Raw genomic sequence first — 72089 nt, 5'->3', positions numbered from 1 at the left:
AAGTTTTTTAGTGTGCATATGTGTATAGTTTTTGTATATAGATGCATACGGTTATTTACTCTTAAAGATATAGTGATTTATGATTAAAAGCATGGACTCGTTAGGCCAATTTGGGGGGGCTTAAGCCTCCCTAAAAGCCCCTCCAAACCATTCAGGGTTTCCCACAGCACTTTCCAGCTTAGGCAGCCGCCACCATCAAGACAGACGAAGAAACCCACAGCAGACCCACACACAAAAGTGCTACAAAAAGTGCAGGTGGGCAATTTTCTCCAGAATCCTGCAGCACATGAACATGTGTATCTACAGACTCTCCGAAATGCCCCATCCGTCCACAGTATCAAGACAAATATAATTAAAAATGGCATAGCCATGTGTAAACAACACTCGAGCTCCTGTTCTCCACAAGTGCAGGCGAAGTCCCTGTCGAGCAGAATGTTGTAGGTGAACATCACAACGATGGCGACGTAAGTGTTGAGTTTACCAGAAAACACACTTGGCAGTAAGTTGTCCATCTTTGATGTTCAGCTGGAATCTGACAACCTGCAACTTCTAACCCTCATATATACCAACATGAAACCAAACATTTCCTGTTTTTAACAGAAACTTGCTGCGTGTGTGAATTAAACCAGCTCAGTCTCTTACAGGAATATATCTGCCCTGAGAAAAAAATCAAACCAAAAGAAAGACAGACATTTATATTTTAATGTCTTTGATTGCATGATGACAACACTCCAGCTTCATAAGCTGGTGTTGGAGAAGTCCTTATTTCCATACACTCAGAGAATATAACTAATTAACTATATAATACGATATAACTACTAATAACTATATAATATAGTAGACAGAGAATACATTTACTTTGAGTACAGCAACAAAATACAATCTGAGGTAAGAAGGTGAGATCTGTAGTCCAGGCCCTGAATGTGATTATTAACTTTTTCATTAACAGTAATGTTAAAGTTTGAAAGTCAGTAATCACATTACAATCACTGATCCCAGTAACACACTGTTACTTTTACACTTCAGCATGCTCACTGTCTTACTGGGATTAATAGAGTTTAGTCAGTTCTTATTTGTGCTGTCATCAACAAAACAACACATTTCTCTGGTGGGTCTTTACAATCTACACAACATCCTCTATTCTTAGACCCTCAATTTCAATCAGGAAAAACTAGAAGAAAGCTCAATTAAAGCTCAATTAAAGCAACAGAAAATAAGAAAATTACCAGAATTATCCTTTAAATACAACTTTGACAGAGCTAACGGCTGAGCAACGAAAGTAAAGTCATTTGTCTGAAAACGAGTCATGTATACTCAATACATTTTCCAGTAACATGAACGACAGTGACCACTGTACATACGCTGTACTTCCTGTTTCTTCCTCTTTCACGTTCTCCTTGTTCTCCTTTTAAAAACACTGTCAGCACAGTGTAGAAACACACGAGTCTCTCACACACCGAAACCATCACTCAGACCTCATAAAAAACTGTTTACTGATTAATAAACGTATTAAACAGGCAGATCCCAGGTTATACTGATCCTTTCTGTGTTACATTATTTTGAGAGACAGGTCATGTGGTATAGAAACAATATGTTGTGGTTGTGTAAAGTAGTGCTGTATAAAAATGAACAAACACTTCTTTAGTTCTGATTCTGTTGTGGGTTCGACATATGACGGGTCTGTCCTGGTCCTACAGTCTGTTTATAAAGATGGGCGTACTGAGGTGTGACATCACCTGTTAGTTTCATCTACTTTACTCTGGAGAAACAGTCCGCTACCTCAAACTGAAGCTTATGCAACAAATCATGCAGGGCAGGTTTTACAGTATTGTGAAATAACTTTAAACTTATTCTGACAATAGTCAGACTCAGTGTGAGTCCTGGAGTCCTCCTCATGTATGTTAATGGAGTAGACAAAATATTGGGATTATTAAGTTATTGATTGTACACTGAACAATGAAATTCTAAGTTTTCATTTGAAGGTTAAGTTTTATGTTGTTTTGAGACATGTTGTTAATGCAAATGGATGTGTTACTGTGAAATTAGTCTTTCTAGTTAAGGTAAACAAACAACAAGATACCTAACCTAAGAGAAATAACTAGGAATAACAAGTTAAAGGTTGGCCGATATTATCGACCGATATGAGCCTTTCACAAATATATCAGTATCAGCGTACATGTTTACTGATATGAAAATATTTTTAAAGAACATATAATGCAGAAAATTACACTTGGGGGGATTTAGACATGGTGTCATTACATAGTTTGTCCAGCAGAGTGCGCTTTGACTTTGTTTTTAAACGTGAGGAGGAGGAGGATCATCACAGCCTGACAAACAGTAAGACTGTAGTCTGATGGTGTCTTCATGGTAAGGCAACAAGTATGTGAAATACAAATATACAAGTTAATAAACAATGACCCCATCATATTCCCCTTTCAATGTAACTAATATAACATTATGTTTATCCCTGACAACATGTCATTGATGCTTTTCACATGTTAGCTATATTAGCAGCTGTAGTTTGTCAGTACAGTCAGTAATATAATGTAGCAGACTGAGATGTTAGCATCAGAGCAGCTTTCAGTCTGTTCAGTGTTGATTTCACGCTGTGTTGTGATCTAGATAATGAGACGCAATACTAGAAAATAAATAAACAACGTCCACGTCATTTACTCCCTGAACACGTTTAACAGAGTTACTGTTAATGGCTGCTTATGTTATCCATGAACAGTGAAATATTGATAAAGATTACATTTTTTGATAAGCAAGAAAAAAAGCATTGTACTACTTTACTATACTGATTGGAGTTCAATCGGTTGACATCATGGCTGGGAATAGGAACAAAGCAGCAGCGTTACTCATATCTAGAGTAGTATCTAGAGAGCAGTGGTGGAATGTAACTAAGTACATTCACTTCAGTACTGTACTTTAACACAAATTATAGTTACTTTTAGTTTACTCAAGTATTTCCATGACATTTTCAGCTACTTTATACTTTATACCACTCCACTATAATTCAGAAGTAAATATTTTATTTTTACTCCACTACATTTATTTCACAGCTATAGTTACTAGTTACTTATCAGATCCATTTTGTAAATGTAAAATATATATTAAATGTTACATTTAGATTTTATGCTCATCTCAAATAAATGTTCTTTCTTCTGTCACCTACAGATGGCTGAAGGGCGACAGCAAACGGGCAGTAAAGTGTGGGATTACTTCTCCAAAGATGATGATGTAATTATTTGAAAAAAAGTAAGTAATCTAGTCAGAAGAATTCTACCAATTTGTGGTGAGCAAATTGAAATTGAAAGTGAGCCACAAAGATCTTCATACAGAGGCTGAGGGACAACGAGCGGCACAAAGAAGACCTGTACCTGTAACTGTGGTTCATTCAGGTTGTCAGATGATTTAATGTCTCTCAGTATTAAATGACCAGACGTTTACAGAAAATCACAAACCTGGAGACTGACTCAGACTTTACAGGTTATTGTTATATTGTTTGAAATCACAAAAAAGTATTGATGGAGACAATTCAATAACTCCTTCACTTTGGATGGGCATGTCTCTACTGTCCATACATAAATCTGCACCAATGTAATCAACTCAAATTCATAAACGCTAAATTCTTCTCAGTTTTGTTCCTCTGTTCAGACAAAAAAATATTTTTTTTATCCACTGAAAATTGATTTTTTTTTCCAAAAATGTGTTCAGTTTATATTCTTCCTTATCATTTTATGCATTTTAAGTTTTCAGGATTAAGGAAATATAGACTTCATCTTAAATCATATCATTAACTAAATTGAATTTGGCACAAACAGAATAACAGAACAGCACAGGGTTTGTTCATAAATGACATTAACAACACTTCAAGTTACACAAAGACAAGAGTATTTTTATTATTTATGAGAGCCTAACTCATCATTATATCACAAAAACACCAACTATATAAAAGAAAATATGTAATAATATCTATAACTTATCAAAAAGAGGACAAGGATGCTGCTTGCTCTATGCTTCCATCTGCTGGACAGATGTGGGAATAGCAGGGCTTTGCTGGTATATATATTAAAATCATTTGATCTAACTGAAACAATTTTATTTGACCTGTTAGTCATCATTGTCACAGTTGATCTGTATCTTTTTCTTCTGTCAGAAAATAATTTCATACTGTGAACATGTTAACTGAGCTGAAGATGAGAATTCATTCAGAAAAAAGATTAAACATGAAGACATTTGTACATTTGTTCAAAGAAAGAAGAAACATTTGTTGATTGTAGAGGAATGAATCATGAAGAAGTTTCAGCATCATTAGACCTTTGACTAGACCAGTCATGGGATGAGATTCTGGAAAAGTACAAATTAAGAAATGTTTTAAACTCCAGATAAAAACCTACAGACATCACTAATGTATAAAATTGTGAAATAATTTAATACATTTTCAGAATTTTCCCATTACTAAGAAATATTATTTCACCTTATTTCTTTTAATGATAAAAACAAATATTCAGATCATTTTTATTTTACCAAACAAAAGAACTGGCATGTCACAGTCTTGGTGTAGCAGTGAAAGACATGTTTAATCTCTAGGTTCTCAGGGTTGCTACATTATCTTTGTTCAGGGCAGAATCAGTCATGTGATTGGCTGGCTTTGTGATAAAAATGACATTATACCAATTTCCCCGTTCAGTTTTAAAACGAAAAAACAGAAAGTTAAGTTCACATTCTGTTTTTAAATCTGTTCATTTTGTCAACTTGTTTTGAATCTTCTGCTTCTCTGATACTAGTCAGTGAAACAATCCACTGTTTATCTGTTAATGGCCACTGCTGCCATTCAGTGGTTATAATATTTGTTTGTTTTCTTGTTGTACTGACTGTATCTGTTCTCCTCTCTGTTCTTATGTAGTGTTGTTATAAATGTTGGGACCAGTATATAAAGAAATATGATATTTTTATCATTTCTTTACTTTTAGGGTTTTTTTTGTGAATCTATATTTTAAATTAATGAACAATAATAAAATATACCAAACAATCAGTTGGCTTTGATTAATAAGGTCAGCACAAACACCGTGAGGAACGATACTGACTGGAAACATTTTCTTGATGAGCTGACACAAAACTTCCTGTGATCAGATCAGCAGAAAAGATGAAAGAAAACCAAACAAATACAATTTAGTAAGAAAAATGTGTTTGTTGCAAAAAACCTCCTTGAGCTTGAGGTTTGTAATGTGAAGTGTATTAATTTAATTAACTCTGTGTCGTCTGAAAATCTGAGCATTTCCTGCAAAGTAATTTCACACTGTCAGCAATACATCTAAAAACAACATACAGTCAGTGTTACCAATGTACTTATGATTTATTACTCACTGAACAAGTGATCACATTACTTAATTAAAGAGCAGAAGTTGCATTACTACTTAAATTACTTTCATCATTCAGTTCAAATTCATTCAGAACCAAAACAGAGGCATCGCTCATCGTCTGTATCTAACATGTAGAAACAGGAAACAACATGTTGTGGTTTCACAAGCTGATCTACTGTTTGTACTGAGACAGGAAGCAGCATTATTTATCTGACAATGAAAACTGAGTCTGATCTGACTGAAACTTGTTGTGAAAAGAGGAAGAATAAGGTAACCATATTATAAGATGAGCACACATGCTAGCAGAGCAATGCTTTTGTGGCCCTTATAGGTTTTCCACAGACTGGTTAATAAAGTTTTAGTTTTCTACAGACTGTTTAGAGTAACATTGAAGACACTGACACAAAATAGCAAAACATTGACACAAAATACCCCATGTAAAGATTGTACCCCCATTTTAAAACTCAAATCACTTAAACAACATGATTATTTATCAATCTGTTCCTGTGGCAGTCAGTTAAAACTAAGTCTGTGCAATTACAGTAGAATGGCCACAAGAGGGCGCAGGCGCTCGCGAGTGTAGCATCTTACATGCAGTGACTGTTCTTCCGGCCACAGAAGAAGTCAGAGGTCAGAGGTTATAACGACCAGTGTGCCGCGAAAATATTGAACCGTCACTGATGTGTTTGATATGTATTTCTGCACAGGTATGTATTGTTGGATGACAGAAATAATGAGTTGTCTAAGACAGTGTTGTGATGTGAGAGAAAGGGGAAATATTAATGTATTGGGCCGGAAGTTGTGTGTTTACATTGAATGCTAACATTAGCTACCAGCGCTAATGTTAGCATGCTAGCTGTTAACGTAGCGTTAATGTTAAACTCTAGCAGCTCGTCTGTTGAGCCATTTTGATAATATTTTGATATTATTTCTATTCAGTGTTAAAGACACAATACATTGGGTCAGTTAGACAGCCAAGTAAGACCTGTAGTGTTATGTTAGGCTGTAGGTGTCACTGCTTTATTAGGAGGAAATGTGATGTCAGGTCCATCTATGTCATGTTGTGTTTTGTTAACTTGACAGCATAATAATTTGAATTGTGTTGAAATTCCCTTATATGAATATGGGATATAAATGTTGTTTACAGTTTCAGGTGCCATAGAAATGTTGTTTTATACAGGTTTTGTACCTCAGGTGTTTAATATGAGAAAGTTCAGTGGCTGTGCATATGACATAGTGAAAATATTAGTTCAGTGCCAATTATATGTACGATTTCAGTATTTGAATGACATGGCGTGAACGACAGGATGAAAAGATACAACAAAAAAGGAGAGGAAATACTTTTTGTTACGGTCACGGACATTTATCCACGTTTTTTCAACATGCCTAACAAGAGCAAATCACTGTTGGAAAATACTCGCGATGCTGCATGGCATTAACGCAAGGTGGCGAAACTCCAGAGAAGTCAGGTAAGAAACCACAAAACACAATCCACACAGTAGCTAATGCTACAGCTACAGTTTGTTAGTTACTCACCCATACAGCCTTCCAACTATGTAATTATCCATCCGCGACATGAATTCACGCATTATGTTCCTCTTGGTCTCAGGGTTAAGATCATTTTTGTTCCAGAGTTAAATAATAACTCGCCTTTTGGTAGTTGGATAATGCTGGAAATACAATTATTGTTGATCTTCATTTTTTACGAGAGGCTGCATTCATGTTGGTTACCACTAAACAGCCAAGCTGCAAAGTAAACAATCACTATATCTATAAAGTATGTATATCGACAATCAACACATTTCCTTTTCAACTGTCTATTAGATTAGGGAGGGATGTGAGGTCTCCACTGAGGTTAAGGTGAAGTTTAGGTTTATCAACAACTTCTTCAGCAGAGAGCCAGCAACACAGGTCATGGTGACCTGTGTTGCTGGCTCTGACAGTCACAGATTTTGGTGCAACACCGGTTAAATCAAGGGAAAATATACTTGCATAACCTATTACATTTTTCTGAGGTAATGAGTATTCACCTTTATCCATCCTTACCACGATATATAAATTATTACTTAGATTTTAGTTTTTAACATGTGACTGTTTTCATTAGCAACTAGATCATACTTCACAATGTAAAGCCTAACCTTTTCATGCATTGTGTCCACTATATTACAATTTAGTCTGTGTGTCATAGCCTATATAAACATTTTTCAGAAATCCCATTATCATTATATATTGACTTTGTTAACCAGTGGTGAGTCATCATGCATTATCTTATTTTAAAAAACTGTCTTGACTTTTCAGCAGTGTGCTGTGAGGACAATTACCACAGATTGAGACAGCAGAGGTCATCGGAGCCACCTGATGCTACAGGTACTCATACCTTCTGATTAACCCTTTCATGCCTATATATGCATATATTTCGTTATGTAGAAATAAACATATTGCTGCTTCACTTTCTTACCTACCTGCTAGCATTACCAAGCTAATAGAATACCTACCTATCTAACTAATTCATCCCACAGCAACTCAATAACAATTCTCATTTACATACACCATCTCATTCACACATGGACTAACATGTCCTTGGTCATGTGGATCTAATTTCAAACAACTATCTGACACAACTACACTCATAGATTAAAATGTACTCAACTGCATTAAAAAAAAATGTGTTTAAATATTTACTTTTCAGCCGAGCGACGGGAGAACGATCACCAGTGAAAGAGACTGAAGAAGTCATTGGATCGACCTCAGGTTACAGGTACTCATACTTTACATACACAATCTTATTCACAAATGGCCTAACTAAGCTTGGTTGTGTGGATCTCATTTCAAACTACTAACTGACTCTACTACACTCATAAAATTATCATTTAGTCAACTGCATAAAAGCCACATTTGAAATATTTACTTTTCAGCTGAGCGCCGTAAGAACAGTCAGCAGCAAATCAGACAGAAGAGATCATCGGAGACACCAGCAGCTACAGGTACTCATACTTTCCGATTTATTACTCATTGAACAAGTGATCACATTACTTAATTAAAGAGCCGAAGTTGCATTACTATTTAAATTACTTTCATTATTCAGTTCAAATTCATCCAGAACCAAAACAGAGGCATCGCTCATCGTCTGTATCTAACATGTAGAAACAGGAAACAAGATGTTGTGGTTTCACAAGCTGATCCACAGTTTATACTGAGACAGGAAGCAGCATCCTTTATCTGACAATGAAAACTGAGTCTGATCTGACTGAAACTTGTTGTGAAAAGAGGAAGAATAAGGTAACCATATTATAAGATGAGCACACATGCTAGCAGAGCAATGCTTTTGTGGCCCTTATAGGTTTTCCACAGACTGGTTAATAAAGTTTTAGTTTTCTACAGACTGTTTAGAGTAAAATTGAAGACGCTGACACAAAATAGCAAAACATTGACACAAAATACCCCATGTAAACATTGTACCCCCATTTTAAAACTCAAATCACTTAAACAACATGATTATTTATCAATCTGTTCCTGTGGCAGTCAGTTAAAACTAAGTCTGTGCAATTACAGTAGAATGGCCACAAGAGGGCGCAGGCGCTCGCGAGTGTAGCATCTTACATGCAGTGACTGTTCTTCCGGCCACAGAAGAAGTCAGAGGTCAGAGGTTATAACGACCAGTGTGCCGCGAAAATATTGAACCGTCACTGATGTGTTTTATATGTATTTCTGCACAGGTATGTATTGTTGGATGACAGATATAATCAATAAGTTGTCTAAGACAGTGTTGTGATGTGAGAGAAAGGGGAAATATTAATGTATGGGGCCGGAAGTTGTGTGTTTACTTTGAATGCTAACATTAGCTACCAGCGCTAATGTTAGCATGCTAGCTGTTAACGTCCGTGACTGTAAATAGCGTCTCAGGTGATTTCTGTACAATGCTAAGTGCTAATGTTAAACTCTAGCAGCTCGTCTGTTGAGCCATATTGATATTATTTTGATATTATTTCTATTCAGTGTTAAAGACACAATACATTAGCCAAGTAAGACCTTTAGTGTTATGTTAGGCTGTAGGTGTCACTGCTTTATTAGGAGGAAATGTGATGTCAGGTCCGTCTATGTTATATTGTGTTTTGTTAACTTGACAGCATAATAATTTGAATTGTGTTGAAATTCCCATATATGAATATAGGATATAAATGTTGTTTTATACAGGTTTTGTATATGAGAAGGTAGGTGTTTAATATGAGAAAGTTCAGTGGCTGTGCATATGACATAGTGAAAATATTAGTTCAGTGCCAATTATATGTAAGATTTCAGTATTTGAATGACATGGCGTGAACTACGGGATGTAAAGAGACAACAAAAAGGAGAGGAGATACTTTTTGTTACGGTCACGGACATGTATCCACGATATTTATCCACGTTTTTTCAACATGCCTGACAAGAGCAAATCACTGTTGGAAAATACTCATGATGCCGCCAAACGCTGCATGACATTAACGCAAGGTGGCGAAACTCCAGAGAAGTCAGGTAAGAAACCACAAAACACAATCCACACAGTAGCTAATGCTAATGCTACAGTTTGTTAGTTACTCACCCACACAGTAGCTAATGCTAATGCTACAGCTACAGTTTGTTAGTTACTCACCCATACAGTAGCTAATGCTACAGCTACAGTTTGTTAGTTACTCATCCATACAGCCTTCCAACTATGTATTTATCCATCCGCGACATGAATTCATGCATTATGTTCCTCTTGGTCTAAGGGTTAAGATCATTTTTGTTCCAGAGTTAAAAAATAACTCCCCTAACAATAACTTTGATCTATGAATGAGGGTCAGGGATCACAGTGTTACCATGAATACATGCGCTGCGAACACACACGGGCATACACACACACACACACACACTTCTGGCGGTAGTATTTTTTTGGTAGTTGGATAATGCTGGAAGTACAATTATTGTTGATCTTCATTTTTTACGAAAAATCACTAAACAGCCAAGCTGCAAAGTAAACAATCACTATATCTATAAAGTATATCGACAAGCAACACATTTCCTTTTCAACTGTCTTATAGGTTAAGGAGGGATGTGATGTCTCCACTGAGGTTAAGGTGAAGTTTAGGTTTATCAACAACTTCTTCAGCAGACAGGCAGCAACACAGGTCACCGTTTCTGACAGTCACAGATTTTGGTGTAACACTGGTTAAAACAAGGGAAAATATATTTTTTCAGACAATACTTGCATAAACTATTACATTTTTCTGAGGTAATGAGTATTCACCTTTATCCATCCTTACCAAGATATATAAATTATTACTTAGATTTTAGTTTTTAACATGTGACTTTTTTCATTAGCAACTAGATCATACTTCACAATGTGATTATGTAAAGCCTAACCTTTTCATGCATTGTGTCCACTATATTACAATTAAGTCTGTGTGTCATAGCCTTTATAAAGATTTTACAGAAATCCCATTATCAATATAAATTGACTTTGTTAACCAGTGGTGTGTCATCATGCATTATCTTATTTTAAAAAACTGTCTTGACTTTTCAGCAGTGCGCTGTGAGGACAGTTGCCACAGAATGAGACAGCAGAGATCATCGGAGCCGCCTGAGGCTACAGGTACTCTTACCTTCTGATTAACCCTTTCATGCCTATATATGCATATATTTCGTTATGTAGAAATAAACATATTGCTGCTTCACTTTCTTACCTACCTGCTAGCATTACCAAGCTAATAAAATACCTATCTAACTAATTCATCCCACAGCAACTCAATAACAATTCTCATTTACATACACCATCTCATTCACACATGGACTAACATGTCCTTGGTCATGTGGATCTAATTTCAAACAACTATCTGACACAACTACACTCATAGATTATAATGTACTCAACTGCATTAAAAAAAAATGTGTTTAAATATTTACTTTTCAGTCGAGCGACGTGAGAACGATCACCAGTGAAAGACTGAAGAAGACATTGGAGCGACCTCAGGTTACAGGTACTCATACTTTACATACACAATCTTATTCACAAATGGCCTAACTAAGCTTGGTTGTGTGGATCTCATTTCAAACTACTAACTGACTCTACTACACTCATAAAATTATCATTTAGTCAACTGCATAAAAGCCACATTTGAAATATTTACTTTTCAGCTGAGCGCCGTAAGAACAGTCAGCAGCAAATCAGACAGAAGAGATCATCGGAGACACCAGCAGCTACAGGTACTCATACTTTCCGATTTATTACTCATTGAACATGTTATCACATTACTTAATTAAAGAGCCGAAGTTGCATTACTATTTAAATTACTTTCATTATTCAGTTCAAATTCATCCAGAACCAAAACAGAGGCATCGCTCATCGTCTGTATCTAACATGTAGAAACAGGAAACAAGATGTTGTGGTTTCACAAGCTGATCTACAGTTTGTACTGAGACAGGAAGCAGCATTCTTTATCTGACAATGAAAACTGAGTCTGATCTGACTGAAACTTGTTGTGAAAAGAGGAAGAATAAGGTAACCATATTATAAGATGAGCACACATGCTAGCAGAGCAATGCTTTTGTGGCCCTTATAGGTTTTCCACAGACTGGTTAATAAAGTTTTAGTTTTCTACAGACTGTTTAGAGTAACATTGAAGACACTGACACAAAATAGCAAAACATTGACACAAAATACCCCATGTAAACATTGTACCCCCATTTTAAAACTCAAATCACTTAAACAACATGATTATTTATCAATCTGTTCCTGTGGCAGTCAGTTAAAACGAAGTCTGTGCAATTACAGTAGAATGGCCACAAGAGGGCGCAGGCGCTCGCGAGTGTAGCATCTTACATGCAGTGACTGTTCTTCCGGCCACAGAAGAAGTCAGAGGTCAGAGGTTATCACAACCACTGTGCCGCGAAAATATTGAACCGCCACTGATGTGTTTGATATGTATTTCTGCACAGGTATGTATTGTTGGATGACAGAAATAATCAATAAGTTGTCTAAGACAGTGTTGTGATGTGAGAGAAAGGGGAAATATTAATGTATGGGGCCGGAAGTTGTGTGTTTGCTTTGAATGCTAACATTAGCTACCAGCGCTAATGTTAGCATGCTAGCTGTTAACGTCCGTGACTGTAAATAGCGTCTCAGGTGATTTCTGTACAGTGCTAAGTGCTAATGTTAAACTCTAGCAGCCTGTTAAGATATTGTTATGTGATTTCTATGCTTTGTTAAGCGCTAATGTTAAACTCTAGCAGCTCGTCTGTTGAGCCATTTTGATATTATTTCTATTCAGTGTTAAAGACAAAATACATTAGCCAAGTAAGACCTGTAGTGTTATGTTAGGCTGTAGGTGTCACTGCTTTATTAGGAGGAAATGTGATGTCAGGTCCGTCTATGTCATGTTGTGTTTTGTTAACTTGACAGCATAATAATGTGAATTGTGTTGAAATTCCCTTATATGAATATGGGATATAAATGTTGTTTACAGTTTCAGGTGCCATAGAAATGTGGTTTTATACAGGTTTTGTACATCAGGTGAGAAAGTTCAGTGGCTGTTCATATGACATAGTGAAAATATTAGTTCAGTGCCAATTATATGTAAGATTTCAGTATTTGAATGACATGGCGTGAACGACGGGATGAAAAGAGACAAAAAAGGAGAGGAGATACTTTTTGTTACGGTCACGGACATTTATCCACGTTTTTTCAACATGCCTGACAAGAGCAAATCACTGTTGGAAAATACTCATGATGCCGCCAAACACCGCATGACATTAACGCAAGGTGGCGAAACTCCAGAGAAGTCAGGTAAGAAACCACAAAACACAATCCACACAGTAGCTAATGCTAATGCTACAGCTACAGTTTGTTAGTTACTCACCCATACAGTAGCTAATGCTACAGCTACAGTTTGTTAGTTACTCACCCATACAGTAGCTAATGCTACAGCTACAGTTTGTTAGTTACTCACCCATACAGTAGCTAATGCTACAGCTACAGTTTGTTAGTTACTCACCCATACAGCCTTCCAACTATGTATTTATCCATCCGCGACATGAATTCATGCATTATGTTCCTCTTGGTCTAAGGGTTAAGATCATTTTTGTTCCAGAGTTAAAAAATAACTCCCCTAACAATAACTTTGATCTATGAATGAGGGTCAGGGATCACGTTGTTACCATGAATACATGCGCTGCGAACACACACGGGCATACACACACACACACACACACTTCTGGCGGTAGTATTTTTTTGGTAGTTGGATAATGCTGGAAGTACAATTATTGTTGATCTTCATTTTTTACGAAAAATCACTAAACAGCCAAGCTGCAAGTAAACAATCACTATATCTACAAAGTATATCGACAAGCAACACATTTCCTTTTCAACTGTCTTATAGGTTAAGGAGGGATGTGAGGTCTCCACTGAGGTTAAGGTGAAGTTTAGGTTCATAAACAACTTCTTCAGCAGACAGGCAGCAACACAGGTCACCGTTTCTGACAGTCACAGATTTTGGTGTAACACCGGGTAAAACAAGGGAAAATATATTTTTTCAGACAATACTTGCATAAACTATTACATTTTTCTGAGGTAATGAGTATTCACCTTTATCCATCCTTACCAAGATATATAAATTATTACTTAGATTTTAGTTTTTAACATGTGACTGTTTTCATTAGCAACTAAATCATACTTCACAATGTAAAGCCTAACCTTTTCATGCATTGTGTCCACTATATTACAATTAAGTCTGTGTGTCATAAACTCTATAAACATTTTTCAGAAATCCCATTATCAATATAAATTGACTTTGTTAACCAGTGGTGTGTCATCATGCATTATCTCATTTTAAAAAACTGTCTTGACTTTTCAGCAGTGTGCTGAGAGGACCAGAGAGTTACCACAGAATGAGACAGCAGAGATCATCGGAGCCGCCTGAGGCTACAGGTACTCATACCTTCTGATTAACCCTTTCATGCCTATATATGCATATATTTCATTATGTAGAAATAAACTTACCGCTGCTTCACTTTCTTACCTACCTGCTAGCATTACCATGATACTAAAAAACCTTCCTATCTAATTAATTCATCCCACAGCAACTCAATAACAATTCTCATTTACATACACCATCTCATTCACACGTCCTAGCATGTCCTTTGTTGTGTGGATCTAATTTCAAACAACTATCTGACTCAGCGCAGTGAGAATGATCGCCACCGAAAGAGACTGAAGAAGAGATTGGAGCCTCCTCAGGTTAAAGGTACTCGTACTTTCTGATTACCAGCTGATTCATCCCACAGTAACAACATCAACGACGATAATTTACATACACCATCTTATTCACACATGGCCTAGCATGTCCTTGGTTGTGTGGATCTAATTTCAAACAACTATCTGACTCAGTTACACTCATAGATTATAATTTACTCAACTGCATAAAAAATGTGTTTAAGTATTTAGTTTTCAGCCGAGCGACGTGAGAACGATCGCCAGTGAAACAGACAAAAGAAGTCATTGGAGCGACCTCAGGTTACAGGTACTCATACTTTCTGCTTTACATACACAATCTTATTCACAAATGGCCTAACTAACCTTGGAATATTTGAAATATTTACTTTTCAGCTTAGCGCTGTGAGGACAGTCAGCAGCAAATGAGACTGAAGAGATCATTGGAGACACCAGCAGCTACAGGTACTCATACTTTCCAATTAACCCTTTAAGACATTTGCCCGTAACCAACATGTGGCCCCTGGTTATGTATAACTTGGTTTACGGATTGGTTACAGATCACCAAAGTTATATGGTACCTGTCAGGTATTCCTCACCTGTTCTTCAGACAGTCGCGGTCGAGTGTCGGCATCTTCAATCAGTTCTTTAGCAACATCAAAACATTCTTCCCAGTTGTCTCCATTTATTTTTTTCCTTCATTTCTTTAGTCAACCTTTCTTTTGCAGCTTTCCTTAAAAGCTCTTTCAGTATATTTTCCTCCTTTTCCACATCAGTTAATCATATAGAATCTTCCTGTTGTTACTTTTGCTGTCTGTTGGTTCGCAGCATTTCCTCCTTTTGAAAAGATGAAATGAAGACAAATGCAAAGAGGATAAAAAAGAGCACAGAGAGGCCAGGGTTCTGAATAAGAAGGGAAAACATCATATATATATATATATACAAAAATGACAAACAGCTCTGAGGTAAGTTTTTCCTGATGAACACGACACACTGCAATGTTAAAGATGCATATTTCAGTATCTTTGAAAGGTTTGTATATCTGCTGGTTAAACGGTTCATTGAACTGCACATAAACAGGATCCAACAGGTAACCTAGGTGACCAAAAGTGCTTTAAGAATGTCACAGTTGATCAAAACATTTTAAGTTAATAAATAATTGAAGTTCATGGTTAATTTAATGTAGTTTAAAATTGTCTACAAGGTTAAAAACAATATTAAAATAGTTGTACTGTTCCTTTAACAACGTGACTGTGAACTCCAGCTGTGTTTACTGGAAAGAATCACAGTGAAGCTACGAGGAGATAAAAGAAAGACGGAAGAAAACATGTTAAACTTTCTTTTTTCGAGTTTTTGGGATGATTTTTCTTCGCTTTTTCATCTCCATGGAAACGGGACTTGGTGAGTTAATTACTTCTTTTACCTGTAAAGTCTTCAGTTTATCTTGTCTTCAGATAAGCATGGACAGCTCGACACCAAGTCAGGCATGCAGTTCCATTTGATACACCTCACATGGATTTAGTCTGCATTTCTAGGGCCAGTTTGTTTGGGACCTTAATATACAAATATACATTCTTCTCACTGCTTTAATCTATGAGCGTGTGTCTTTTGGCAAGTAAACATGCTGCATTGTTCTAATCCATAATTATTGTTCTCAGTGTGGACGGAGCTTAACGTTTTGGTTGATTGGGTACAGATCACCAAAGTTATATGGTACCTGTCAGGTATTCCTCACCTGTTCTTCAGACAGTCGCGGTCGAGTGTCGGCATCTTCAATCAGTTCTTTAGCAACATCAAAACATTCTTCCCAGTTGTCTCCATTTATTTTTTTCCTTCATTTCTTTAGTCAACCTTTCTTTTGCAGCTTTCCTTAAAAGGTCTTTCAGTATATTTTCCTGCTCCTCCAAAATCAGTTCATCATATAAAATCTTCCTGTTGTTACTTTGTCTGTGTCTGTTGGTTCACAGCATTTCCTCCATTGAAAAGATGAAATGAAGACAAATGCAAAGAGGATACAAAACAGTACAGAGAGGCCAGGGATCTGAATAAGAAGGAAAAAAATCATGTGTGTATATATATATACACAAAAATGACAAACAGCTCTGAGGTAAGTTTTTCATGATGAACACGACACACTGCAATGTTAAAGATGCATATTTCAGTATCTTTGAAAGGTTTGTATATCTGCTGGTTAAACGGTTCATTGAACTGCATATGAACAGGATCCAACAGGTAACCTAGGCGACCAAAAGCCCTTTAAAAATGTCACAGTTGATAAAAACATTTTAAGTTAATAAATAATTGAAGTTCATAGTTTATTTAATGTAGTTTAAAACAGTCTACTAGGTTAAAAAACAATATTAAAATAGTTGTACTGTTCCTTTAACAACGTGACTGTGAACTCCAGCTGTGTTTACCGGAGAGAATCACAGCGAAGCTACGAGGAGATAAAAGAAAGACGGAAGAAAACGTGTTAAACTTTATACATTTCGAGATTTTGGGATGATTTTTCTTCGCTTTTTCATCTCCATGGAAACGGGACTTGGTGAGTTAATTACTTCTTTTACCTGTAAAGTCTTCAGTTTATCTTGTCTTCAGATAAGCATGGACAGCTCGACACCAAGTCAGGCATGCAGTTCCATTTGATACACCTCACATGGATTTAGTCTGCATTTCCAGGGCCAGTTTGTTTGGGACCTTAATATACAAATATACATTCTTCTCACTGCTTTAATCTATGAGCGCGTCTTTTGGCAAGTAAACATGCTGCATTGTTCTAATCCATAATTATTGTTCTCTGTGTGGACGGAGCTTAACGTTTTGGTTGATTGGTTACAGATCACCAAAGTTATATGGTACCTGTCAGGTATTCCTCACCTGTTCTTCAGACAGTCGCGGTCGAGTGTCGGCATCTTCAATCAGTTCTTTTATCAACATTGAAACATTCTTTCCTGTTGTCTCCATTTATTTTTTTCCTTCATTTCTTTAGTCAACTTTTCTTTTGCAGCTTTCCTTAAAAGGTCTTTCAGTATATTTCCCTCCTCAAAAATCAGTTCATCATATAAAATCTTCCTGTTGTTACTTTTGCTGTCTGTTGGTTCACAGCATTTCCTCCATTGAAAAGATGAAATGAAGACAAATGCAAAGAGGATAAAAAAGAGCACAGAGAGGCCAGGGATCTGAATAAGAAGGAAAAAAATCATGTATATATATATATATACAAAAATGACAAACAGCTCTGAGGTAAGTTTTTCATGATGAACACGACACACTGCAATGTTAAAGATGCATATTTCAGTATCTTTGAAAGGTTTGTATATCTGCTGGTTAAACGGTTCATTGAACTGCATATGAACAGGATCCAACAGGTAACCTAGGCGACCAAAAGCCCTTTAAAAATGTCACAGTTGATAAAAACATTTTAAGTTAATAAATCATTGAAGTTCATAGTTTATTTAATGTAGTTTAAAGTTGTTTAGAAGGTTAAAAACAATATTAAAATAGTTGTACTGTTCCTTTAACAACGTGACTAAACTCCAGCTTACCGGAGAGAATCACAGCGAAGCTACGAGGAGATGGAAAAAAATGCGTTAAACTTTCTTTTTTCGAGATTTTGGGATGATTTTTCTTCCCTTTTTCATCTCCATGGAAACGGGACTTGGTGAGTTAATTACTTCTTTTACTGTGTAACCAGTTAAATCCTCTGTTTAAATGTAAAGTCTTCAGTTTATCTGCTTTATAGCTAAGATATTTTTATGAGAGCAATGTTGTATGAGCGTGTCCCTTTAAGAGAGAGAAGGCACATTGAAGCGGGACAGACAAGTGTGGAGTAATAGTCAGCAGACGAGAAGAAATGTTCTGCTTATGTTTTTGTAAATAAATGTAGAGCATCATAGTGTCCGTCCACTGTTTATCCCCATAAACGCTCAATTATTCTCAGTTTTGTTCCTCTGTTAAGACAAAAACTGACTTTTTTATCCACTGAAAATTGATCTTTTCCAAAAAAATGTTCAGTTTATATTCATACTGTTAATTTCATGTATCTTAATTTTTTCAGGATTATTCATCTTAAATCATATAATTAAATACATTGAATTAGGCACAAACAGAATAACAACAGAGTTAGTTAATAAATCACATTAACAACACTTCAAGTTACACAAAGACACAAAGAGTAAACACTTGTTGTGAAAGTATTTTTTATTATTTATGAGAACTTAACTTTTCATTCCATCACAAACAAACACCAACTATATAATAGAAAATATGTAACATCTATAAATTAGCCTTCATATAAGTATTAACATCATAAACAGTTTCTGATCTTTGTATTTTTAAGACTTTATTCCTTCTGTTGGAGGTTTTGTTTGAACCTCTGCTGGTCGTATATTAGCTGAGTTTGTTAAGATGCATGTAAAGTTTTCAATATTTAATAAAAGTAAAACGTATCAGAGCTGCAAATCAACCACAGAACAACAAATCACAGCAGAGTTTCTTCCACAGTATACAAATCTAGACATTTTTAATTTATTTTTTATTCTAATATTTAAAGACAGAAACAAGGACAGACGACCCAAACACACCAGTGCTGCAGAACATAAAAGCAGGAACGCTGTACAAATAAATAAATTCAGCAAAAATAATGAAAATTAAAAGCAAAGAGTGCATAAAATAAGAAATGTAACAAAAACAGCTGCTTGAATCCAGATTTGGTGCCGAAACAGTGTTCAAATAAAACAACTAGAGGATAAAGATGTGATAAAATGATTAATTAAATGTACACATAACAACAAAGAAAGAAAAATGCTCATAAAAACTTAATAAAATTTATTAATTTATTAATTTATTTTATATTTCTAAAATGGATCTGATACAGTTTACATCATGATCCAATCTGTTTTCCTACAATTAAGTAAAAATGATCTCATTTTTATGAATTACAGTATTAAATACAAAAACTATTGATTGACTGAAGGGTTTTTTGGAGCCTCGTCATTAAGGCTTCTTATTTTGGGATCCAGCAACATTTTGAAATGATTTAAAATTTAAAAAATTAAACATTCAAATTAGTGAAAAGTCATCAAATCTACAAATCTATTGGTGTAATTCTCACAATTAATCACAATTTAGACAAAAACTAAAACATCTTTGAATATAAAAGGCTGTACAGTAAGAAAACATTTAGTTTGGGATACTTTTTTTTAACAGTAATTGTCATTTAAATGTTTGTTTGTGGGAGATTTTGACTGTAAACTGTAGATATATACGATAATGTATATAATCAATACATTTCTATTCAATCTGAGCTTGTTTCATAAATTATTATTTAGTGTTTATTGCTCAACTTTCCCTTTTCTTCAAAGCAAATTCATCCGTGAGGAACAAATCAAAGCTCTAACTGTGTTTAAAGTTAAACCACGTTTAAAGAAATGAAACTTTTAATGTTTTTAAGGATTTAACCTGCAGATCCTGTTCAACATGTTTCTATCAGCTACGAGCAGAAAACAGTCTGAACTCTCAACACGTTCGTAGTCTGAAGGCACAAATACTCAAAAGAGAACATTTATTATTTTCCCTTTAAACCCTGAGAGATATTCTTTTCTTCATAATGTACAAAAGGCTAAAGCTTCAAGAGAAACACAAAGTATTTCATTAAAAAAAGTAAAATACAGAAACATGAAAAATAAAAGTACACAGAAAAATACCCGTTTGCCAAACTGACTGAACTCAGCAGTGACTCTGTGATTAGTGAATTATCTGAGAAGCAGAGAGCAGCTGTGCTTACTAATGTTATATTAGTTGACATCATATTCTTCTCCACCAATCAGGATTTAGCATCATTTGGATCCGATGACGTATTATTGAGTCGCTGAGAGACAGATCTGATCAAACCTCACCGACACAAGCAGGAGGAAGCAGCTCGGATTTTCAGAGTAAAAGTTAAAAGATTAACACCGTCAGCAACGTTCAAAATATATTAACACGGCTTCTGTGAATCTTCTGTTTTAACTCTCTTGTTGTCCTTCGGTTCATTTTGACGCAGGAAGACAAAACTAGGTTTAGTTTCATTTAAATATAAAAGTATAAAACCTTATTCTCTAAAACCAAATTGGGTCATATTTCACCAGTTGAAGGGAAGAAAACTAATGGTGCTTTTCCACTACACAGTTCCAGCACGACTCGACTCGCCTCGGTACGTTTCCAGGAACCTTTTCCATTACAAAAAAAGTACCTACTCAACGTGAGCGGGGTCGTCATAGCACGGCTCCGCGAAACTGCCGTGACTTCGTTTTATACGCGACACAAACACACAAACAATGGAGGACATGGAGGCGATGGTGTACTTGCTGCTGTATGAGTCTTTCTGTCTCACACAAAGCAAGAGAAGAGAAACCAATCTCTGTAACGCTGTTGTTGGTATTTAAAAATGCCGGGTTTGATTCTTGTGTGGGACGGCTCATGACTCTTCCAGTGACTCTCTGACCAATAAGTGGCCGGCAGTCTGGTGACGTCACATTTAGTATCGGCTCGGCTCGCTTGGAACCTCGGCAGAGCAGATACTAAAAAAGTACCAGGAACTATCCCTGATTGAAACGCCAAAAAAAACGAGGCGAGTCGTCCTGGAACTGTGTAGTGGAAAAGCGCCAAAAGAGTTAAGCAAAGTTTCATCGTGTTTCGTCACCGCCTCAGAAGGCAGAAATGTGTCCTGGAGTGGAGCAGAAATGGTGAGTACAAGTATTAAAATGAAGATTATGATTATTATATTAAAGTAAGTGAACAGTGATGTGTCTCATAAAAACATCGGCAGTGACGGCTGCTCTCCGCTTTGTATCATTTTGATTGACAGACAGCAAAAAGCACTTTGTAAACTTAAAAAATAAAAGTTTCTCTCACAGATTCTGCTGTGAATATTAAAATCATGTTTTAGACTTTAGTAGAAAAATAAAATCTTTGTGTTCCTGGTTCACTTCCTGCAGCGCTGCTAAACGCCGCTGTGCTCCGTTATCCAGCCGCGGTATTTGGTGATTCGGGTGTAAACGCCCGGTTTGTTCCTGCGAGCGCAGCCGTCGCCCCAACTCACCACGCCGGCCAGGAAGACCCGCCCATTAGCACCGGTGACAGACAGCGGGCCGCCAGAGTCACCCTGAGAGAGAGACAGACAGACATATTTAAATATATAATAAATATTTTTTTACAATTAAAATCAGACAGATAATCCTGAAAAGCAACAGTATAGATAAAGACTTCTTTTTTTAACTAAAGTTGATTTTAGATGGTTAAATACATTACGTACTGTATCTTGGGATGTATGACTAGTGTTAAAGTCATAAATCTCTCTAAGTCGTTTACTTTAAATAAATAAAAAAGCAGTAAACTAAATTTTAAACAGAGTAGAGGAAATACTGCTTTCCTCTGATGTGTATTGTGATTGGTTACCTGACAGGCGTCCACGCCTCCTTTCAGGACTCCAGCACACAGCATCCTGTCAGTGACATCACTCATCAGCTTCTTACACACCGTGCCGTTAATAACCCGAACCTCCGCCTTCTGCAGGATGGCCGCAGCAACGCCTGAAAGACAACGGGAACAAATCTGAGTCAAATGGTTTGTTTTGTTTTACACACAAAAAAAGTCCAATAATCTCAATCAAGGAGCATTTAGCAGCTAAAGAGCCTGCTGGAGGTGGAGCTAGTTTACACTACTTTATATACAGTTAGCTAGTTTATTTCAGTGGTTCCCAACCTAGGGGTGGGGCCCCTCCAAAGGGTCAGCAGATAAATGTGAGGGGTGGTGAGATGATTAATGGGAAAGGAAAGAAGAAAAAACTAAGTTCTGATACACAAATGTGTTTTCAGTTTTTGGACTTTTTCTCTAATCTTTGATTTTTGCTGAAATATTGGATCATTTGAACATTTATTGAGATGAAACCATGTGAGAAGTTTAGAGGGAAAAATCACTATTTGGTGGAGCTGTTAACAACTCATAGACATCTGAAATGTGAGCCTGACTACACACTGCTTTTTGGTTTCATCTTTAACAATGTGTTGTATTTATAAAGCTTGTTATATTATCCATTGTGTCAAATCTGCATCTGAAAAGTAACTAAAGCTGTCAAATAAATGTAGTGGAGTAGAAAGTACAATATTTCCCTCTGAGATGTAAAAAGTAGCATCACATGGAAATACTACAGTAAAGTACAAGTACCTCAAACTGTACTTAAATACTCAAGTAATTGTTCTTAATAATCAAAAGGTGTAGTTTTTAACTCACCTCCCTCTCTGGTGGCTCCCCAGCCGGTGATCCAAGCCTCTTGGCCTGCTGGGAAGTTGTGTGTGGTGGAGGGAAGGCAGATGGGCCAGATGTTCTGGTTGAGTGTGACATCAGAGTCTAGTTCCATCAGAGCGATGTCGTTGTCGTAGGTGCTCGGGTCGTAATCTTTGTGAGTGATGATCCGCTTCAGGTTCCTCCTCACCGTCCACTCATTGGTCAGACCCTGAACGTGCAGCCCCATGAGGGCCTGCCATTGGTCGGCCTGGGAGTACCTGAGACAGCACAGGTGGAGAGGTCAGAGGTCACGTCTGCAGCAGGGAGCAGCTGAATGACTGTAGTGTGTCAGACTTTTATTACTACAAAATGTGAGTTCAGCCTTGAATATTAAAAGTTTTTATACATGCAGAGTTTTATTAAAGCGATGGTTCGGCGTAATTTCGACCTAGCGGCATATGCACCATGAGGTCTATCTAATCACCGCCTCAGCCCTTTTTTTTCATTTGGTGGAGTAATTTACGAGATACACTGGTGGGTCCGTTAGCGCCTTTACTAAGCCATTCGGCTGATGGCTCCAACTCCACTATTTTGCGACCAAATGAAAAAAAAGGGCTGAGGCGGTCAATAGATAGACCTCATGGTGCATATGACGCTAGGTCGAAATTACGCCGAATCATCGCTTTAAAAGGCTTTTTCCACCCCAAGTACATTTTGAAAGGTGGCTGTTCAGGTGTATTTGGATTTATTTGACTCTGAGCTTGACGCTGTTTATATCACAGGTATCTCAGAAGAGGTGGAGCTGCCCCTACTTGACTTTCCCGCTGTCCTGGACACAGTGGGCGGCGGTCACCAGCCAGCGGCTGCTCAACACCGACGCCCCACACGTGTGACCTTTGCCCCTGACATGGAGGCTGACCTGCCAGGGCCACTCGCCCTCCCGCGACGCCTGACCGCCCACGATACGAGAGCTCCGGTACGGCCGCGTCCCGCACTCTGAAAACACACAGTCACAATGTACAGTTAGAGATAAACTACACACACACACACACTCATCACTACTGACACACTCTCTGATGTTTGATTTAAATCTTCAGTTGTGTGTTAAACGTACCACAGTTGTCCTCATCGGAGCCATCCTCACAGTCCTGCTCTCCGTCACACTCTGGGTTCTGTTTGCTGATGCAGAGTCCGCTTCTGCAACGGAAAGTGAACTCTGAACACTGCTGCAGCACCAGAGCTGAAAGACGAGAGAGAGATAGTCAACATCAACTTCCCAAAGAGCTGAAGTTTACTGTCATGTATGAGAGAAAAGCATCAAATCATCACATCTGAGAAGCTGAAAACAAATATTTGGCATTTTTGCTTCAACAATGAGACTACACAGATATGAATCCTCAAAGAGCAGACATGGAACTATTTTTAAACGCTCAAGTCCTTTTAACAACTATCTTTCACTTTTTAAGAATAATTAATTTTAAATAAATTAGAGTGTCTGTTAGAAACTGTAGGTTTGTTTCCCTTCATATCAATAACTCATAACAAGGAGACTAAGTGGTATAGTGGTGCACCTCCCAAACTTTCACCAGGCTGAGTATGTGTTGGTGCTCACCTCAGTTTGCTGTGTGTCTTTTGAGAATCTCTCACGGTAAGTAGTTTTTAATCTATTTCATTTGGATTATGATGTTTAAGTATGATGAGGAACATTTGATACACAGTACCAGTCAAATGTTTGGACACATCTTCCCATTAACTTGAATGAGAGAGTGTGTCCAAACTTTTGACTGGTACTGTAATTTGCTAAATAGTTCCGCATTTGAAAATGTCTTCAGCTTATTTTTTATTTGAAATATTAATTGTATTGTAATTTGCAAGTATTTAACATCATTTCAAGCTGGATTTCTAATTTGTTTCTTTTATTTTAGAACCATGGCAATCAACAAAGCATCATTCTAATACCAACATTCACATCATTTTGGGAAATAAACAAAATACTAATTGATTGCAACCTGTGTTTCCTGGTGGTTCTTTGGCTCCAGTTCGAACCATTATACATAACAGTGTCAGTTTCTTACATTTTTCACACGTGGACTCATCAGATCCATCGGAGCAGTCGTCTTGTCTGTTACACTTCAACTTCTCTGAGATGCAGCGTCCATTTCTGCAGGTAAACTCTCCTGGTTTGCATTGTCCTGTAAAAGAGAAAGAAATGAAACCACAGTGAGATTTTCACTTATGAAACATTTAACAGCCTGATGGTGAGTATGAAGAGACATCGTGTGTTCAGCAGCTTGACGTGTTTATGAAGTTCATCCAACAGTTCGACTCACCGCAGTTCTCCTCGTCACTGTTGTCTCCGCAGTCGTCCAAGCCGTCACACTCCCAGAACTTCGGTTTGCAGCGACCGTTTTTACACTTCATCTGAGACGCTTCACACTCTGAGCAGAGACACCAAGAAAAACATGTTACAATACTTCCTGTACTCTGTTTCAGCTGAGTCCGTCGAGTCCTTCTGAAGACGTAAACCTGACAGAGCTGCTCACAGAAATACAGACTAGTGTTTAAAACCAGCTGAAAATGAGCCAAGCATCATCATCTATGAAATAAATGTGACATGTTGAGTTAAAAGCTGATAAACTTCATCAGAACAATGAAGCTGATTGTACAGAAGTATTTCCGAGTGAAGCATCTTTACTCACAACAGATCTTTGAATGAATAGCTGCACACACTGACTTTATTTCATTAGCAGCTGATCAGTTTAACCTGAGATCAGAAGCTGCCACTGATATATTTTTATTGATCTTTGCTCATTAAAAAGGAAGAGGAGACATTAACCCTCCTGTTGTCCTTGAGTCAAGGAAGGAAGGATGGGAGGGAGGAAGAAGGAAGGAAGGATGGGAGGGAGGAAGAAGGAAAGGAGGGAGAAAGAAGGAAGGAAATGAGGGAGGGAGGAAGGAAGGACAGAAGGGGAGAAGGAGGAAGGACAGACGGAAGGGAGGAAAGAAGGAACAGTCAAAACAGACGGGGTCAATTTGACCCAGGAGGACGAAACGAAGGTTAAGAGACTGATCAGCGTCCACAGTCAATTATCTGGACTCACTGCAGTTGTCCTCGTCGGTGCCGTCTCCACAGTCGTTCCAGCCGTCACACTGCAGAGTCGTGTTGATGCACAGGTTGTTGGAGCACTGGAACTCTCCCGGACAAGCTGAGCAATGACATCACACAGTCAGACACTCCAATCCAAACGTCACTTTTCAACTAATAACTGATGGTATGCTTTAGAAAGTGTGTTATTAGATTAAAACACTCAAACCATTGCAGCAGTCCTTTAATGAAATCTAAATAAAGAGCGTTTTTCTTACGGTTGGTTGGGACGAAGGCTTCGTACTCGGCGGTGAAACCCTGGTCCACGTAAGACTTGTCCGAGTTGAATTTGACGGTCATCTTGTTGCTTCTGCTGGTGAACACGCTGCTTTCTAGGTTACTGCCGCAAAGTCTACAACACAGAGAGAAACAGGAAGGTAAGACAGTCATAATACAGTAACACAGAGTGGTTTTATTTATCGTTATAGAACATTAAACATTGATCTTTAGAGCATCTTAGCTTTTATCTGGTTGTCTCGTTTTTATTGTGTTAAAAGTACAACTGGAGTGGCAGCTGTAATCTCATTATATGTTAAATATACTGACAGTAAAGCTTTCTATTCTATTTAAAAGTTAGATCTAAAATCATCAGTACCGGAGTCTGACCACCAATCAAAGGTAAAGAGGAAGTACTGAAACTAGAAGCTAAATGTTGGATGATGACCGACCTCTGACCGTTGACATCAACATAATCCTTCGGACATCCCTTAGTGTCTCGTCCCAGGGAGAATTCCTTGAACTGCACCTTCACAAACTTTTCTTTTGGGACCTGAAATAGTAGCAATGACAAAAGATCATCATAAAAACACAGAATCTGTTAAATATCACATTAAACATTAAGTAGTCGATTTGGTGCATCTTTTCTGTTTATTAGAGTAAATGTATGTTTATTATTAACTGCAATCTAAGAAACACATTTCAAACATTTCTACATTTATTTGAAATAAAACAAGTTTCAAAAATCTAAATTAAATGTTTTCAGGTGTATCTGAGCAGGACGCCATTGGATTTTTGCAGTTTTTTTTAATTGTGCATCATCATCCAATCATGTTCGTTAATTTAAGGACCGTCCACATATCACCATATTTGGTGATGGAGACATTGATTTCTGCTTTGAGACTTAAGAGACATTTTTGACCATTTTCAGTAAAGCTGTATCAGCTGTTCAGTGACGCCCTCGACTCTGCTGTAATCAGTTACGAGCCACCATAATCCTCCATCTACATTTCATTTTGATTCTGAATGTTTTTTTTTCTGCGTCCTAAATAAAGTTTTGAAGGACGAAAAAGAAAATCTAAACAAATAACCAAACAGGTCAGATTGTAGCTTTAAGTATGAGTAAAGAAAGAAGATTAACCCTCCTGTTGTCCTCGAGTCAAGGAAGGAAGGGAGGAAGAAGGAAGGAAAGGAGGGAGGGAGAAAGGAAAAGAGGAAGGAAGGAAATAAGGAAGGTAGGGGGAGGAAAGAAGGAAGGACAAAAGGAGGAGGGAGGGAGAAAGGAAAAGAATGGAGGAGGGAATGAAAGAAGGACAGATTAAAGAAAGAAGGGAGGAAGGTATTTGGGAGGAAAGAAAGAGGAGGGAGGGAGGAAGGTACAGTCAAAACAGACGGGGTCAATTTGACCCGGGAGGACGACAGGAAGGTTAAAAACAGGTCACACACATTACTTGCATTAACCCAAGGTGCTCATTAATTACTCAGATCACAGTGTTTTTACATTAGCAGACACTGACCTCGATGTCCCAGACACACGTGGTTGTTGGAGGATAGTTGGAGGGGAAGAAAGGTGAAGAGAAAGATCCTTTATCTGCCGTCAGTTTCCCTCCACAGTCTGAACAACGAGACAGACGAGTCACACTGAAGTCAACATCAATCAATCTGTTCATGGGTCTGAATGTAGAGACGCTAAGATGATTAAATATTATGAAACTACAAATGAAAAGTCACTAAATCTTACTCTCATATTTTTAAACTAATTGACTAAAAATGTAATAGTTAGTCAATTATTTGATCGACTTGCCACAATTCTGATTCCAGCTTCTTAAATGTGAACATTTTCTGTTTCTTTTAGTACTTTCTGACAGTAAACTGAAATAAAATGTCAGAAAGAGTTGACAAATATTCATCACAGTTCTCAAAAACTCACTCAAAATAATCCAGTTTACTGTCACACAAAACTAAGAAATAAAAAGAGAAAAGTTCCACAGTTGTTAAAGCTGTAATTAATTGCAACCAATCAAATAATTAACTAATGTTACTCAGCTCTGGGAAAACTTGAAACAAATCAAATGATGTCAGTTTTAGCCTCTGATGAAGAGTGACTACAGCTCAGAGTGTTTCCATACTTGCTGCATTCAGAGGGATCTGGGAGTAGTTAGCTCTGAAGCCGGGGAAGTTCTTCTCATCGCTGGTGATCATAGTCAAGAACATGACGTTACCCGAAGACAAGAAGGACAGAGAGCCGTGAGGGTATCCACACTGTCTGAGAGACGACACAGTGTTAGTCTGAGAGGCTGAAACTTACCTGAATCAGTGTTTCCATGTGATGCTACTTTCTACATCTCAGAGGGAAATATTGTACTTTACTGTAGTACAGTTTTAGGTACTTGTACTTTACTGTAGTACAGTTTGAGGTACTTGTACTTTACTGTAGTACAGTTTGAGGTACTTGTACTATACTGTAGTACAGTCTGAGGTACTTGTACTTTACTGTAGTACAGTTTGAGGTACTTGTACTTTACTGTGGTACAGTTTAAGGTACTTGTACGTTACTGTAGTACAATTTGAGGTACTTGTACTTTACTGTAGTACAGTTAGAGGTACTTGTACTTTACTGTAGTACAGTTAGAGGTACTTGTACTTTACTGCAGTACAGTTTGAGGTATTTGTACTTTACAGTAGTACAGTTTGAGGTACTTGTACTTTACAGTAGTACAGTTTGAGGTACTTGTACTTTACTGCAGTACAGTTTGAGGTACTTGTACTTTACTGTAGAACAGTTTGAGGTACTTGTACTTTACTGTAGTATTTCCATGTGATGCTACTTTCTACATCTCAGAGGGAAATATTGTACTTTCTACTCCACTACTTTTATTTGACAGCTTTAGTTACTTTTCAGATGCAGATTTGACACAATGGATAATATAACAAGCTTTATAAATACAACACATTGTTAAAGATGAAACCAAACAGCAGTGTGTAGTCGGCTCACATTTCAGATGTCTATGAGTTGTTAACAGCTCCACCAAATAGTGATTTTTCCCTCTAAACTTCTCACATGGTTTCATTTCAATAAATGTTCAAATGATCCAATATTTCAGCAAAAATCAAAGATTAGAGAAAAAGTCCAAAAACTGAAAACACATTTGTGTATCAGAACTTAGTTTTTTCTTCTTTCCTCTCCCATTAATCATCTCACCACCCCTCACATTTATCTGCTGACCCTTTGGAGGGGCCCCACCCCTAGGTTGGGAACCACTGGACTAAACTAGCTAACTGTATATAAAGTAGTGTAAACTAGCTCCACCTCCAGCAGCTACAGTTTTTGCTCTCTGACAAACAACTTGTAATTAATTGAGATTTGAAGAAAACATTTTAACCCTTAACCCTCCTGTTGTCCTCGTGTCAAGGAAGGAAGGGAGGACGAAGGAAGGAAAGGAGGGAGGAAGGTAGGAAGAAGGAAGGAAAGGAGGGAGGAAGGTAGGAAAGGAGTGAGGAAGGAAGGTAGGAATAAGGAAGGAAAGAGAGGAAGAAGGAAGGGAAGTAGGAAAGGAAGGAAGGAAAGAAAGAAGGAGGGAGAAAGGAAAAGAGGAAGACGAAAGAAGGGAGGAAGGTAGGGGGAGGAAAGAAAGAGGAGGGAGGGAGGAAAGAAGGAAGGAAAGAAAGAGAAGGATGGAGGGAGGAAGGACAGATGGAAGGAAGGGAGGAAAGAAGGAACAGTCAAAACAGACGGGGTCAATTTGACCCGGGAGGACGACACAAAGGTTAAATAAAGTTTTTTTTCCCTCCCTCCCTCCTTTCCTTCCTTCCCTCCGTCTGTCCTCCCTCCCTCCTTCTTTCCGTCCCTCCTTCCTTTCCTTCTTCCCTTCCTTCCTCCCTCCTTTCCTTCCTTCCCTCCCTCCTTTCCTTCCTTCTTCCTCCCTTCACTTCCTTCTTTCCTTCCTTCTTCCTCCCTTCCTTCCTTCCTTGACTCAAGGACAACAGGAGGGTTAAATCACTACGTGGACGTGTTTGCATCAGTCTCACTCTGTCAGCACGCGGGGCTCCATGGCAACCAGAGCGTCGTAGATCTTGATGAAGTCCTGCTGGCAGTCCTCCTCCAGGATCAGAGTGTGGAAGTCCAGCTTGACTCGATGTCCTCGGTCGGCCCTCAGCTGCCACTGCAGGAGAGCGTTGGGAGGATACGAAGAGTCTGGAAACCCCGGAGACTGGAACACACCCGCTTTACTGACGTGGACGTTGAAGGACTTCTTCTCTGGAAATATAATATATGAGAAGCCAGGTATTAGGACCGAGCACCAGCTTTCATTAAAGCACAGAGGAAACACAGACTGATGTTTGATACTAATCTGGCTCCATGTGACACACACATTTATTTATTTATCTTTGCAAAAACTTCCACATCAATGTCAGCTGATTTATATTGTTTGATGTACTGTTGCTGTCCTTGAGTGCTTTGAAAGACGTTCATTATTATTATTATTATTATACATGAACCTTTGCTCTGTGTTGGTAATCCATTATTATCCTGTTTCTGCTTCTAAGTTCAATACAAACATTAAACTTTAATATCTGGAACTTTAATTCGACTTTATTTTAGCACCATTGTACTGTTAATAATGGTTTTAATGATTTTCAGCTTCTGTTGACAGAATAAAAATAATCTCACTCAGATTTTCACAAGTCAAGGTTTTTTACAATCTACAAATTTCTACAATAAATGTATGGAAGAAAATTCTTAATTTCATTTTATTTATTGTTTATCCTCTAGAGCAGAGGAGTCATTCAAGGGCCACATACAGACCAATTTGATCTCATGTGGCCAGATTATTAAAAAGATGGAAGGAAGGAAGGAAGGACAAATGGTAGGAAGGAAGGAAAAGAAGAGAGGAAGGGAAGAAGGAAGGAAAAGAAGAGAGGAATGGAAGAAGGAAGGAAGGACAAATGGAAGGAAAAGAAGAGAGGAAGGGAAGAAGGAAGGACAAATGGAAGGAAGGACAGATGGAAAGAAGAAAGGAAAAGAAGACAAGAAGGAAGGAAAAGAAGACAGGAAAGAAAGATGGAAGGAAGAAAGAGAACAATGACAGATGGAAGGAAGCAAGAAAGGAAGAGAAGAAAAGAAAGAAGGGAAGAAGGAAGCAATGAAGGAGGGACAGATGGAAGGAAGGAAGGAAAAGAACACAGGAAGGAAAGTGGGCCGGATTGCACTCCTTCGGCGGGCCAGTTCTGGCCAGCGGGCCTCATGTTTGACCCTTCTGCTTTAGAGTCTTGGGTCGAGGGTCGTGGAGCTGCAGTCAATCACAGCGCTAACAACCACCTTTAAATTCCGCCTTAAAACCCGACAAACAGATTCAGGCTCATATTGATTTCTTGAAGATGAAACTAAATCATATCTTTTTTTATGTGTGTTTGTTAGTTGCCTATAAATAAAATTCATTATTATCATTATTATAATAATAGAGACAGACAACCATTCAAACTAGAGCTGGGCAATATATCGATATTATATAAATATCGTGACATGACACTACATCTCGTCTTAGAATTTGGATATCGTAACATCGTGATACGGAGTCTTTTCCTGGTTTTAAAGGTGTATTACAGTAACATGATTTATCTTCTAGCTGTTCTGGTACTTTGCCTTTACCTACTTTGTCATTATATCCAAATTACTGATGATTATATATAAAAAATCTTATTATGCAATATTGTTGCACTATCGATATCGAGGTTTCTGGTATAAAATATTGTGATATATGATATATCTATATCGCCCAGCCCTAATACAAACTCACATTTACACCTACGGCTCATTTACAGTCACCTGCATGTTTTTGGTATGAAGGAGGAAGCCAACAGTTTTAATATTAACTATGAAAGATAAGTAATTTTCATCCAACTCTGGTCAATAAGACTTAAATTCTTACCAATAAACGAGCTCCTCATCATGCGTGGATCTTTAGCTGTGAGCAGAGAGGAAAAAAAATATATTCATTTAAACTCAATTAAAAGCACAGTTTAGCTCAGAAGAATCACATTACTTATAGAACTTTAACATTTGTCTCAACCAGGCGGGGAGTTCCGGTCCTCTACAATGAGGCCAACGCGGAAGTAACTTAAAACTGCATTCTATCAAAAGGCCACCAGGGGGCGACCGTTTTGGTGTCAAAAGGACTTCCGTCTCTATACAAGTCAATGGAGAATTCACCAACTTCTCACTTGATTTCTAACCTCCTTCCTTCCTTCCTTATTCCTTTCTTTCCTTCCTTCCTTCCTTATTCCTCTTTCCTTCCTTCCTCCTTTCTTTCCTTCCTTCCTTCCTTATTCCTTTCTTTCCTTCCTTATTCCTTCCTCCTTTCTTTCTTTCCTTCCTTCTTTCCTTCCTTCCTTACTCCTGTCCTTCCTTCCTTCTTACTCCTTTCTTTCCTTCCTTCCTTCCTCCCTCCTTACTCCTTTCTTTCCTTCCTTCCTTCCTCCTTTCCTTCCTTCCTTCCTTCATCCCTCCATCCTTACTCCTTTCCTTCCTTCCTGCTTCCATCCTTACTCCTTTCTTTCCTTCCTTCCTTCCTTCATGCCTCCATCCTTACTCCTTTCTTTCTTTCTTTCCTTCATTCCTTCCTTCCTTCATTGACCAGAGGACAACAGGAGGGTTAAACACTTCATCTTTGACTCTGGATGAGTCATTAACACAGTTTTCTGACATTTTATCATTGAGTAACTGATGAATATAAAGGTTATTGCAGCTGTAGTAGATGTGAGTCGCTGTAAAAACCTCGTGAGACGAAGCTGTTGACGTTGAGAGGGTCTGTGGGTTTCAGCATCTGGCGTCCGCGGCTCGAATGACTTCCTGCCGCCGGCTCCAGAGACTCGATGGCTTTGTCCACTGAATCCTGCTGAGGGACGGGCAGCTCGAACTCTGACTCGTAGTACGCAACCACGCTGTCTCCGTCTCCCTCGCTGCAGCAGAGGATAAAGTGATGGAGCGTAGCATTAGCGTAGCATAAAGACTGGAAGCGGGGGGAAACTGCTAGCCTCGCTCTGTCCAAAGATCTAAATATACACCTGTCAGCTCCTTTAACCCTCCTGTTGTCCTCCTGGGTCAAGTTGACCCCATCTGTTTTGACTGTTCCTTCCTCCCTCCTTCTCTCTTAATTTCCTTCCTCCATCCCCCTTCCTTTCTTCCTTCCTTTATTTCCTCTGTCCTTCTTCCTCCCTCCCTCCCTCGCTCCTTTCCTTGCTTCTTCCTCCCTTCCCCCTCCCTACTACCTTCCTTCCTTCCTTATTTCCTCCGTCCTTCCTTCCTTTCCTTCCTCCCTTCCTTTCTTAACTCGAGGACAACAGGAGGGTTAAATAAAGGTAATGGAATACAATTGTTCTAAATATTACATTTAATCTGGGGAATCATGGAGATCAGGAAACATTTACATGTTTTAAATGAAGTCATTATTAGTATAAGTCCACTTAAATACACTGTAGGTGATAAAATATGTAATATATATAATGACTTATATAAATAAATATATTTATTTATTCCTTTTGTGGTTACACCATTTGACATTTTCAGGAGCATTCAGTCTTACTTTTGGTTGAAAAAAATGGTGCAAATGTCATTTCAAATGATATAAAACCAACAAAAATACTAAATGTACATTTTAACAAACCCGATGCTGCTTTTAAAACTAGTTTAACCCTCCTGTTGTCCTCGAGTCAAGGAAGGAAGGAATAATGGAAGAAAGGGAGAAAGAAAAGGAAGGAGGAAAGGAAAGAAGAAAAGGAGGGAGGGAGGAAAGGAAAGAAGGAAGGGAGGACGGATGGAAGGAAGGAGGAAGTAAAAAAAAGGAGGGAGGGAGGAAGGAAGGATGGAAAGATGGAAGGAAGGAAGGAGGGAAGGAAGGAAGGACAGACGGAAGGAAGGAAGGGAGGAAAGAAGGAACAGTCAAAACAGACAGGGTCAATTTGACCCGGGAGGACGACACGAAGGTTAACTGATTTATGAATTCATCATCTTTAGGATTTAGTGATTAGTGACTCTTTAAATGGATCGGTACCTGAACGCCTGCACCGAGGAGTCTCTGAAGTATTTACCCAGCACTGAGTCTTTGGAGTAAATGAGTTTCAGCTGAAAGGTTAAAAACAAAAGGTCACATTAACATCTGTTCAATGTTACAATAAACAAAGCAGAAGAAGAGACACAGAAGCAGAAGTATAAAACAGGCGTGTAGATCTCCCATGATGCTTTGCAGCAAAGTGTGAATGTGTCTCACCTGCTTCTTGACCAGAGATGCTAGCTTGGTGAACTGCTGGCTCGCTGGATCTTCATACGCTGCCGTGAACGGCTGGTTACTGATTCCCATCGAGCCGATGTAGATTCTCTTCACTCTGACGTCTCGACGCACTGAAGACACAAACATGTTCACACTGTTTATTTATCTGCTGTGAGTTTAATGATGAGTGTCAGCAGGAAACCAAACCATCTCTCCTCCATCTGCAGGCTGAGTGACTTATAATACCTTTTCCCCACTTAGTGAGAGAAGAGCAACTTTTTGGACTTAAAAGGACGAGTTCCCAGTGTTTCCCTCTCTGTAATCATTCCTCCTGTTCATAGTAGTAGTAGTACTTTATGGAGTAGTAGTAGTAGTAGTAGTACTTTATGGAGTAGTAGTAGTAGTAGTAGTACTTTATAGAGTAGTAGTAGTAGTACTTTATGGAGTAGTAGTAGTAGTAGTACTTTATGTAGTAGTAGTAGTAGTACTTTATGGAGTACTTTATGACTTCCATTGTAAACATGATGAAGGGATCTTCTAATGGCTCTAACCCATAATGAATGAACAGGAGGAATCATTACTCTGAGTCAGGTCTCAATGTGTTGGAGGCACAACAATGAAAGCTTATCTCAGTTTCTAGCTGCACTGTTTGTCTAAGCAGCATAAAGCTTCCTATCAGGGCTCTGCTATGTGGTCGAGCCTGCTGTGAGAGATCTGAGCCGTGCACTTCCTGTTGCCTGATGAATAGAGATTGTTATGATGAGCTCACAGTGGAAGTGCCAGACCAGCAGTCCGGTCAGCAGAGACAGAGCGAGGGCCGAGAGCAGCAGGCCGACGCCGATCCACAGCTTCTTCCTGCGGCCCGGTTTCTTCTCCAGATGTTTGGAGTCGGAGGCCGGCAGGAACTGAAGCACCGTGTCCCATTCTGCGTCCTGAGGAGAGATAAAAGACTCTCAGTGAATTTGTTTAAACATTGACACAGACGAGAGGAAACAGGCTGATCGGAGCTTTTCTTTGGTTCTGATTTCCTTTAAAGCTTTTCTGTGTTAATTTAAGTGAAGCAGCCCTTTAAACTTCCTGTCGTCCTCCCGGGTCAAATTGACCCTGTCTGTTTTGATTCTTCCTTCCTCCCTTCATCCCCCTTTCTTCCTTCCTTCCTTCTGTCCTTCCTCCCTCCCTCCTTCCTTTTTACTCCCTCGGTCCTACCTTCCTTCTTTCCTCCATCCTTCCCTTCCTTCCTCCCTACATCCCTCCCTTCCTTCCGTCTGTCCTTCCTCCCTCCTTCTCTTTCTTTCCTTCCTTCCTTCCTCCCTCCCTCCTTTCCTCCCTCCCTCCTTCTTTCCTTCCCTCCTTCCTTCTTTCATTCCTTCCCTCCTTTTCTTCCTCCCCACCTTCCTTGGGATCATTTCCTCCCTTTTTCCTTCCTTCCTTCCTTCCTCCCTCCCTCCCTGCCTTCCTTTTTCCTCCCTTCCTCCCTCCTTTCCTTCCTCCCTTCCTTCCTTCTTCCTCCGTTCCTTCCTTCCTTCCTTGACTCGAGGACAACAGCAGGGTTAAAGAACTTTTAAAGGAACTTTTTTAACGTGATGATGAAATATAATCTCACTAGTAATAATAGTAGTAGTACTTTGTGTAGTAGAAGCAGTAACATTATTAAAATGATTATTCATTCATTAAACCAGGAGCGGATTCATGTTGAGCTTTGGTTGGACCTCGTCAGTCTGGTCTGATCTGTTCTGACATCACAAACCAGTTTTACACTCAGGTTCATCTGTTGTGTTCAGACATTTAACACCTGAGAGCTTTGACTTCTGCTTTTGTTCAGTGAAGAATTGACTGATGGATAGCAGTCAGAGTCAGTGTGTGTGGGACAGTGAGGGTGAAGCTGCTGCTGGGTGGAGCTGCGTCAGCGTGTTGGGTCCTGCCAACAACAACAATAACAGAGTTACTCCACACCTCTGCTGCTGATCCACACCTTTCTACTGATCCACACCTCTGCTGCTGATCCACACCTTTCTACTGATCCACACCTGCCATAATCCAACAAACCAGTCAGCAGCAGAATCAGGCCAGAGTTCACAGCTGACATCACACAGACAAGGTGTGCAGGGTGGCTCAGTGCTAACAGCTAACAGCTAACAGTGAGATAATGTTACAGGGAGCAGCTGCATGAACCTGAACGCACACAAAGACAAATATGCAGACGCATTCCTTTCTTTTCATTAATGAAGCCGTGTGTCCACATTGTTCTGGTTGATACAGCTCACTGCTACTACTAGTACTCCTAAAAGTACTACATCTACTAATACCACTACTACAACTACTTCTACTGTTATAACAACTATTACTTCTGTTACTAGTACTCCTACACAAAGTACTACTTCTACTAGGCTACTACTATAGACTGTATATAAGAAATGGACGTAACATCCATGACGTCACCCATTGGTTTGTGGACTGCTGCTCGGAGGCCAATAGTATCGGATCTGAGCAGCGCCATCTTGAACATTTCAGGTGCATGCTGGGAAAAATAAAAACAGGGATTCTACTTATATGGGCATCAGGAGGAGCATGAGGCGCCCTCCTGAACCTGTGAACCAATCAACCTGTCAATCACGACGTAGCCACGCCCTAATTCATACCCTGCTTTATCGTCACATATAAAATCAGGGAGGCCAAAATGTCCCAAATGAACATCATACTGCATTGAAGAAGGCTTTAAACTAGCGATTGAGACCATAAACACATTTTGAAAACGTTTACTGAGGTTAGAAATCAAGTGAGAAGTTGGTGAATTCTCCATTGACTTGTATAGAGACGGAAGTCCTTTTGACACCAAAACAGTCGCCCCCTGGTGGCCTTTTGATAGAATGCAGTTTTAAGTTACTTACGCGTTGGCCTCATTTCAGAGGACCGGAGCTCCCCACCTGGCTACTACTAAAAATACTACTACTGTAATAACTACCATTACTACTGTTACTACTACTACTGCAAAAAGTACTACTTGTACAAATACTACTACTGTAACAACTACAAAAAGTACAACTTCAACTTCTACCACTACTGCTACTATTAATACTACAAAAAGTACTACTACTACTGTAACCAGACACACACACTGTCACAGTTACCTTAAAATGGATTTAAACATGAATCACTTTAATCAGAGACACAAACATTAGAGGAGAAGAAGAAGACGTGCAGTTTCTCCAACAGTAATAGAGTTTATATCGTGGACTATAATCCATCATCAGCTGTGATATCTTATCATGAGAAGTGTGATTAAATGAGCTCACACTGAAACCAACATACAGGGTGTGTCATAACTACAGATGAAAGAAGAAATAGTTTATAAGTACGCCTTTGACTGGAGCTGGTTTCAGTCTAAACATTGTTTTATTATTTAGATTTTGTCTCTCAGCTTCTTCCTCAAAACCTGGGACTGAAAAACGAGTCTGAGTCTCTGAACTTCTGTTTTTAAATGTGTGCATGTTTTTAGTAAAAGTACTGCAGTATTATGAGTGATGTAGTATGCAGTATTACAGTAAAAGTACTGCAGTATTATAGTGATGTAGTATGCAGTATTACAGTAAAAGTACTGCAGTATTATAGTGATGTAGTATGCAGTATTACAGTAAAAGTACTGCAGTATTATGAGCGATGTAGTATGCAGTATTACAGTAAAAGTACTGCAGTATTATGAGCGATGTAGTATGCAGTATTACAGTAAAAGTACTGCAGTATTATGAGTGATGTAGTATGCAGTATTACAGTAAAAGTACTGCAGTATTATGAGCGATGTAGTATGCAGTATTACAGTAAAAGTACTGCAGTATTATGAGTGATGTAGTAGCAGTATTACAGTAAAAGTACTGCAGTATTATGAGTGATGTAGTATGCAGTATTACATTAAAAGTACTGCAGTATTATGAGTGATGTAGTATGCAGTATTACAGTAAAAGTACTGCAGTATTATGAGCGATGTAGTATGCAGTATTGCAGTAAAAGTACTGCAGTATTATGAACGATGTAGTATGCAGTATTGCAGTAAAAGTACTGCAGTATTATGAGCGATGTAGTATGCAGTATTACAGTAAAAGTACTGCAGTATTATGAGTGAAGTAGTATGCAGTATTACAGTAAAAGTACTGCAGTATTATGAGCGATGTAGTATGCAGTATTACAGTAAAAGTACTGCAGTATTATGAGCGATGTAGTATGCAGTATTACAGTAAAAGTACTGCAGTATTATGAGCGATGTAGTATGCAGTATTACAGTAAAAGTACTGCAGTATTATGAGCGATGTAGTATGCAGTATTACAGTAAAAGTACTGCAGTATTATGAGCGATGTAGTATGCAGTATTACAGTAAAAGTACTGCAGTATTATGAGCGATGTAGTATGCAGTATTACAGTAAAAGTACTGCAGTATTATGAGCGATGTAGTATGCAGTATTACAGTAAAAGTACTGCAGTATTATGAGTGATGTAGTAGCAGTATTACAGTAAAAGTACTGCAGTATTATGAGTGATGTAGTATGCAGTATTACATTAAAAGTACTGCAGTATTATGAGTGATGTAGTATGCAGTATTACAGTAAAAGTACTGCAGTATTATGAGCGATGTAGTATGCAGTATTACAGTAAAAGTACTGCAGTATTATGAGCGATGTAGTATGCAGTATTGCAGTAAAAGTACTGCAGTATTATGAGCGATGTAGTATGCAGTATTACAGTAAAAGTACTGCAGTATTATGAGTGAAGTAGTATGCAGTATTACAGTAAAAGTACTGCAGTATTATGAGCGATGTAGTATGCAGTATTACAGTAAATAGTGGTTTGGTCCCTCTGACTCTGATCATTTGAACATTTATTGAAATGAAACCATGTGAGAAGTTTAGAGGGAAAAATCAGTATTTGGTGGAGCTGTTAACAACTCATAGACATCTGAAATGTGAGCCGACTACACACTGCTGTTTGGTTTCATCTTTAACAATGTGTTGTATTTATAAAGCTTGTTATATTATCCATTGTGTCAAATCTGCATCTGAAAAGTAACTAAAGCTGTCAAATAAATGTAGTGGAGTAGAAAGTACAATATTTCCCTCTGAGATGTAGAAAGTAGCATCACATGGAAATACTACAGTAAAGTACAAGTACCTCAAACTGTTCTACAGTAAAGTACAAGTACCTCAAACTGTACTGCAGTAAAGTACAAGTACCTCAAACTGTACTGCAGTAAAGTACAAGTACCTCAATCTGTACTACAGTAAAGTACAAGTACCTCAATCTGTACTACAGTAAAGTACAAGTACCTCAAACTGTACTACAGTAAAGGACAAGTACCTCAATCTGTACTACAGTAAAGTACAAGTACCTCAAACTTTACTACAGTAAAGGACAAGTACCTTAAACTGTACTACAGTAAAGGACAAGTACCTTAAACTGTACTACAGTAAAGGACAAGTACCTCAAACTGTACTACAGTAACACACAAGTACCTCAAACTGTACTGCAGTAAAGTACAAGTACCTCAAACTGTACTACAGTAACACACAAGTACCTCAAACTGTACTACAGTAAAGTACAAGTACCTCAAACTGTACTGCAGTAAAGTACAAGTACCTCAAACTGTACTACAGTAACACACAAGTACCTCAAACTGTACTACAGTAAAGTACAAGTACCTCAAACTGTACTGCAGTAAAGTACAAGTACCTCAAACTGTACTACAGTAAAGGACAAGTACCTCAAACTGTACTACAGTAAAGTACAAGTACCTCAAACTGTACTAGTAAAGTACAAGTACCTCAAACTGTACTAACGTAAAGTACAAGTACCTCAAACTGTACTACAGTAAAGTACAAGTACCTCAAACTGTACTAACGTAAAGTACTAATGTTGTTAGTAATCTTCCAGCACTGATCACACATTAGATATGAAGTATTAAAAATAATATAGTGTATAAAACCATTAGAAGCTGACAGAAACCAGTACAGACTACAGACTACAGAAACCAGTACAGACAACAGAAACCAGTACAGACTACAGTCCGGATTAAAAACCTCTACAGACACTTTAAGACTTGACAGCATTAAAATGATGATTATTAATATCTGCATTATCATTGTTATTATCATTGTTATTATTATTATTATTCTGATGTGTTTACTGGTTTCGGCTCCTTCTCTTTGATCTCAGCTGATACTGACAAACCTGCCCGGCCTGTGACGTCACGTCTCTCCTGTTACAGGTGCAGGACTCACCTGTTTGGGGCTGAAGCGAAGTCCTGAGTCCATTGAGTCCATGTTGACTTCAGGTCTCTGTAGATTTATACCAGTTATGTATTTATGTATTATAATTATTCCTCACTCTTTAGGTTGAGTGTGTTTTCCCGCCGCTGAGTCTCTGCTGCCATCACTGAGCCGCTGACATGGCGACTACAGGTGAGCCGGCAGGTAGAAGAGACACACAAAAAAAAACCACAAAAAAAACAACTTTAAATCCAAATGTGAAAGTTTAAAGTGACGCAGAAAGTTTAGGAGTCCTTCCTGTTCCCGGGCTTCTGTCAGAGCAGCTGCAGACGGATATAAACGGGTTTGTTTTGGGTTTATTTACCGGAGACACACCGACAGATGAGGCGACAAAGAAACTAACTAAAGAGCAGAGAGAGAGGGCGGGGAGGGGGGGAGGGGGGAAAACACACACACACACACACACACACACCTGACATCCCATAATACACTGCGTCACTTTTTAAAAAACTTTATTAACAACAACTTAATGACAGGACAGGTGTAAAGGTGTATTTACATGAACAGACTCAGGCCTACCGGTGTTTCGGTTGAACTGGTCACCGTGTTAACTGGTGACTGAGACGTTACGAGAGATCAATGAGTCTCCTGGACACAATTAATAAAAACGTATATAAATGGTTAGCATGACTTAGATATTAAACACAAATCAACATGTATTTTTTTTAAAGGATTAAACTATTAATTAGGAGAAAAACTACGTGAAAGTCACCAGTTAACACGGTCACCAGTTTAACCGAAACACCTGCAGACAGAGAAATGATTACAATGGTTTCTGAGTGTAAAGAAAGTCTTGAATGTTACTGAGAACAGCTGGATGTAACACTGAGGGCTTTACACTAGTTATTTTTAAAATGTATTCGTATGTATTCACATTTTTCTTTTATATAAAATGTTTCTTCAGCCAAATCAGTCAGAAATCTTTTATATAAATATGATTTTTATTGTATTCATTTATTTATTTTGTGCTGCTCTAAAACACTTATGAAACACATTTCCACATTTGTTTCATTAGTGTCATTAAGTCTGCATGGCTTTCTACATCATGCTTGTAGGTACGTGCAGCGGCCACTAGATGGCAGCGCAGCATTCGGTTTGAGCTGGAAATAGACCTGAAGTCATTCCCATCAGTTAGTTCAGCCTAAATGTGATGTTTTACAGACCTCATTCAGACCTTCTTCCTTCCTCCTCTCCTTAATTCCTTCCTCTTTTCCTCCGTCCTTACTCCTTTCCTTCCTCTTTTCCTCCCTCCCTTCCTCCTTTCCTTCCTCCCTTCCTTCTTTCCTCACTTCCTTCCTTCCTCCTTTCCTTCCTCCCTTCCTTCCTTCCTTCCTTCTTTCCTCCCTCCCTTCCTTCCTGCTTTCCTTCCTTCCTTCCTCCCTTCCTCATTCCTTCCTTCCTTCCTTCCTTCCTTGACTCGAGGACAACAGGAGGGTTAAATGGGAAAGGAGCCAGTTTCCAGACTACATTTCTTCTGATTTTCCTTCATTCATTTTATAACCTGACAGTAAACAGTATATAAGAGCAGGAGCTGAAGTGTTTCTGTGAGTAGGATTATTTTGTCGGGGGTCCCTCCCTTATCTCTCTAATCCCCTTTATCAGCGGCTTCTGTCAGAGGTTCAATGCTAAGTGCAAACAAAGCTGGTGATAGTGTCTCCTCGTCTTCTCTTAAGTGTGTTTTCTCTCTCTCTAACCCTTTAATTTTATCCTCCACTTCCTGCTGCTGCAGCCCCCCCCCCCCCACCAAAGTATAGACGAAGAGATGGTGTCATTATCATTTATGGTGAAGTATTCAGCCGGATCCTTCTGCAATTATACTGCTGTATATTATGGTCATTAAGTTGTAAAAACGTTACGTCTTCAGTATTTCAAATGTTTTTCTGGGCTCAGACAGATTTTTACAGTAACTGGTCTGAAAATGTGATGGATTCTGTTTCACATTCTTTTTACTCTGTGTGAATCAAAATACATACAGAAAAGATTTCTCTGATTTACTGCAGTAGCTCTCCTGGTCTAAAGACAAAACAGAGCTTAGACGCCACTCAGGATCTTTGTCCTCCATCCAACATGTCAAACCTCTGACTACAGCTACTTCTACTCCGCTCAGGGAAACAGTCAAACACATATCTGACCTTGGCTGCTATAGCAACACTATCAAAATGCCTCCTGTTTTCCCCAAAAGGAGCAGACTCACTGCTAACAACTATCTCAAGGAGAGACAGTGTCTAAACAAAGATTTGGTGTGGCCTTGCGATTGTCAGGCACAGATCAGGTGGACTCAAATGTAGAGACAGGGACACAGGGATGAAGAGTTCTCAAGTCGTTTAATCGATCCAAAAGTCAAAAAACGGGAAATCCAATACACAGGCAGAAGTACAAAAACACTACGCAAACTGGGGATCCAAAAGGCAAAACTGGTCGATACACTAGAATATAAATCAAGATATGAACGCCGGAAAACCGCAGAGCCTAGTTTGACCCAGGCCAATGATTGATGCAAATGATGGAACATTTCCTAACACATTCTAAAATAATATCTGCACACTACAGTATCATCCTGGTTAAGACATATTGCACATGAAACTAGAAACTACATATTATTTATGTGAAGTATTTGAATAATTACCATCAACAGTGAAACTCACATGCATTCAGTGTCTGAACATTAACAAACATAATCTGTGCAGAAAAACACTTTTGGACCTTTCTATTAAGAAACATCTCATACAGAAAAAAAGGCAAGGAGCATTGTCACTAATGTCTCTCATCCTCTCTCTGACCAGTTTGAGCTTTTGAGCTCTGGGAGGCACTACAGAGCTCCTTTGGTAACCAGGAATATTTATAAGAAGTCTTTTATTATTATTTTATTAATATTTTAAACACTTGCAAATGATCAATACGCACAGGAACTGTTATGCACTTGTATTTCTATACCTTGCATATTTTATGAATGATTTTATGTAATGTTATGGATTCTATGGTTTTATGTAATATCTGTCTATTGTACGTCTGTTATTGGTCAGCTAAAGACAATTTACCACCATTGTGGAGGTCCAGTCTGATGATAGATGTTTTGACAGCAGACCTGTGTATTGAAGCAAATATGTTGGAATAATATTTACATTTTGTTGTTAGTTATGTTCAACTGCCCATTGAAAGTCAATCAAGTAAAAAAACAACAACAACATGCTATCTCTGTTCATGTGATCATCTAAAAACAATGTTTTTTTAAATTTTATTTTATCATCAGAGCATCTGCTGCTGCAGAATAATGCATGATCCATCTACAGAAACAAACTCTTGATCTGTTCATTGTGTGCACCACCAGAGGTCAGTCTGACTGGCAATTACTATTGATATGATGTATTGTAGTGACCTCTTTACTGCCCTCTGGTGGTGCATGGTGTGAACCACCAGAGGTCAGTCTGACAGGCAATTATAGATGTTTTGACAGCAGCCCTGTGTAGTCAGCATATATGTTGTAATGATAACAACGGTAAGTTATCTTCAACTGCACTTGAAAAATGCTTTCTAAATGTGTGCCTTGTAACATCTAAGTATTCACATGGAAAAAGTCAATCAAGTAAAAATAAAACAAATAAAAAACTAAAAACCATGTTGTTGCTTTTTTATGTTTTAATTTATTTGATTTTTTATCATCAGAGCATCTGCTGCTGCAGAATCATGCATGATCCATCTACAGAAACAAGCTCTTGATCATGACTTCCAGAGAATACGTGTCATTCTCATGCAGGGAAATCACCACTTCCGGTTCCTTACAGAAACATCTGTGTCCACAACTTGCAAACCATTCTAAATAATATTTGCACACTTCAGTATCATCCTGGTTAAGACACATCCCACATGGTCGCAACATCCGTGGTTTTATTCTGGCAGTGGACCTTTACTGCAGGTCATACACCATCTGTCATCTCTCAACTGTCACTATCAAATAAAGACACATAAATGACTGAGTACAGTCAGTTAAAGCTGTTGGTATATGTATTCCTTCTTTATCTAATGTTTTTAATCTTGTATCCTACACACATGTGTAATCCTTCAGGATTGATATATTTTTATATCATTTGTTGTGATACAATGTTTTGGGAAGGAACATATTATGAGTCTGACAATGTTATAGGAGTGAAACTGAGTAGTTTTGTGTGCATCCACAAAACCTCAGTGGGAGAGGTGCTGGTACAATAATTAAACCAATTAATCACTTTTTAAAAAATCTAGATGGTGGATCGAAACACAAATGAGTTATAAAACTGAAACAGATTGTCACTCCAGTTAAAAACGTTTAGACTCGTCTTGTGTATCTTTGCTCAAGTTTCCTCTTCAGGTCTTCTGAACAGGTGGAGAGACTCATGATGATGGACGGGGTCAAAGGAAGAACGATCAAACAAGAAAACTGGCATGTAGCCCTAAACTCAACATAACAGCAACACATCAAAACATTGTTAATATCAAGGTGGCATTCAAATTTACATCAATATTATAATCAACAGTATGGTATGACACACCATTATGTGTGACTGTAGCGTATTACATGTATAATACGTGTTGGTCAGTGACATTGTTTTCTCAACGCTGAGCACTCTTCAAATTAAAGATCTTCAGATATTTTTGTATCCCATGGTGATGGGTCACGCTGTACATCACAACCCTGTCCCAACATGTCATTTCTCTATTTCACACAGAAGTTGATTCAGCTCTGTGGCAAACTTCCAGCTTAACGCCTTGAACAGCTGTGTAACAAGAGGCCATTGTTCCAACTTGCTGGGTGTTAACACCATTATTCTATTCTTGTTAAGTGCATTAAATTATATTTGTAACTTTGTTTAAAGAACACTGACATTTACTGAAGGCTGTGGCAATATGTTATTAATTAATAAACTGTGTCCTGTGGACATTCAAGACTAAATAAACAAAGCAGCCATAAAAGGTATAAAAACACAGTGTTTCCCTCTGCAAGACATTCTGCTACCTGCTACTGCAAACTCATCTGATCATCGCAGCAAGGTAAGCTTTTCATTCTTGCCTGTCATCAATTATATCATAATTATGATTTCTTGATTTTTTTTTTCAGTACATTTCTAGGAATATTTACAGAGAGGGTGGGGAACGACTGGGACAAATTATAAGAAACAAAAGTATTATTAATACTCAGGACCAGTGGCGTGCACAGACATTTTGGGGGGCAGGTGCTCAGTGAAAAATAAGGGCACTTTGTGCGGCATGTGGAACTGCTGGCTGTTTTATTATAGCAGTGTGAGACACAAAAAACATTACAGGCACATGTTGAATGTAATTGCATATTTATTTATGTCAATGTGTTAATATCAATTGGACTATAGCACTGATCAGTCAATCACTGTTGTCTTATTTCTCTGGAATATACACACATGGAGGTTTTTAGCAAGTTAGGCAGCTACAATGATAGATCAGTGTACTGGTTGCAAAATAAGAAACATGTTTTTTCCTGTCAGAACAAAAGAAGTGTACAAAGTGTCATTTTGAAGTGAGGAGTGAAGAGTGAGCATTACCATTCTCTAAAGCAGCATCCTCCTCGGTGGTCATCACGTCATATGTATTATTGATTTGGGTTAGCGTCGCTATAGCTTGGCAACTGAGGCTTAGGTTAGGGGGCAAACAATACACTCGACTCGATTCATTTATGTGTTACCTGGCTGGTGGGGCAGGGGAGGAGGTGTGTGAGGGCTGCAGCTGTGCACTGCTGCTGCAACACGCCTCCGCCTGTGTCCACTCTGCGTGTTCACGTTGACAAAGGAAAAGAGGTGTGTGCGGAGGAGGGAGGAGGGAGGGGGGGTGCATATTGGGGCATTATTATCACGCGCTTTTAATCGTAGAGCATTTATAGAAGATCATGTCAACATGGGCCACATACAGTACACTGTTAAAAAATAAAAATAAATGAACTTTCAAAAGGGCACTTGCTTGGTCCAGAGAGCAAAGGGCAGGTGCTATAGCACCACCTAGTGTCTATCTGTGCACGCCACTGCTCAGGACCATGCAGTAAAGTGATTCTGTTTTCCCTCAGATGGCATCCGGTTTTCTCTTGGTTCTCCTCCTCTGTGTGACCAGCGGACTGGCGATCGATGGAATTGTAAGAAAAAAATTCAATTATTTAACTTTCCTTTTTTTGTTTTGTGGCTAAGAAGTTCAGATAAAGTGTGTGTTCAGATAACAGTTTATTAGTTAGCACCACAAAATGTCAACAATGACAACAGTCACACCCAGTGGATACCCAGTGGATATAGATAATAGATTATAAGATGATAAAAACTTAGAAGTGCAAATTTCAAGCTGATCTAATGAATGTGTTGTTTATTTTCATAGTCGTCCAGCAGAGTTCAACGCAGCTCAGGAGGTTTGTTGATCTTCCTTTTCAAACTTAAATTGTTTTGTGTTGAATTTTCAGATACTTTCAGTGACTGAAAGTATCTGTATTACTGAATATCCAGTGAGGATGTAAAACTTTCTGACTCTCTTATCATTATAGCCATAGATTATAGATTATAGATTATAGATTATAGCCATATCCCCTCTCCTCTCTGTTTACCATAATATTTGTATTGCAGCATGTCCTTCTGGTTGGAGTCGGTATGGCTCTCGCTGTTTCATCGTTTATACCCACCACCTGTCCAATGCTGACGCTGAGGTACTTGGTTAATCACTCTTTACTAGCCTGCAGGTTACCTATGACGACCATAGATGTAGAGCTTGTATGCGTTTCTCTTCTTCCAGCTCATTCTTCTTTGTTTACTTTCTCTCAGACATTTCTTATTGTTTTTCTCCCGTCAGATCACCTGCGTTACTCATCATGGGAACTTGGCCTCAATCCACAATCAAGGGGAACAGTCGTTCATCAGTGGCCTGATTCGCAAAAAAAATCCGAGAAATGAAAATGCCTGGATCGGGATGTATGATGCAATTCAGGTGAGACATAAGGAGTTTTCAAACATCGTCAGTTTGAAATCGGATGCTGGATGTCTGTGCATGGTCTCCCACCCCAAACACTGTGTGGCTTGTAACTTTTTGTGATGCATTGTGGTTTGCTGTCTTTTTTTTCCTAAGTAAGTGACTCAGTGACTGGTTCAGAGCAGAGAACGACTGTTTCACCTGCTGTATACATGTATACGTAACAAATAAGGGTTGCTTAGATGATGAATTCATAAATCAGTTAAACTACTTTTAAAAGCAGCATCAGGTTTGTTAAAATACATTTAGTATTTTTGTTGGTTACTTATACAAATAATTACTTCATTTAAAAACATCAAATTAAAAGAATTATTTTCTAATTCTAAATTTACATTTTAAAGCATTTTGTCAATATTGAGTAAGACATATCCTAAAAACAACCATTTCTAAATACGTTTTTTCAAATTACGTAAAATGTGTTGCAAAACATTCTCTTGCATTGCAAAAGAGGATTTTTTTTTTTTTTTAAGAGTTATTTTTTTGTAGTGGCAGAGAGGCTGACAGGAAACAGGGAGAGAGAGAGAAGCCCGCCATATGGCGACCCGCCAAAGTCCCGCCGTCAGTAAACGGCTACAGGACGCTGATAGGCTCCTGGGAAATTCAGGGAAGTTCAGATAGGCTGTGAAGACGGTCTGATCAGAGCAGTAGAGAAAACACATCTCTCTCTAATGGCTGAGGATCTCTAAATGCACAACGTATGCCAAGTTTTGAAAAATGTTGAATTTTTTCTTTTGAAGTTTTATGACGGGCATACCAAACCATCGCGGGTCACCTTCGTGTATTGAACGGTTCAATAAAATGTTGAATACCGTTGCCCTAATATATATATATATAACCCTCAAACTTTGTGTCCTCTAACAAATCAGGAATCAGCAATTAATGCAGTTGCTCAAAAATAAACTTTCTCTTCCAGGAGGGGAAGTGGTTGTGGACTGACGGTTCCAAAGTTGACTTCACATATTGGGCCCAAGGAGAGCCGAGCAATTATCGTGGCCATGAACACTGCACATTGATCTACAGTTCTGGTACAAATATTATTTCTCAGCTCCCTGATGGAAAAGATGCAAAACTGGTTCATCAAAATGATGTAATATGTTATAGGAATCGAGAACCGGTTCCTGTTAAGAACTGGTTCCAAATGGTTTGATCCATTGGAATTGAATCCCTCTGAACTTATTAGTTCCTCTTATCAATGCTGTGGTGTTGACTAAACAGAAAAGGTTGAACTAATCTGTGAGGGCAGAGCAGCCTCTCGACTGTCTACAGTGTACACAGTTTCTACACAGCTAACTCAAGCCTGAACAAACAGCAGCTGACCAACACACACTGCAGCATTAAACTATTTCAAACAACTGTGAGGTGAAGAAAATAACTCAGTGTTCAGTCTGTCTCACCTCAACAGCACAGAACCCTGTGAGTGTTGGAAACCTGAGCTACTGTAGGCTAAATTGTGCTAACAGGGCAGGTATCATAGTCAATATTAAACCTAGTGAAATGTTGCAACTATAATCGGAAAATAGGCTTCAGGTTGGAAAATAGCGTAGATTCCCTTTAAATACACTTTGACCAGTTAGACGAGTCAAATGTTTATGATGTTGTTCTCTTTTTTTTCTTACAGGAAACCGTTGGAATGATGTACCATGCAGCTTGCAGCAATCTTTTGTCTGTGCCAAGAAACTGTGAGGCGTCCCACCATCAGCTGGCAGATGCTCCATTACATCACTTCCATGATGATTTACTTCCTCTTTCCTACTGTGATGATATTCATTCAATTCAAATTTAATGCATGAATAGAAAAATCACTCTCCTGATTATTCATATCTTCTTTTTGATTATCAAATGTATCAAATCTGAACAACAAATACATGTGATTTCTGAGCATAGTTGGTTCCTGTTATTCTCTTCATTTTACCTGTGTGTATGAGTGTAGCAGGTATTCATCATGTTGTGGGAACATACATTTGTTCACACAGTCACATGTTGGGGACTGAAAGTTAGTCACCATTATAATGCAAATCATAAAAACCGTAAAAGGGGGGAGACTTGGTTTGTCTGAGTTAGTCATATCAAGTGATATCTGACACATTTACTGTCTTTTTTAGCAGTAAATTCCCTCTTAGTGTTTCCCTGTTGAGCTGTGGTGGAATTATAGTAACAAAAAGACTTTGGTACTAAAAACACTAACGTTGAAACATAGAAGATGAAGATTTGACTCATTTGGACGCTGAAGCTTCATATTAGTGTAGCAATTTTGGATGTTTAAATGTACAAGCTCTTGTTACGAGGGGCACCACTTATCAGATTTGGTAAGAACAATTTAATTAATTAATTAAGTTTAATAAATCAATATATTTTAATTTATTAGCCAAATTTCTGAATTCATGGCTCTACGGTTCAATGGATCCCCTCTATCACTTCTATGACAGATGGAGGAAAAAGTCCAATTTAACTCGTTCACTGTTTAAAGTCTGTGTAAAGTAAAAATAAATATGTGTTCTGAGTTTGACATACCACAGAAAAGTGTGTAGTTAACCACCCTGCCAAATGTGAATGATTAAAAAAAAAATCGCTAAAAACGTGAAGTTAGGCTTCAAAGTTGTTTAAATTTCAACCTCTATCTCTGCTCCCAATCACTGTGGGCGTGCCCGCCGAAGCCCCACCCCCTACCGAGTGTCACCTGTCAATCAAAGTCACCACCACTACCCGAAACATGGACGCTACGGCTGAGAGCTAGCTTGGTTAACTGGCAAAACAGACAGACAGGAATTAGCCAATCACAAAAAAGTAGGTCAGTTTCTGCCCAGCAACAGGTTGCCAACGACAGCAGAGGCCCTACGGTTGCTACAGCGATTTGAGAATCTGCTTGGAAAAAATTCTCGAAATGCCCCAGAATTTGGCTTCTGACAAGGTCCCGAACAATTGCAAACTGTTAGAAAACCGTAACTTCTGTCCAAAAACCAAAAACACCGTGAGAGACACAGAAGCCGGCACATTCTGACAGTGTTTATTTTATTCAGATATTCTTTAAAATGAGCGAGTAAGCTCAGTGTGAAGACAGAGTGAGATTCTTTTGAAAAAAAAACCCGATTACATTAGGGTCAATGGGGAGCGAGACAGGTATTGCCGCCGGTCTCGGCCCCCCCATTTAAATTTTGTGCAGACCCCGCCTGTCAACGTCAAATTTTATGAATCCCAACACCTATGTCTACATTTTGACCAAAAATTATTTGTTTCCTTTTCAAGGTTTGGCCGTGAGCTCGAGTTAAAAATAAAAATTATGGTTATTTTTTACTGCTTCTCACACTCTAGCTAACTGACGCTTCCACTCTAACTTTGAAGAAAAAGTGATTTCCACTCCTCGTTTGACTGCTCATAGTTTGAAAAGTTTACATGTTATGTAAAAACAGTTTGGTGTTTTGGAGAGAGCACAAGTTTCCCTCCGTTTTAAAGTTTGAATCACATTTCTACGTGCAGGTATGAGAGAGCTAGTGTAGCCGGTCTGGCCTATACCTCGGTCTGCTACAATCTCTGCGTTGTGTTGTGTGTTGAGGAACGAGATGCTGACAACAGCTGGTCTGAATTTATACTCTGTGTAAAACACATAAAAGTCAGTCACACCTCTCCTCTCCAGGGCTAGAAGCCGAGTGTCATAGCATTTACTATGTTCAGTTACATTAAATCAATAAAACACTGCCAATCTGTTGTATATACTTTTGTACATTACACATTACATTTTATTTGAATTACTATTGCTATTTTACTATGTATAGTTTATTCTTTACATTTTGCTATTTTAGTATGTATAGTTTGTTTTTCTTATATTCGTATTCTTTATATCCTTACTATACTAGTAAGGACTATACTATATGTTGTTATTGTCACTATGTGTCACACTTAACGGTGTGTTCTCCTCTCCTTAAACAAAACCAAAGTAATTTATTTAATCAACTTATTTACGTAAATTAATCAAAGTTATGTGCTAAATCTGTAGAATCAGTGGTGTCTGAAAGTACATGGATGCAGGAGTACGTTGAGTGCTAGAAATCAATCAAATAAAGCAAACAAAGAAAAAGGGTTCTGCTGCTGGTAGAGAGAGTGAGACTGAGTAGGCCAGCTTGTTTTATAAGGTGGCCCAACCTCCGGCCCAGGTGAACTGATTCAGCCTGATGACCTTGGTCTGCTTGGATACTTCCTGGAAAGAAAAGAAAAGGACAAGCAGACCAACCAGGCAGAGCAATCACAGAAAGTCATCACACATCAATGTAACACTTTATCACATTAAGTAAACATTCTCATACCAACATTTGTGTTTATGAAAGGAGAAAGTATTATGACAGTTCTTTAAATATCAATTTATCTGTGATCGCTGTAATAACTGCAATAATAGAGGTTTTCTTTAGTTAATTGATTCTGATATAAGTAATAATAAGTATTGTGTTTAAAACCATACTATTAACCAATAAGTTTTTGTTTAAGTTTTAACTCTAATGTTCTCACTTTCATGCTCTGTGTGGTTTTAAGAAGGGGAAGTCAGGAATGTGCCTTGTCTCTATACTCTAAGGCTGGTAGAGTGTCTTTTAATTTATAAAGGTGGTCTGTGTGTCACCAATCTGATGCTAGAAAACGTGTGAGAAGTCTCTATAACAGAGGTATCCAACCCTGCATGTTTTAGGTATCTCCCCTCTCTAACACACCTGATTCTAATAATGAACTCGTTATCATGCAGCTGAAACTTGTCAACGGGCTTGATAACAAGTTCATTATCAGAATCATGTGTGTTGGATTGGGGAGAGATACCTAAAACATGCAGGGCAGTAGCTCTCCAGGAGCAGGGTTGGAGACCACTGCTCTATAATAAGTTATGACACCAAAATCTGTCTTACGTTACTTTTATGTAGTTCTTATCACTTTGGGTTGCTCCATGAAATGTTAATGGATCTTTGTTTGTTAGTCTCTATATCAAACCTGCTCCAATTTACTCATCTCAGGGTTCGAAGGTGACTCTGACCAGATACCGGGTCAGGGTTAGGGTTGACGTACTGATGCTGCGTCAGCTACAGTGGAATTAAAAGGAAAGTAAAAAGTGTGACTAAACCCTGTTCTCCCCTAAATCAGAGACATTACAGATGCTATAAAGCGGAAATGACTGTTGAGGGAGAAAAAAAAATGAAGCACAGCCGGATCTAATTTCTGTTGTCTTTATTAGTGGAATGGAATATACACCTCTGTGCTTTGATGCTGTTTTCTCCTTCACTCATTCATCACGTCCACTCCTCTCTCTCTCTCTCTCTCTCTCTCTCCCTCTCTCTCTCTCTTTCTCTTTCTCTCTCTCACTGAGACTGAACATCACCGGTTCATTCGTTCACTGGAGGAAACACTGAAGGATCTGAAGTGGTGTTTAACGTCACACCTGGAAACCGAATCTCTCATTTCATTTCCCCCCGTTTGTCATGTTAGGACGAAACTGTGCTTTGTGATGTTTTTGGTCAGATAAATGCAGTTTGTTTAGTTTGTTTAGCTCATTTTTAAAGGCGGGGGGGGTGAAACCTGAACAGCTCCAGTTGTGTAAACATCACTTCAGATAGAGAGACATGGTCAGTGGATAAAAGCAACTTTAAAACACCTTCACATATTAAAAAAGAGAGATGAACCTCAGTGTGTAACAGCTGGATTTACAGAAGCAGAACTTTTAAAAACAGAGTTGGTTATTTTCGGTTCAGAGCAGTGGTTCCCAACTTGTGGTTTGAGACCCTTAAAAAGGTTCATAAGATAAATCTAAGAGGTCGTGAGAAGTTTAAAATCGGTCTTTTCCTCAATTTCTTTAAGACAATGTTTTAATCTTTGCTTTTTGTCCCTTTTTCAATAGATGTCTCCATCCAGCTGTTTTTAAACTCTAAATATCTCAACTGAGAGAGTAAATGACGACGTCGATGATGAGGAGACTGTAACCTTCCTCACATCAACACATGACACTAACAAAAAAGTCATATTTCCATCATGTTTTCCATCGTTTGAGCTTCGAATGTCTCTCTTCTAATGACGTCATTTTGTTGTGTTTCTTCCTCTGTGCCGGTTTAACGGCACCGACTGGAGGATTGGCGCCACCTGCTGTTAATCTGCTAATGTTCACACAACAGTGGATGGAAATAAACATTCAGAACATTTCTTTTGTCAACTTTATCTGGAAATGTACTTAAAGATTTAGCTACAACTTGGTTAATTACTGTTAATTCTCATCTAACAACCACTTCAAAAACGTTCATATCTGGTTTAATACGTTTTACAAGCTGCAGAAAGTTGTGAATCACTGCTCTAAACTTCATCTGGAAAAAACAAAGAACTGTTTTTACAATGAAAATATTCAATATTCTGTAAAATAAACATAGTTACTCTTTAAATTTGCTGCTGATGTGACTTTCAGGCAACATCTGGATGAAGTTGAAGAGTTTACTGAATGATTTTCATTCAGTTTTTTTGGTAAAACCTCTGAACACAATAATCAATAATCTCTGAATTGTGATTAAATGTCTTAAAGTCAGAATCATACAGTTGTTTCTGTGCTGCTTGTGTTGATCTGGTTGCAAATGCCCAAAATCACACAGCTTATATAATAATAAGTCAACTGACACAAAGATAATCAATAATACTGTGAGTCTGATTATTGATCAGTTATTTAGGTCATAAAACTACTTCAAAATGCTAAATCAGCTTATTTTCTGTTTGATATAAATAACAATAACTCTTCTTCAGATTATTCTTATGAATGAAAAACACTCTCCAGATGTTTCCTGTCAGTCACAGTGACATCATCAGTCAGGGAGCCAATCAGCAGACAGAACAGACACCTGTATGTGGTTACCTGCCGAGCGCCTCCGAACGTTTAAACCCACGGTGAATATTTACTCACAATAACAGCACGTTGTATTGTGTGCACGTCGGCTCCTCTGAGACCCCTAACAGAGACCTTTACGTGCACCTGTGGAGAAACATAATAACTTTTTACAACCTTCTTCCACTTTGTGCCATTAAAGGAGGCGACTGTCACTAAGTGCTGCTCATGTGGGAAACTTTGAGTCTCTTCATATTAAATGAAAGAGTTCAGTCTCGACCTGCTCTGTGTCAAAAGTGCCTTCAGATAACTTTTGTTGTGATTTTATCATTTATAATTTAAATATATATTTTTTCTCCTAAAAACACACTTAATGTGTTTGATGTTGCAAATTATTCAGTGGTGGAAAGTGACTGAGCTGATAACACTTTGATTTAAGAAGGATTGTGTTCTGTAAAACTACAATATTTTATGACTAAATGACTGCTGAACCTTTATCGCTGTAATTATTTGTAAATTACCGTTAAATTCAAATTCACTGCAGTTTACTGTAAAATTCTGAATAATTACCTTTAACCCTCCTGTTGTCCTCAGGTCAAGAAAGGACAGGAGGAAGGAAGGAAAAAAGGAAGGAAGGAAGGAAGGAAAGGAGTAAGGAGGGATGGAGGAAAAGAGGAAGGAAGGAAGGAAGGAAGGAAGGAAGGAAGGAAGGAATGAAAGGAGGGAGGAAAACAGGAAGGGAGGAAGGAGAGAAGGAAGGAAGGAAGGAAGGAAAGGTGTAAGGAGGGATGAGGAAAAGAGGAAGGAAGGAAGGAAGGAAGAAAGGAAGGAAGGAAGGAAGGAAGGAAGGAAGGAAAGGAGTAAGGAGGGAGGAAAAGAGGAAGGAAGTAAGGAGAGAAGGAAGGGTGGAAGGAAAGGAGGAAGGAAGGAAGGAAAGAATGAAGGAAGGAAGGAGGAGGGAGCATAGAAAGAGGGAAGGAGGGGGAGAACGAAGGAAAAATTAAAGAAAGAGGGAGGAAGGAAGGAAGGAAGGAAGGAAGGAAGGAACAGTCAAAAGTGATGGGGTCAATTTGACCCGGGAGGACGACAGGAGGGTTAATGCATTTGTAAAATTGTGATAACAGTAATTTATTGTGAGAATATACTGTAAAAACCTGCTGATTGTTAACAGTGTGACAGTGTGTAAGTGTTCATCTGATTCCATTTCACCAAAACTGTAAAATAATGTAGAAGAAGAAGTGGAGGTCGGCGGAGGGAACCACAGCTACAGAACAAAGAAGAAGAAGAAGAAAAAAACACCAAGAAGATAAAAGATAAAAGATAAAAGATCCGTCCAGTGAACTCAGTCTCTGTTCAGTCTCGTCTGTCTTTAAAACCGCGAGGAGAAAACAGATAAAATACCTATAACGGTATCCATGCATATTTGTGACTGCTCATCGTACCGACACACACACATTCATACACACACACACACACACACACACACTCTTTGCATTCTGGCGAGGAACATGCCTGAATGATGTTTAACTTTTCAAATCAATAATAATTCATTTATATAATCTGTTGTCTTTTTTCTTAATCTAACGTACACGTCTCGGTGGTGCAAACACTCGTCTTGAAAAGGTTTTGGGGATGCGGGGGGTTAGAGTTAGGGTTGGGGGGGTGGAGGAAGGAGGTGGGGGGGGGGGGGGGGTCGGATGAGGAAAACAAACAACGACTGATAGGAGAGAGAAAATAAAGTCGTCATGCAAAAGAACGGATGATGAGATTCTTCTTCTTTTTTTTTAACCCCCATTTTCTTTTTTTAATAATCTGATATGGTTGATAGATTCCTATGATCAGTAGGTGCTACTTCTACTGTACGAGGCTCATGCACAGAGGAACGCCAGTCAGATACCCGACGACTTTCTTCTTCTCTATCTAGATTTTTTTCTTTTTTTAAGAGGGTGTGAGGAGACGGGGGACGGGGGGGGGTTGATTTTGGAAGATGCAGGTGAAAGTTTATGATACAAAATATGTTACAGTATGTACGTCTCGTCTCCCGTCTGTGTGTCACTCACTCACACTCGCTTCGGATGGTCGAGGAAACGCAGCGCAGAAAAGCTCTCAGAGCGGAAAAGTCACGCGAGGCCGATGACGTGAACTCTCAACCTCCTGCATCTTCATATGGGGACGTTACATTTTGGGTTTGTTTGGACTTTATACTTCATTCTGCTGATCTTTGACTTGTTGTTCTCATTCGTTAACATGTTTTGTGCCATCTAGTGGTGAACAAGAAAAAGTACACCACATTTAATCAGTTTAAAAACCAGGCGGGGAGTTCCGGTCCTCTGAAATGAGGCCAACGCTGAAGTAACTTAAAACTGCATTCTATCAAAAGGCCACCAGGGGGCGACCGTTTTGGTGTCAAAAGGACTTCCGTCTCTATACAAGTCAATGGAGAATTCACCAACTTCTCACTTGATTTCAAACCTCAGTAAACATTTTCAAAATGTGTTTATGGTCTCAATTGCTAGTTTAAAGCCTTCTTCAATGCTGAGGACCAGTAAAACCATTGCCTAATAACCTATAAATTATATATAATATTTTCAATATCTTCATATGTAACTTGTCATAACACAGTTTAGACTGACTGATGTCACATGACTTCCTGTCAGTTGCAGAGGTATTTACACCTGAAATAAATAAGATTCTTCTTTTTTTTCTTTGCTGCATGTTTTTGGGAAATCTGGGAAATCTCTTTCTCAAATTTTCCTCAAAGACTGTTGGAAGAAGCTGTTTATAAATCTTTAAATCTATAAATCTAAATATTAATCAGAGCAGCGTTGTTAGTATGTATTTTTACGTATGGTCGGAGGATCATGTTCTGCTGACGAGGAGCCAGACTGTCTAGGAACGATCAGCAGAATGACACATATAAGATATTTAGTTGGCAGGGCCCCAACTGACTGATCATATTCTGTCAATGATACCTCTTGGAAAAGATCTGACATACCAGTAAGACTATAAGTGTCTTGCACTTTGGTCAAATCTTTGTCATTAGTCTCATGCATGTAGACGGCTGATCCGAGCTTTAATTAAACATGCATTAAGAAAGAACTCCTGATTCGCCTCATCTTTGCAAATCCAAGATCCACACAGAAACATCTACTGTCAAGCGTTGTGTCTGAACTGATTAACAGGTTGGTTTTATGTTGAGTGCACGTCATCGGTACCAATGTGAGTTTAATGCTAAAGAGTTTTCGGCGCAGTCGTTTCAAACATCCATTGAAATCTATTGCAGAATATTTGTCATGCTCTCACATAACAAATGAATTTCTTAGTTGCTTTACATTTTGTTCCCTGCAATAATTACTGTAGTTTTTAAACACACACATTATTATTATTATTATTATTTTTATTATTCTGTTCATTTATTGATGCTATTTTCCTGCTTGTTGTAATGTTGCATATTTTGAAAAGTAAAAGGCTTTCGATCCCAGTCTGGGCGCCAGCGTCGCACTCAGAAACACTTCTTGAGCTACAGACCAGTTCATATCAGACCAGATGAAACCGGTCCAGGATCCATCATTTAACCTTTATCTTTCCCTTTTTTGGAAAACCAAGTACGTCCAGCGCTGCTCAGACCGGTTTGGCTCTTTGAAGTCAGGATCAGCTCAGTGTAGTCGTGTGAACAGTTTTCAGGCTCAGCATAAATCACTTTGACCAAGTTCAGTTCGGTTTGTGTTTCGGCAGCGTCCGTGTCATCATTCAAAGATTTTAACGTACTTTAGTCTCTTGCAGCTTGGTTCTGATAAATAGCTCAAAAGTTCTCGCTCGTGGTTTCCTAAACTTTCTTAAAAACAGGACCTGAAGCGGCTTCCAGCACTGACTGAGCTTCACCCTCCAGACTCTATTTGACAAAGGTTTTTATCCTCCTGAAGGACTTCATGAATCACTGTTAGGATTTAAACCTACAAACTTTACACTTCAAGCAAAAAGAGGTCCAACAATTAGCAGCATTTCCACTGCAATCAGGCCTCCAAGATCCAGTCTGTCGCTGCAAAGACAAGAAGTGATCCTGAAGAAAAACCTCCTGGTTCGAGTGAAGCTGAAATACTTTTGCATCGTTCTCTGTGCTCTGATTTTTACCTGTAATGACCTCATAAACATCACCTGTCAAATATCTGAGCCACATGAAGGCCAGAAAGGCTCTGAGGGTTGTTTGGTTGTCTACAGATCGTCTCAGTCGCATCTTTTTCTAAACGCTGAAGAGTTTGACACTGAACCAGCGTCTAAATCCTCCAATCGTCCGACAGTCTCTTAGATTCGGCTGCGAGACCGACACCGTCCTCGTAGTAGTTCCACGTAACCCTTCAAAAGATACGACCGTCGTCCTCAGCTGCCGTTTTGTACCCCAAACTGTAAAGTGTGATGTTCAGTCGGGATGCAAAATGGCACTAGTGTAACCAACCTGTCAGCTGAATGTCTTTCACAGGAGGTCTTGATTGAATGTCAGTCGAGGACGAGCTCTCCCCGAGGTTTGTGCGATGGGGTTAAAAGGTCAAAATTGTGCAGAGGGGAGGGGAGTCAAGTGCGTGTCAGGGCCTAAAATGTGCATGAAGGGTGATTCTTACGACTCTTAATGTCTCCGATGCCGGTTTTGCATCATTGTTAATTTAGCGTCCGGTCTGGTGAGCCGTTTCCTTTCAGGTTCAATCCACGTAATCCACAAGATGGTGAGAGGAAGTAAAAGCAACCAGCGGTACGTAACGTATCCGTCTGACTAGTCTTGGTCCCCTAATTCTCAGCTAGCAGCGCCCCGGGTTCAGGATCGGAGGTTCAGAAGGATTCTTAAAGTTCTTGAAGGGAGAGGGAGGCTGGTGGGGTGGCGGGGGAGGTGGTGGTCTGGGGGGATGGGGACGACGCAGGTTATAAGGAGGAGATTTTGACAGTGTCGTGGGTGTAGGCGGTGGCCCTGGTGTTCCGCAGGATGCCGGGTATGGGGGCGGGCGATGGGGGGAGGCTCTCGTCAGGCGAGTTGGCGGGCGGCGTTGGGATGCTGATGATGGCGGCGGTGAAATCTGGTTCTCCGCAGTTCAGCTTCAGGTCGGTTGTCTGGGCGTTCAGACTGGAACGACTGAGAGAAGAAAAGTTTGTGTTAATTTCATCCTGAGATCAGAAGTCCAAGTCAACTGAAACTCTGCATCCAGTTTTATTCATTAGTTTCCATTCAAACATAATATAATGTACATTAACTTTGCACAAAATAAGCAAAAGAAAATAATTAATGCACATTCACCTCCACTACATTTATGTGATATTTGGATGGAGACATGTGGACAGTACTTAAGTCCAATATTGGAACTGTACTGTAGGACAGTTTGAGGTACTTGTAAACTTGTGTAAACTAGCTAACTGTATATAAAGTAGTGTAAACTAGCTCCACCTCCAACAGCTACAACAGTAACATTCTGCTCTAACACTGATGCTTCACTATTAATAATCTAATGATGTCATAATAATAATATATCAGTCAGAGGACCAAACCACTACTTTTACTGTAATACTGTATACTACATCACTCATAATACTGCAGTACTTTTACTGTAATACTGCATACTACATCACTATAATACTGCAGTACTTTTACTGTAATACTGCATACTACATCACTCATAATACTGCAGTACTTTTACTGTAATACTGCATACTACATCACTCATAATACTGCAGTACTTTTACTGTAATACTGCATACTACATCACTCATAATACTGCAGTACTTTTACTGTAATACTGCATACTACATCGCTTATAATACTGAGTTTACGTTTGTGGTGGTATGGACGTGGTCTTGATGTGCAGGGTGTCCAGCTCCTGAATGCTTCCCCTGCTGACAGACACAGTGGAGTTAGCCAGTCTCATTGCAGCTCTCCTTCTGGCCCGACGGGGGCAGCAGCCGGTGGAGTTGTTCTGCGCCCCCTGCTGGCTGGACAGGGAGGTGCTGCGACTGGTCCTGAAGCCCACCGACTCCGTCATACACAGCTCGCTGTAGGTCATCTCATTTGTGAACTCGTGGTTCTGTGAGAGGAGGGAAGAGAGAGGAAAGTTCAGTTTCTTGGATGTTTAAAGATTCGAAGATTGTGTGTGTGTGTGTGTGTGTGTGTGTGTGTGTGTGTGTGTGTGTGTGTGTGTGTGTGTGTGTGTGTGTGTGTGTGAGTGTGTGTGTGTGTGAATGATGTGATAAAGGATAAACTCACCGTGGTTTTCTCCAGACAGTGCAGCAGGTGGTTGTGTTGATGCTCAAACGCTGATCTGTTCTTCACACACAGAGCCGTGCTGTCACTGTCCCGGTCCTGCAGACACACACACACACACACACAAACACACACACACACACACACACACACACACACACACACACACACACGATTAGCTACTTGATGAATTGATTAGTTATATTTAAACATTTCAGAAAATGGTGAAATATGTCGTCAAGTCAAAGATTCAGTTTAGATTAAACCAGAAAGTTGTCAGATTTGAGAAACTGTAATCAGAGAAATTTGACTCAAAATGATTTTAAAAAACAGAAGAAGTTGCTGATTAATTTAATATTTGGCAACAAATTGATTTATTGACTAATTGTTGCAGCACTAATATTTTTATATCAGTTAAATGAAGCATGAAGCTCGTTTTCTTCATCACCACGGCGACAGATGAACTGCTTTTCTATCTCAGCCTCAGATTACACAAACTGAAAGACTGATCCTCCTCTCTCTCCTTTTTCTTCATCCTCTCATTTTACACTTTCACCCTCTCTTCTTCTTCTTCTTCTTCTGCACTGACTCATTTCTCTCCACTTATCCTCCTCCTCCTCTTCTTCACTCTCATTATGCGCTCTATAAATCCATCCAACACTCATCCCTGTCTGCTGCTCAGCGCTGAAGAGGGATTAAGACTCAACAATATGTGTGTGTGTGTGTGTGTGTGTGTGTGTGTGTGTGTGTGTGTGTGTGTGTGTGTGTGTGTGTGTGTGTGTGTGTGTGTGTGTGTGTGTGTGTGTGTGTGTGTGTGTGAGATCACTCCATTTCCTACCTGAAGCTTAAACCCATTTACTGATAAAACATTTAAACCCAGTGAATGTTTCATCCTCTGGCTAAAAAAGCAGCACAGAGTCGTGACGAAGACGACGATGATGATGATGATGACGATGATGATGAAGAATTTAAAAAAATTCACCCTTTACATGAACATCCAGTTTATTTTCTAGGTATTGATTTATTTATCTTTATTTTAATGTTATACATTATATATGTTGTAAAGCTCTTACACTGTAACCACTGATTCTGATAAATAAACTTAATTATTCATAAAGAAACTGTTTCTTTTCTTAAAAGTATGAAGTACATATAAAGTTTGTCCTGCAGGTGGCGCCAGAGTAAAGGTTATGTTACCTGGACGACACTGAAGCCACAACCAGAGTTCAAACACATAAAAACCCATAATACTGTAATACTGCATACTACATCGCTCATAATACTGCAGTACTTTTACTGTAATACTGCATACTACATCACTCATAATACTGCAGTACTTTTACTGTAATACTGCATACTACATCACTCATAATACTGCAGTACTTTTACTGTAATACTGCATACTACATCACTCACAGAAGGATCAGAGTATGAACAGTATTTGAGGGTTAAATGAGACGTATTGACCATAATTTCCAAAATAAGTGTAAAACTTAGAACTGGGTGATGATTTATACTTTATGGATCGGGTCAGAAGACTTTAGTTACACCATCGATGGAAAGACAACAGGAAGGTTAAACATTAATCATCATATTTAAACTATTCTGAGTTGGACACACAGATTTATTGGAGCTGCTCTGATTGGTCGAGGCTGAAAGAATCAGGCTCACCTGTCAGAGAGACACTACGGCAGAGTGAAAGACACACGGAGACAGAGAGACAATGAGATGGAGACCTGCTGGCTCAGCTGTTTGGATCTTGACCAATAACAGAGTCCATCACGCTTCCTGTTCCCCAAACAGAAACTTGGCAACAGGACGACAGACTCAGACCGAGCTGCACCAAGCAGAACAGACGAGCTCCCGAACCTCAAATCCAAACATCCAATCCAGATTATTTTGAGCAGAATATGTATTATTGTAACATTTTATATTGTTAACATCATAAAACAACATACACCTATGTGAGTTTAATCTGCAGGATGAACACTGAGCTACAGTTTCCCCTTAAATCAGAACAAATAGAGCCAAAAACTCATTGGTTCCCATGGCAACAAACCAATTAAACAAGCAGAGGTAGCCAGGTAGAGTTTGCAGTATAATGTGGACTATGGAGAATACAAGATTACAGTGTGTTTATTGATGTTTATGATTTTTAGTTATTTATTTATTTTCTTATAAACCGGAGATACAAGAGAATGTGCAGTATAATTATTTATTTACTCATATTTGTGATTTTAACCAGACCTTTCTGCATGTGCATCTTAAAGAGCTCATAGAACCTTATGAACCTACTAGAACACTGCGCTCCCAGCTCATAGAACCTTATGAACCTACTAGAACACTGTGCTCCCAGCTCATAGAACCTTATGAACCTACCAGAACACTGTGCTCCCAGCTCATAGAACCTTATGAACCTACTAGACCACTGTGCTCCCAGCTCATAGAACCTTATGGACCTACCAGAACACTGCGCTCCCAGCTCATAGAACCTTATGAACCTACTAGACCACTGTGCTCCCAGCTCATAGAACCTTATGGACCTACCAGAACACTGCGCTCCCAGCTCATAGAACCTTATGAACCTACTAGACCACTGTGCTCCCAGCTCATAGAACCTTATGAACCTACTAGAACACTGTGCTCCCAGCTCATAGAACCTTATGGACCTACCAGAACACTGCACTCCCAGCTCATAGAACCTTATGAACCTACTAGAACACTGCGCTCCCAGCTCATAGAACCTTATGAACCTACTAGAACACTGTGCTCCCAGCTCATAGAACCGTATGGACCTACCAGAACACTGTGCTCCCAGCTTATAGAACCTTATGGACCTACCAGAACACTGTGCTCCCAGCTCATAGAACCTTATGGACCTACCAGAACACTGTACTCCCAGCTCATAGAACCTTATGAACCTACCAGAACACTGTACTCCCAGCTCATAGAACCTTATGGACCTACCAGAACACTGTGCTCCCAGCTCATAGAACCTTATGGACCTACTAGAACACTGCGCTCCCAGCTCATAGAACCTTATGGACCTACCAGAACACTGCTCTCCCAGCTCATAGAACCGTATGTGTTTTTTTCACAGAAGGATTAACCAAACATGTATTAATAACTAATGGGGGAATTTATGAATGTGACTCAGTGTAGAGGGTTAAATAAGCCTCTCCCTGCAATGTGTATTATCATTATGTCATTATTTGTTTTTCATCAAAAAATCTAAAGTCACATTATTTCGATGAGTTATTTCATTTTATGTAATTTAATGCTTCTATTCACATGATGGGTATCTAATAAAGAGCTGAGTTGGTACCAGTATCACTTTAACCTTTGCGTCGTCCTCCCGGGTCAAATTGACCCCGTCTGTTTTGACTGTTCCTTCTTTCCTCCATTCCTCTTTTCCTTCCTTCTTTCCGTCTGTCCTTCCTTCCTCCCTCCTTCCTTCTTTCCTTCCCGCCTTCCTTCCTTCTTTCCGTTTGTCCTTCCTCCTTCCCTCCTTCTCTCTTTCTTAATTTCCTCTCTCTTTCCTTCTTTCCTTCTGTCCTTCCTTCCTCCCTCCCTCCTTCTTTCCTTCCTTCCTTCATTCCTTTCCTTCCTCCCTCCCTTCTTCTCTCTTTCTTTCCTCCCTCCTACCTTCCTTCCTTACTTCTTTCATCCATCCTTCCTTCCTTCCTTTCCTTTCTCCCTTCCTTTCTCCTTCCCTTACTTCTTCCTCCCTTCCATCCTTCCTTCCTTCCTCCCTTACTTCCTTCATCATCCCTTCCTTCCTCCCTCCTTTCCTTCCGTCTTCCTCCCTTCCTTCCTTGACTCGAGGACAACAGGAGGGTTAAGAGTACTTGCATTGGTGCTCAGAGGTAAATATACACCTCGGATGTATTAACTGAAGCTTACTGACAGGACATCTCCAACTGCAAAAAAGGTCATTTATTGCTCTTTGTATCATGAATTTTTAATAAATGCTCTAATATTTATGAAACCTCCCTGAAAGCTAGAAAAAGGGATTAAAGAGTCTGTCGTCCATCAAGGTAAAACGCTGCTGTGTATATTCAGTGGAAAAGAACCTTAACGTTATACAAATTATTTAAAGGTTAATTTTTATAGTATTTTACAAAGAGGATGACACAGTTTGAAATTATAAGAGAAAAAAAGTGTTTTGTTGTATTGGCTCATTATAGTGTTCATACGTACTTGTTCATTTGCAAAAAAATCTTGATAAATTAAAACTGTTAATTACTTAAAGTCCGTGTAAAGTAAGAATAAATATGTGTTCTGAGTTTAACATACCACAGTAAAGTGTGTTGTTAACCACCCTGCCAAATATGAATCATTAAAAAAATCACCAAATATATGAAATTAGGCTTCAAAGTTGTGTAAAAGTCTGCCTATTTCTCTGCTCCCAAACGCTGTGGGAGTGGCCGCCGAGTCCGCTGAAGCCCCGCCCCCTACCAAGTGTCACCTGTCAATCAAAGTCACCACCTCTACCAGAAACATGGACGCTAGGCCTGAGAGCTAACTCAGCTGCTAGCTCGGCGGCTAACTCGGCAGCTAGCTCAGCTGCTTGGTCGGCGGCTAACTCGGCAGCTAGCTCAGCTATTATTATTATTATTATTACATCAATAATAATAAGTTTATTTCTACAGCACCTTCAAATTAAAGGACCAGTAAAATAAAATGTCACCCTACATTCCTCTCTCTCTCTCTCTCTCTCTCTCTCTCTCTCTCTCTCTCTCTCTCTCTCTCTCTCTCTCTCTCTCTCTATCCTTTTCTATCTAAAACCTCCTTTTTTCCCTCATTGACTGTTTCTCTCTATTTGTGCTCACTTGTCTCATTTTTGTCTCTCAATTTATTTTCTTTTACTGTCTGAGTTAACTGGACTGTAATCCACCCTTCCTGAAACTATCGACTGTGTATGTGTGTGTGTGTGTGTGTGTGTGTGTCTCACCCCGAGTGTTTGATCCTCTTTGTACTGGAGGAAGGCGTTGGCTGTACCTTTCTTCGCCATGCGGATCCGAGCCAAACGCACTTTCTGTTGGATGGAAACACACACAGGAAAACAGCACCGTCAGCACATTGTACATACACACACACACACACACACACACACACACACACACACACACACACACACACACACACACACACACACACACACACACACACACACACACACACACACAGTGTATAGATTAAGGTTAAAGCTGTCAGACTTCATCTCTTGTCTCTCTTTAAAGTTACTCCAAGGAACTTTCATTGTATATTGATAACAGCGCCCCCCTGTGGACAGAAGCTGCAGTGTTGACTACATCTCCCATGAGCACCCTCTTGCCGAATTGTCTGCAACAGAAACTGATCAGCGGCTGACTTCTGCAGAGTCTCTCTTACTGCTCTTACTCTTACTGTTTTCTTTTCATATTCATGTATATATTTATGTGTGCTGCAGCCGTCGCCACCTTAGCAGAAACATCGACGTAGAGCATCGAGCTGAAGTATTTAATATGAGAGAGCATGACAGTGTAGATACTTTGGGGAAGTCAGGTTATTACAGCGGCCAGATGTAATCATAAACAACAATATAATCACATATATAGAACAGAATAAGGAGAAACTGAAACTATGAAGCTAATATTAAATGTTGGGTGTGTTTTATAAATATAGTTTTCGACATGTACTGAAAAAATAATGTACCTGTACATGTGTATAAAAATACAGTTAGAAGCTGTTAATGAAAGTTTCTGTACTTTGAGTGTAGTTTTAACGGTTGATAGTGTAGTATTTTGTTGGTTTTATATCATTTGAAATGACATTTGCACCATTTTTACCAAAAGTAAAACTGAATGCTCCTGAAAATGTCAAATGGTGTAACCACAAAAGAATGATACATATTACATATTTTATCCTCCTAGAGAGAAAGATAAAGGAGGAAGAAGAGAAAGAAAGAGAGGAGGAAGAGGACAATAAAAGAGAGGACGAAGAGGAGGAAGAGAGAGAGGAGGAAGAGGAGAAAGAGAGAGAGAGGAGGAAGAGGAGAAAGAAAGAAAGAAAGAAAGAAAGAAAGAAAGAAAGAAAGAAAGAAAGAAAGAAAGAAAGAAAGAAAGAAAGAAAGAAAGAAAGAAAGAAAGAAAGAAAGAAAGAAAGAAAGAAAGAAAGAAAGAAAGAAAGAAAGAGAGCAGCAGGTTCCTGGTCTCCATGGTAACCAGAGTAAATGTAATATTTAGAACAATTGTATTCCATTACCTTTATTTAATATAAAGTTATAATGTAAGATCATGCCAAACTAGTTGATATGGTGTTTTATTGACTATTTACTGTTTTTAAGCAAGTTGAATTATTTGGTACAAAGTTTTTATGGTTACACCACTTAGACATTTTTACCATAATCCTCTAATATATTCTCTCTAAATGGATTAAAAGCAGAAATTTGATGCTGGGTCCACAAAAAAAGAATGTGTGAAGTTATTCATACGTTTATTTTATCATTTTAACCCTTTAACCCTCCTGCTGTCCTCGAGTCAAGGAAGGATGGGAGGAAGGAAGGGAGGAAAGGAGGGAAGAAGGAAGGAAGGAAGGAAGAAGGAAGGAAGGGTGGAAGAAGGAAGGAAGGAAGGAAGAAGGAAGGAAGGGTGGAAGGGATGAAGAAGGAAGGAAAGAAGGAAGAAGGAAGGAAGGAAGGAAATAAGGAAGGAAAGGAAAATAAGTCAAGAAGGAAGGAAGTAAGGAAGGAAGGACAGATAGAAGGAAGGAAAGAAGGAAGGAACGAAGGAAAGATGGAAGAAAGGAAGGGAAGAAGGAAAGAAGGAAATATGGAAGGAAGGAAGGAAGGAATCCTCTAATATATTCTCTCTAAATGGATTAAAAGCAGAAATTTGATGCTGGGTCCACAAAAAAAGAATGTGTGCAAGTTATTCATACGTTTATTTTATCATTTTAACCCTTTAAATTTAAACTAAACCACATGGACACTAAACAACATCATTGACCCTTCTGTAGTTTTAATGGTCGATATAGACTATTAAAGATATATATTCCATTCATTGACAGTTAATACGGAAACTCAAAGTTAAATATATATACAAATACAAATGTAGGCTCAACTTTAATTTATTGTAAACTCAAGTATTTTAGTATGAAAGTATTTTTTATCACACGTAAATGATCTGGTGCTTTGTGAAACCTGCATTAAAACTGATTGATTGATAATTCAGTGAGTTGTGATTCAGTGATTATCTGCAGCATCTACATGGATCCTTCACTATTTCCAGTAGTGTTACTTTGGACACCTGATTTTGATTTAGTCTAGTGTTTGTCGTGCATTTCTTTGGTCTTCTTTGCATTTTGAAGCGCCATCTTTGTAGCGTGCAGTTGCCATGGTTACAGGTTACTGGTTTAATTATCATCAGATTAAGATAAAAAGTTGTGGGAAAGGAACTACAGGAGTCGTTTCCTCTGAGAGACGCCGCCATACGTTTCCATAAAGCCACATTTAAGTGCTTCAGCCTCCAGAACTCAGACCTGCTGTGCTCTCATCTTGTCCGCTCGCTGGTTCTGGTGGTAGATTCGGCTGAAGTTGGACACGATGACGGGCACCGGCAGGGCGATCACCAGCACGCCGCTGAGGGAGCAGATGGAGCCGAAGATCTTCCCCGCAATGGTGTTGGGAACCATGTCGCCGTACCTGCAGGGAGAGAAGAAGAGAGGCGGTCAACACTGGCTCACCGACACTTCTGCAAAAACATCGACGAGACGAGGATGAAGCCGGCAGCCAGAGAAGCAGAGCAGATATCTGACTCCTCCAGTGTTTCTGAGCCTTTCAACAGGGTCTAATCCTGACTGGACGAACCTCTGCAGGGAGGCGTCCAGGACAAAGACGGATCACCAAGCAGACGGAGTGGACTCTAACTCTCAGGGGTCGCAGGTTCCCTTTATAACAAGTATTCTGTAGAAACTTTACAGACCCTTGAGTAGTGACACTTTTAACCCTTTACATACTGTTCATATTCTGTTCCAGGTGACTTAATCTAAGAATCTCCTCATTAAAAGAGTCTATACCAAACATTAAAGCACAGATGTGTTTAGAAAGCATCAATAGTCGATCTGACTGATCAATAAATGTGATTAAACCTTGATTCATGTTTCAGAGAGCAGAGAGAGTGTATTTTTTAGCTTTTACACCACTAAACATCCTATCACACAATATCATGTCCTATTTTACCTCAGACATGAAAATATAACATAGCTATAATGATTGAAATGTCTCTTTTTGGTAGTTTTAAGTCTCTTTAGTCGCTCCATCTCTACGTTACCATGGTAACTAGATGGAAGCTGTCACTCAAACTAACTGTAGGTTGTTTTAGTCATTTCTATGCCTCTTTTTGGTAGTTTTTTAGGTTTCTTTGGTCAATTTTTGTCTCTTTTTAGTCATTTTATGTCTCTTATTGTTGGTTAAATGTTATTTACGGAACTGTGGGGTTTATTGTATAACCATTAGAGCCATCAGTCTTCACTGCTACATCATAAAAAGAAATCTTCATAACTACTATCTTATTAAAACTATTAACTATTCATTTCACTAAAACACATGTCAATAGATACGGAGATAATCTGACCCAGAACAGCCTCAATGGACAAACATTTGTAGCATCTATACAAAAGTAGAACATTTTAAATTGTTTCATTTTTGTGCAATTTGGGCCAATAAAATACATTTGTGGTGTTTTTACAGTTGTTAAATTTGACCTGAACAGAATGTAAGGGGTTAATGTTTGATTACATTTTGAGTTTAATCAAATGATCCAGTGTGAAAAGTCCTGGCTGGTTTCTGGGACGATGGGTTAAAAGGTACAAAGGGGGTTTACAGGTTGTTTTTTTCCTGCAAAATTCAAAATACTCATATTACTGAAAACTTTGACCTGTTGGTGGCACTAGAGGGAAAATCTGAGGGTCAACAAAGTCATTATAATACATCACCTGGGAACCATGAATTTTTGAAGCAAATTCGACCACGAGTTAAAGTGAAGATGTAACAAATATTATCCTCTAGAGGACATACACTGCACATCAATCCATCAAATAGTTGTCCAGATATTCAACTTCGAACTATAAATGCTGACAAATATCAACAACCAACAATCTGACATCATCACGAGGAGGAAGTAGAGGTAATTTTGGAAATGAAGTGTGATTTTTAACCTTCAGGGAGCAATTTTATATATGATGACCTTATGTTCCGACATCAGATGAGGATATAAATAACAGAAAAACACCTAAAAACGCTTGTTATGTTCCTTTTAATGCAGCTTTGAGTCTTTAAAAGCTGAACATATAAAATGGAAAAGAAGTGAGGTGGGACCGGAATGACTGATTACAGATAGATAGGCTGATAGGACACACACACACACACACACACACACACACACACACACACACACACACACACACACACACACACACACACACACACACACACACACACACACACACACAGGTTGCGGCCTTCACTTCACATTGCACTGAACCATAAATCACAGGTAGTGAGAAGAGGAAGAGGAAGAGGAAGAGGAAGAGGAAGAGGAAGAGGAAGAGGAGATTACAGAGCGGGCGGGAAGCCAGGAGGGTTCATGTGACTCTGAACACTTCACCGCTGCTCTGAACCACATCTCAGCGTCCAATCTTCACATGGAAACAATCACTGAGTCAAACCTTTTTTTCTCTCCATTTCTGACGTCCATCATGTGCAGCAAGACAAAAACAATCATTTCACCAACAGTAACCAAAGTGCTTTTGTTGCTTAAATCAAACATTTTGCTGATGCATGTTTGATGATTCAACACTGACTTCCTTTTTTCTATTTCCTCCCTTTAAATGGAATCTATTGATTTCAGTTTTTAGATGGACTATACAGTAATTAAAACCCAGAAAAACTATTAGTAACCATGGCTACTTTCGGCCTCTGATGAATTAAAGAACGTACAGCGCTGTGCAAAAGTCTTAGGTCACCACCGTCATACAAACAGAAAATACAGGAAATATGGACACAAAATTTAACATTAATTATAAAATATTATTATTAATTGAGGTTCCATTTAGGTTTAAGAGAGCCAGGTTCCTGCTATTGCTCCAGTGTAAGAGGAGGTCTGAATACTTACACACTTGAATCATTAGAAGCTGTTTAATACTGCAGACACATTTCCTGTATTTTTATAGTTGTATTCTAATAAAGAGAAATAATTATATATGATCATTAGAGCTTATTGCTAAAACAACTAATCTAATGATGGTAACATTTCCCTCTGAGATGTAGAAAGTATCACATGTAAATACTACAGTAAAGTACAAGTACCTCAAACTGTACTGCAGTAAAGTACAAGTACCTCAAATTGTATTACTGTAAAGTACAAGTACCTCAAGCTGTACTACAGTAAAGTACAAGTACCTCAAACTGTACTACAGTAAAGTACAAGTATCTCAAACTGTACTACTGTAAAGTACAAGTACCTCAAACTGTACTACAGTAAAGTACAAGTACCTCAAACTGTAATACAGTAAAGTACAAGTACCTCAAACTGTAATACAGTAAAGTACAAGTACCTCTAACTGTACTACAGTAAAGTACAAGTACCTCAAGCTGTACTACAGTAAAGTACAAGTACCTCAAACTGTAATACAGTAAAGTACAAGTACCTCTAACTGTACTACAGTAAAGTACAAGTATCTCAAACTGTACTACTGTAAAGTACAAGTACCTCAAACTGTACTGCAGTAAAGTACAAGTACCTCAAACTGTACTACAGTAAAGTACAAGTACCTCTAACTGTACTACAGTAAAGTACAAGTACCTCAAACTGTACTACAGTAAAGTACAAGTATCTCAGACTGTACTGCAGTAAAGTACAAGTACCTCAAACTGTACTACTGTAAAGTACAAGTACCTCAAACTGTACTACAGTAAAGTACAAGTACCTCAAACTGTACTACAGTAAAGTACAAGTACCTCTAACTGTACTACAGTAAAGTACAAGTACCTCTAACTGTACTACAGTAAATTATTCATCCACTCTCACACATCTGCAGAGAACTTTCAGACACTTTCCACCACTGATATCTTCATACTTACAAACATATAAACTAATATCACAGTTTCTCACAGTGTTCATCAGTGATGGAAACACAGCTGAGAATTAAACTGAGTGCCACGGGGCTGCTGGGATGAGTACA

General features: G+C 38.8%; 2 protein-coding genes across 2 annotated transcripts; both read right to left on the bottom strand.

The window, feature by feature from the left end:
- Positions 1-21571: 21571 nt before the first annotated feature.
- On the bottom strand, positions 21572-40788 carry LOC133987914 (suppressor of tumorigenicity 14 protein homolog). Its single transcript, XM_062427399.1, has 19 exons — positions 40747-40788; positions 35252-35414; positions 34483-34613; positions 34267-34337; positions 32991-33175; positions 32146-32181; positions 30245-30473; positions 28345-28481; positions 27733-27830; positions 26668-26768; positions 26218-26351; positions 25956-26060; positions 25185-25292; positions 24930-25046; positions 23969-24094; positions 23667-23850; positions 22861-23132; positions 22027-22160; positions 21572-21733 (listed from the first exon to the last, which is right to left on the bottom strand). Exons 1-19 carry the CDS (start codon positions 40786-40788, stop codon positions 21572-21574), a joined length of 2535 nt encoding a protein of 844 aa, XP_062283383.1.
- An 18751-nt stretch (positions 40789-59539) lies between these two features.
- Positions 59540-68543, bottom strand: kcnd1 (potassium voltage-gated channel, Shal-related subfamily, member 1). The gene is made up of 5 exons (XM_062427211.1): positions 68388-68543; positions 65821-65904; positions 60870-60965; positions 60440-60690; positions 59540-59747 (listed from the first exon to the last, which is right to left on the bottom strand). The coding sequence occupies exons 1-5, from the start codon at positions 68538-68540 to the stop codon at positions 59540-59542; spliced, it is 792 nt and encodes a 263-aa protein (XP_062283195.1). The 5' UTR covers positions 68541-68543.
- Positions 68544-72089: the final 3546 nt, after the last annotated feature.

The sequence above is a fragment of the Scomber scombrus genome, chromosome 10 (genome assembly GCF_963691925.1).
Source record: "Scomber scombrus chromosome 10, fScoSco1.1, whole genome shotgun sequence".
Lineage (NCBI taxonomy): Eukaryota > Metazoa > Chordata > Actinopteri > Scombriformes > Scombridae > Scomber > Scomber scombrus.
Note: the sequence above shows the minus strand (reverse complement) of the source record. Positions and strands in the feature narration are given on the sequence as shown.

Coding starts and splice junctions, on each gene's coding strand:
- LOC133987914 (XM_062427399.1), bottom strand. CDS start 40,788: ATGGACTCAATGGACTCAGGACTTCGCTTCAGCCCCAAACAG. Junction 34,614..35,251: donor GCTGGTCTGGCACTTCCACT/GTGAGCTCATCA, acceptor TTGTGTCTTCAG/TGCGTCGAGACGTCAGAGTG. Junction 21,734..22,026: donor GAGGCGTGGACGCCTGTCAG/GTAACCAATCAC, acceptor TCTCTCTCTCAG/GGTGACTCTGGCGGCCCGCT.
- kcnd1 (XM_062427211.1), bottom strand. CDS start 68,540: ATGGTTCCCAACACCATTGCGGGGAAGATCTTCGGCTCCATCTGCTCC. Junction 65,905..68,387: donor ACAAGATGAGAGCACAGCAG/GTCTGAGTTCTG, acceptor TCCATCCAACAG/AAAGTGCGTTTGGCTCGGAT. Junction 60,691..60,869: donor ACTGTCTGGAGAAAACCACG/GTGAGTTTATCC, acceptor CTCCTCTCACAG/AACCACGAGTTCACAAATGA.